The sequence below is a fragment of the Triticum aestivum genome, chromosome 3D, assembly GCF_018294505.1.
Source record: "Triticum aestivum cultivar Chinese Spring chromosome 3D, IWGSC CS RefSeq v2.1, whole genome shotgun sequence".
Lineage (NCBI taxonomy): Eukaryota > Viridiplantae > Streptophyta > Magnoliopsida > Poales > Poaceae > Triticum > Triticum aestivum.
In genome coordinates, this window is record NC_057802.1 from 13,285,145 (window position 1) to 13,356,838 (window position 71,694).

General features: G+C 45.9%; 4 protein-coding genes across 4 annotated transcripts; 2 read left to right on the plus strand and 2 right to left on the minus strand.

The window, feature by feature from the left end:
* Nucleotides 1–2,656: 2,656 nt before the first annotated feature.
* Nucleotides 2,657–6,830, plus strand: LOC123073776 (endonuclease 2). The gene is made up of 8 exons (XM_044496813.1): nt 2,657–2,929; nt 3,044–3,215; nt 5,488–5,592; nt 5,677–5,816; nt 5,911–6,003; nt 6,094–6,161; nt 6,271–6,344; nt 6,440–6,830. The coding sequence occupies exons 1-8, from the start codon at nt 2,798–2,800 to the stop codon at nt 6,568–6,570; spliced, it is 915 nt and encodes a 304-aa protein (XP_044352748.1). The 5' UTR covers nt 2,657–2,797; the 3' UTR covers nt 6,571–6,830.
* A 6,236-nt stretch (nt 6,831–13,066) lies between these two features.
* LOC123076893 (endonuclease 2) lies at nt 13,067–16,912 on the plus strand. The gene is made up of 8 exons (XM_044499040.1): nt 13,067–13,397; nt 13,538–13,709; nt 15,579–15,683; nt 15,770–15,909; nt 16,012–16,104; nt 16,193–16,260; nt 16,365–16,438; nt 16,544–16,912. Exons 1-8 carry the CDS (start codon nt 13,272–13,274, stop codon nt 16,675–16,677), a joined length of 912 nt encoding a protein of 303 aa, XP_044354975.1. The 5' UTR covers nt 13,067–13,271; the 3' UTR covers nt 16,678–16,912.
* Nucleotides 16,913–17,119: 207 nt separating this feature from the next.
* Nucleotides 17,120–18,660, minus strand: LOC123076894 (protein MAO HUZI 4, chloroplastic). The gene is made up of 6 exons (XM_044499041.1): nt 18,405–18,660; nt 18,129–18,306; nt 17,892–17,992; nt 17,686–17,814; nt 17,451–17,539; nt 17,120–17,356 (listed from the first exon to the last, which is right to left on the minus strand). The coding sequence occupies exons 1-6, from the start codon at nt 18,450–18,452 to the stop codon at nt 17,218–17,220; spliced, it is 684 nt and encodes a 227-aa protein (XP_044354976.1). The 5' UTR covers nt 18,453–18,660; the 3' UTR covers nt 17,120–17,217.
* Nucleotides 18,661–19,048: 388 nt separating this feature from the next.
* Nucleotides 19,049–25,586, minus strand: LOC123076892 (uncharacterized). Its single transcript, XM_044499039.1, has 10 exons — nt 24,953–25,586; nt 24,447–24,584; nt 22,049–22,234; nt 21,365–21,502; nt 21,127–21,248; nt 20,540–20,681; nt 20,330–20,459; nt 20,163–20,242; nt 19,944–20,075; nt 19,049–19,628 (listed from the first exon to the last, which is right to left on the minus strand). Exons 1-10 carry the CDS (start codon nt 25,442–25,444, stop codon nt 19,368–19,370), a joined length of 1,821 nt encoding a protein of 606 aa, XP_044354974.1. The 5' UTR covers nt 25,445–25,586; the 3' UTR covers nt 19,049–19,367.
* Nucleotides 25,587–71,694: the final 46,108 nt, after the last annotated feature.

A 71,694-nucleotide genomic window follows, 5' to 3' on the forward strand; every position in this document is an offset into this window, starting at 1 on the left:
GTTTCTGTTGTGTTCCTCAAAGAAAAAATATTGAGAAAATGTTGTCACTTTATATTATTATTTGCAGATCTTGTTTTTCCATCATAGATGATATTTTTCGAATAAACATGGTCAAACTGTATGGAGCAAAAACTTCATCTACCCAAAAAAAAAGAGAAAATGTAATTGCAAAAAACAAAACTTAAAATGTATGTGCAAGATCATTCCTTGGGCATCCCAACAGCTTCGTAGAAGGATGCATACTGGATAGGAGGATGTAGGGGGTGGAGCAAGAGAAGACTTTTAGGGGCCGACATGATGATCGATCGTTTTGGTAAGCCCTCCGGCATCCATAGATCCGACGATGACTACAGTTGGGCATGTAACTGGCTTAAGCATTCTTGGGACGGCAGCCAATCGGTTCACATGGTGATCCTGTCAACCATGGCAGAGGGGTGACGTGCTGTGCTGCTGGCCTGCTGCTGCGCATTGTCATGATCGTTGTATTTTTCTCTCCGAAAAAGAGAACAATATTCACGTTGTAGCTCACCTTGTTTTTTTTTTTGAGTCTAAACACACTTTACTTTATTGAATAATGTTCATAGGGATACAATTCAAATCTGGGGGGTTTAAAAGCCACAAGTGGCGCCCCAGATCCAAACCAAAAGCATGCTTAGCAAGGCTATTGTTGTAGCTCACCTTGTAAACACTCACGCGCGAGGTCTGTAGGGACTGCCCATTAAGAACGACTGCACGCTTCTCTCGGTCGCTCACTCCACCGTTGCTAGCTCATTTGTCGGTTTTTTCTTGTTCTCAAATTTTTTTTGCCGGTTTTCCAAAAAGGACTCATCGCCCGCTCACCATTTGACGTTCGACCACTGATCGTTTGACCCTTGACTTTTCAAAAAAAATAAAAACTCACAAATAGAGAAAAAAGTTCAGGAATTTGAAAAAAAGTTCACAAAATATTAAAAAATTCACGAATACAAAAAGGTTCACCAATTTTCAAAAAAGTTCAGGGATACAAAAAAAAGTTCGGGAATTTGAAAATCTTTGCAAATACCTCACGAATTTGAGAAAAATGTTCGCGAACACATAAAAAGTTAGGGGATTTTGAAAAAAATCCAAAAAATTACGAATTTGAAAAACAGTTCATGAATTGAGGAAAGTTCGTGAATTTGAAAAAAGTAATAGAAATAATTTCACGAATTTTAAAAACAGTTCACGAATTAAGAAAAGTTCATGACTTTGGAAAAAATCATGAAATAAAAAAACAGGAAAAAAATAAAAATCCAAAAATTAGAAAACTAAATAAAAATCAAAAAATAAAAATAAAAACCAGTCGGGAAGCTTCAGGAAGCTTCCCAAAGTTGGGAGGGCTTTTGAAAAATGAACCTCGAATGATTCTCGGATGGGCCGGCCCATTATGAACGATGAGAAGCGAGGAATGTGCGCCAGGAACGATTAACCCTGTATTTAATGCCTTAATCACCAGATAGGGTTTGCGAGAAATCCGTCATGAATTAATAGGGTTTTGCTTGTAGTGGAATGAAAGAAGCCCATGATCATAGGCGGAGCACATAGAGGTGCTCGGTACGAATCTACACCCATTTTCTACAAAGACCTTGAATATCTGCATCAGATGCATATTTATAGGATAATAATGTACGTCATATAAATTAGAAGAAATTCAAGTAAAACTGTTATTTTTAGGTGGCGTCGTACACCCGTTGGTTCGATGCTGGTGCCGCCACTGCGTGTAGTAATCATTTATCGTTTGGGTTTGGGGGGAGGGGTTACCCGGAAGGGATTGGTCCATCAGACGGCTAAACATGACGACCAAAAGATAAAGTAGTCACAGCTTTAACCATGCTATGAGCTTCAACATTCACATATCATGATTCTCGTGAATAATTTTAGCCTCCACATTATCTTGCATCTTTATATTTAGGGTCGTGCTACGTGTTAGCCGACTGGTCCTTTGAAAAGAGACCAGCCGGGTCACAAACCGTTGGATTTAATACAAAATAGCAGTTAGATTCAGCTGATGAGGTTTACCACAAAGATTATGTTGCAGAAACTTTTACAACAGAGATAATGTTGCAGAAACCTTTGCAACTGAGGTTAGGCGATGTTGTGGAATTATTATTTTTGTCTTCACCTTGTAACATAGGTGATATTGCGGAAGAAAAAAAATTGCAGCATGGATGACATTGCGTTTTTTTGTTGTTGCATTGAACAGAGCTCGACAGGGACGAAGTGGTGTCGGTGGTTACAGGAGCCGGCGGCCATGGATGGGGCTGGAGCTTGGGGCCGAACCGAGGAGGTGGCGCAGGCCGGAGTGAAGATCGTCGGCGTCTATCAACAAGGAAGCAAGAGCCGACGCATTAGAGGGAGGCGCTGGGGCAGCGGCATCCGCGCCCAGCCTCGTCTTCAACCTCATCCCCTCACCCCTGTAGCCTTATCCATTCGTCTCGAGAGAAGATTGAGGAGGGAAAGGAAACCATTAGTCTGCTTCAACTGTCACCTTGTGCGGCCAGCCACATTTTTCGCCTTTCCCTTATCTTTACATCGTGTATAATTGATGATGTGGATGTTGTCCTTCCTTGTCCGATCCAGGGCCCAAATCTTAGCAACAAAGAGAGAGACCCCAACGACGACGACGCTGCGTTACACACGCCGCGGCCTGCGAGACCCCGAGAATTACATAAAGGAAGCCCAAGCCCGAAGGACGGCCAGCAGAAAGGAATAAGGCAGAGGCACCCAGCTCCCCTGCTCCCGTCTTCCGCCAAAGCCGCAAGAAGGAGAGCAGAGGGAGATGGCGGCACCGGGGCCGCGCCCGCAGCCGCTGCTGCTCCTGCTCCTCGTCGCGCTGCTGGCCGCCTCGGCGCCCCGCCGCGCCGACGCGTGGGGCAAGGAGGGCCACATCATGGTCTGCAAGATCGCCGAGGTACTGCACCTCCTCCTCGGTTGGCTAGCTCGTCGGGTGGGGAGGTACTACTGTGAGGATGGAGTAAGGAATGTGCGAGCGTGCGTGCTGAATTAGGTTGTTCGTTGCGTACAGAGGTACCTGTCGGAGGAGGCGGCGGCGGCGGTGCAGGAGCTGCTGCCGGAGTCGGCGGGCGGGGAGCTGTCGACGATGTGCCCGTGGGCTGACACCATGCGCTTCCGCTACCACTGGGCCAGCCCGCTACACTACGCCAACACGCCCAACGTCTGCAACTTCAAGTTCTCACGTCAGTTCTCCCTCGCCTCTGCCTGCCTGACTTTCTTTCCACTTCAATTATTCATTTCTCGTAGTATAAACCGAACAGAGTTTATTCTCTCCTAAATTCCCACCTTAAATTACCTTCACATGCCAAACAAAGAAATGGGAGTTAAAATCAATTTCCCATGTCTAATCCCTTGACAAACTCCCATTCCCTCTCCTCGCACAAAAAAAAATGTTTTTCCCTCGCAAAAAAAGCAAGAAAATGTTTTTCCCTGGCAAAAAAAAAACAAGAAAATGTTTTTTTTCCGACAACACATGTACGCCCAAAATATTGATCAAATAAGAAAAACACAATAAATAATTCTAAGTCTTTTGATCAACATCCGGCCATTCTTTATCGTAACCTATAACTTCGTACTAGAAGGGTTGGGCGTGCTTTGCTGCACCTTTGGTGTTGTTGGGTTTTCCTAAAAAAAAACACTGTTTTAATATATAAAGTGTATTTCTTTTTTGAAAAGGCAAACCTTTTAACTTTGATCAAGTTTGTAGAGAAATATATCAAAACCTATAATATCAAATCATTTTTTTTAATTCATCGTGAAATGAAATTCCATACTTTTTTGTTTAATATTTTGGATGTCGATATTTTTGCTCTGAACTTGGTCAAAGTTAAAGAAATTTGACTTTAAAAAAATAATACCCTTTATGTTTTGGAATTGATGGAATATTTAGTTTGGCGGTGGGGAGATGATGGAGTGTGTTTTATTTTTATTTATAATGCGTTGATTTGGTGGGCCTTTCGTAGTGTAATTCTATGTTATCCGCTAACCAACTTATATTTATGTGGAGAAATTTGAGTGTCGGTGGTTGCATATACTATATTGGTGCTACAATATCACATGGTTGCCCTTCTTTTTTCTAGGTGATGCGAGGGTGTGTGGGATTGATATATTTTTATAGGCCGGTTGCTACTGATTGATTTAAAAAATTGTTTGTCCGGTCAAAATCATAAATCAAATCCAAAATTGAATAACTGATCAATTAAATGAAAGAGCTTCAAAATTAGGGAACTTAGTGAATTAAAAATATTAAATGGGTGAGTCTGAGAAATTGTTGGCCCGGTCAAAATCGGATGACACAATTCTAAACTGAATACCTTAATTAATTGTGAGGCCTTAAAAATATGCGTGTTTTTTATACAACATAAAAGAATATAAACATTTTTAGTAGCACTCCCTCTGTTTGTTCACAGATATAAGATGTTCGAGTAACTTTTTTTTAATCAAATGTACATATACACGTTTTAGCGTGTTTGTTCATTCATTTCTGTGAGTATGTAAAAAAAACTAGACCAACTGGGGAGGAACCCAGCGGCATTATAAGAGAGAACATGAGACCTAAATTTGACCTGAAGAGAGGTCGAACCCAGGTCAGTGGGGCGAAACCACCACGATCCCACCACTGATGTAGTTCATATCGAAATATTCAAAACATATTATATTTGTGAACGGAGGGGGTACAATATAAGAAGAAATGATTTTTTGAGATAAGATTGGCTATATATATGAGGGAGGTATAGGCAGATCCCTTGCTTGCACATGCCGACCGCATATGCTAGCTCACGATCCGGCCGGGACCGACCGACCGGCGATGTTGCTTGTTGGAGAGGGTGAGATTAATCAGTTTGCTTGCTACACACACACACACACACGCACGCACGCAAGCACGCACGCACACGATTCCATCCACACATACACACATCGCTCCGCCGAACAGATCGTTTTGTCCTCATATCACTTGAATAGCTGCACGTGGGGAAATGAGGCCGGTCTGCTGCTATCTGATCTGAACCGGCGATGACAAAATGTCGCTGTACTGTACTCCCTCTGTAAACAAATATAAAAAATATAGATCACTGGTACTTGTTATCTTCCCCACACGCATGTGGCCTTTCCCATGGCCACGAACGCCAGCGATCGCAATCACAGTGACAATCACATGGATGATGATGAATGTGTCCACATACTACCCTATTATTGCATGTGTTGCAACGTGAGGCGCACAATTACTGCATATGTTATATGTGGACGTGGTCATCAAAATGAACAGATAATCTGATGTCGTGACGACTAGACCAGGGAGTGAAACAAAAAGAAATTACAAGATGTTTAGACAGTGTGGTAGCAGAGACTGACACTGACAAGAAGAACCGCCGGGCCCGGGCGGTCACAAGTGTTATGACTTATGACTGTTGAGCATCAAGCAAGCGTGAGCTCATGTGGCTTTGTGAATTTCAGGGGATTGCCACAACTCTCGCGGGCAGCAGGGGATGTGCGTCGTCGGGGCCATCAACAACTACACGGACCAGCTCTACACCTACGGGGATTCCCCCAAGAGTTCATGTAAGTGCCATGAGCTTACTTATTACTGTCAGAACATGCAATAATTCTGATTTCTGAACAACATTGGCTCACATCGAAACGCAGACAACCTGACGGAGAGCCTGATGTTCCTGGCGCACTTCGTGGGCGACGTGCACCAGCCGCTGCACGTCGGCTACGAGGAGGACGAGGGCGGCAACACCATCATGGTGCGCTGGTACCGCAGGAAGGCCAACCTGCACCACGTACGTCCCTACCACACAGGAGCCGTGTTCATCAGAGTTGGTATGGTTTTTGGTCTGGACTGAACTTCCCGGAATGTTTGGTATGTGTTGGCAGGTGTGGGACGTTAGCATCATCGACACGGTGATGAAGGACTTCTACAACAAGAGCCTGGACACCATGGTGGGCGCCCTCCAGACGAACCTCACGGTGAGCACACCACCAACTATCAGCAGCTCAAAATACTGCCGGCCGCTCTCTCCCTCTTGTGTTTCTTCTAATGCTGGCCGTGAACTGCAGGAAGGATGGTCCGACGATGTCGGCCACTGGGAGAACTGCGCCAATAAGAAGGCCACCTGCGCAAACGAGTAGGACTCGTATCCCAACACTCGCAGATTTCTTCATTTCATTGTCCTGCTACTGATTTTCATCACAAAGTCTGACACGGTATGACATCGAATCGAATCCGCCGTGCAGCTACGCGATCGAGAGCATACACTTGTCGTGCAACTACGCATACAAGGATGTGGTGCAGAACATTACCCTAGGAGGTACGTAATTATGTGTCTACATTCACAGCAGTGCTTGTGAATTCTGCCTGGCTAGAGTACAGCGCTAACGGTTGCCCAACTCTTCTCAAATGCAGATGATTATTACTTCACCCGCTACCCGGTCGTGGAGAAGAGACTAGCACAGGCCGGCGTCAGGCTGGCGCTGATACTCAACCGTATATTCGACAAGAAGAAAGCAGATACCATGCCGTTGTACGTACAGTAAAAGAGCTATATATACAAAAAGTGTATACATACATACAGGCTGCAAGGTATTGTAGCTGCCGTTGCCACGCCAGTTTTTGATCAATTACCGCTTCAATAAGTTTGCTATTCTGTAATAAGAGTCACAAAACGTTGGCACAACATTCAGAGATTCAATTGTTGTAAAGTTGTAATATAATTCAACCGTCTATAACAGACTATTTGCTTGAACAATAAGAACCAATCCACAAGTGAAGTTCAAAGCCATGTTTTATTTTCTCACAACTTCTTTCGTTCCTTTACATTTGTGCGTCGCTGTTTATCTGTGACCTGATATAAATTAGTTGTACATTTCTTCGAAACAGGACTTAGATAGTACAAATCAGCTGATCTAACCTTCTATGATCCATGGTAGCGAGTACATCGAGTTTCCTGAGCCAATTACAATAGAATGGGTGGAAATAATCAATGTGAAATCTATATGGAACAAATGGTGCACCAAATCAATTTTATTCATATATCTAAATCAGACTATCTAAGCCATCGAAACCACGGGTGCATAAACAAGTGACCAGCCTAACACACCAGTTGAGAAATCTTCATGAAATTGAAAATTATTCCAAATTTCAAAGAAAAATCAACAATTTGAAAATATTCGTGATTTCGTAAACTTTTCATGTTTTAAAAATGTTTATGAATTTAAAAAAATGTTCATAAATTAAAAAATTGTTCGCAATAATTGCTCACGAATTCTAAAAGAAGTTCTTCAATTCAAGAATGTCCATGAATTCAAAAAGTCTTCATGAATAAAAAAAAGTTCATCAATTGGAAAAAATGTTTGCGAATTTCAAAAGAAGTTTACCAATTCAAAAAAATATGAAATTCAAAAAGCTATTTTTAAATTCTAAAAATGTTCACTGTTTTAGGAGCTCTTCACTCGTTGTGGAGCGTGGGTTGCAGTCGGACTCTTATATCGCTAGTTTCCGTGGAAATGAAGAACTTTGTGTTATATTTTGCATAATGTGCATGTGTATTAATGGAATTGCTATAAGTGACATCTCTGTGTATCTGGAGTTCCCTTAATTTTATTTGATTCTTCGTGATTTGTGCTCAGTTAGTTTATGCAATCATTGCTCCAGACAATCTTGGAGAGGACTACCCAACACACCAAACACAACACACTCGCACACACTAGGACAGAGCAAGTTGAACATAGTAAACATCAACTCCAAGTAACATATTTGGCGCACAAAAATACCTTCAAGTAAAATCTCAATAAAACATTGCAATTGAGGGAATATCTAAGCAACATAGCTTGTGTCGATGGAGATATTGTATAAATATTATATAAAATGTATCCATTCATAAAATTCAATTTGCACAGCTGGTTATTAGCTATGACACTGATAGCGATGGCGCGAAGTACTGAAAACTGATGAATACTTGGGGGTCATGGTGGGAGGAGAGTGGTTATGTGAGGTTTAGCAGGTGTGTCATCCACAGGATGTTGCAGGTATTACAGAGCGAGTGGTTTCAGGCATGTGCTTGCCAAGACAAGCAGACACCTGGCAAACCTGGCGGTGGTGGCACTTTGCGCTATATTATTGTGGTATGTGCATTCGGTGGAGCGGTAGCTATCATTTGTTACTGTATGTCCGAAAGAACTGAGCATGTGGATATCCTTTTTGATGGAGAACTTTCTGATTCTGATGATTGGTGCACTGTCCTTCCTTTCTCTTATGTTGTCCATCCATGCTACAATGCCAGATGCGGTTCTTGCTGGGTAGTTGTGGGAGTAAAGTCTATCAAGGCAACATATGAGATCAATAATCTATCAACACAACATGTTATCGCTTGTGCCATGATAAAGTGTTGCATTGGTTCTAATCTAGATGATGCATATAGGTACATCAGGGGAGCTAGCCTAATGACGGAGAAAGCATACACTGGCCCTCCATCCTTAGAAATTGCACATCAGATTCATGAGGTCGCTCACGCATTGCTTCCCTATTTATACTAAGCATTTTTACCTCCTATTACTCACTTTCACACTAAATATATGTTATTTTCTAGTGATATGCCCACTAACATACAATTTATCTTGTTTGAACTCACTAGCATAATTGACCACTTATGTTGCCCAATATTAAATACATTATCTTGTGTTAAACAATTCCAACGTGAAATACAATTGTGTTCCATGAAAAGTATGCTACTTGAGTTTTATCTTGCCACAATTTAAGAAAATCAATAGCCAGACTAGGTTTGTCTCTAAATCTAACCAAAGCAACTGAAGGTAAACATAATCACATTTCTCCATGAAATAAGTTGCGACACTTATCTATTGTGGCATGTTTGTTTGTTTCAATATATCTAAATATCTTTGTACAGGCTTGTAGAGCTTCCAAGTCTCAAAGATATTTTGGTAAATGTTTGTTGGTTTGCTAATTCCTAGTTGAACTGATACCATAGACATCATGGGAATGAGCAGAAAAGATAGCCATCAGGTGAGGTAGAGTACAAGGCTTGGCGATGGTGGTCGCCTCCATGTTGCTTTTCGGTTGTTGGCTGGGTCAGGGTTACATGGGGATTTGCGGGTGGCAACTAACCAGGAGGCGATGACAGGCATAAGAAACAGATATGGAGGAGGAGAGCAAAAGAGGAGGAAGGGGCCATCGTCATTGGGCGGCAGAGGAGGTGGCGGAGAGGAGCTATTGCGAGGGAGATAGGTGACGAATGAAGCAAATAAGTGTGGAGTGTGGGTATTACCATCCCTACACAAATATGAGCTCAAATACATGTGTGTGATAGTCAATGTTCTTTTTTTAGGGGTGTGATGGCTAATGTTCTAAAATGACATGGAATGGCACGTTTCTAAATATGTAATAGTTACACTGGCATGTTTCAATTTATGAAAATAGTAATGTCATTTCTCAAAACCAAAAAATTGTCGTGACTTATATCAAATTTACCTTCTTTTTAAATTCCATCTATGTGCTCATGAGCTAGATGATAATTCAGTTGATGATTTGCGCGGGCAAGAATGAGGACGTAATCATGAGGGTTTTCTATTTAACACATGTTATGTGTGTTAACGAGGTCATGCCCATGAGTCTCGTCGCCAGATAGGGGTTTCCCCTAACAACGACAAGGTTCCTTCCTTTGGGCGATATGATCACCCTGAGTTTTGCACCTTCGGCGGCTCTTCCCCGCCGGCAACTACAAGACCCTTGTGATCACCCCAGTCTCCTTCACCACCATCCACCATCCATCACCCCTAGTAATTATGTGTCTACATTCACAGCGGTGCTTGTGAATTCTGCCTGGCTAGAGTACAGCGCTAATGGTTGCCCAACTCTTCTCAAATGCAGATGATTATTACTTCACCTGCCACACAGTTGTGGAGAAGAGACTAGCACAGGCCGGTGTCAGACTAGCGTTCATACTCTACCGTATATTCAAAAAGAAGAAAGGAGACACCCTGGCGTTATATGTACAGTAAAAGATCTATATACTCATACATGAAGTGTATACATACGGGCTGCAAGGTGTATAATTGTATCTGCAGTTGCCACACCAGTTTTTGATCAACTACCGCTTCAATAAGTTTGTCATTCTGTAATAAGAGTCACAAAACCTTGGCACAACATTTAGAAATTCAATTCTTGTAATGTTGTAATATAATTCAACCGTCTATAACAGACTGTTTGCTTGAACAATAATAACGAATCCACAAGTGAAGTTCAAAGCCACGTTTTATTTTCTCTCAACTTCTTTCGTTCCTTTACATTTGTGCGTCGCTGTTTATCTGTGACCTGATATAAATTAGTTGTACATTTCTTCGAAACAGGACTTAGATAATACAAATCAGCTGATCTAACCTTCTATGATCCATGGTGGCGAGTACATCCAGTTTCCTGAGCCAATTCCAATAGATGGGTGAAAATAATCAATGTGAAATGTATATGGAACAAATGGTGCACCAAATTAATTTTACTCACATATCTGAATCACACTATCTAAGCCATCTAAACAACAGGAGCATACAAAAAACCGATAGTCAGTGCGAGCGACCCGCCTAACCCGACAGTACCTGAGAAATGTTCACGAATTTGAAAATTATTTCAAATTTCAGAAAATTTTAAAAATGTTCAGGATTTCATAAATTTTTCAAGATTTTAAAATGTTTATGAATTCAAAAAATCATGAATTTAAAAAATGTTCACAAATTCGAAAATTGTTCGCATTAATTGCTCACAATTTCTAAAAGAAGTTCTTCAATTCAAGAATGATCATGAATTCAAGAAACGTTCGTTGATTAACAAATGTTTGTGAATTAAAAAAAGCAATTAAAAATAATAATTAAAAAATGTTCACAATTCAAAAACTATTCATGAATTCACAAACAATTATGATTTTAAAAGTATGTCTGACTTTCAAAAATTGATCACGAATTTTCAAAATTTATTCCCAAATTTCAACGAACAGGAAAAAGGAAAATTGAAAAAACTGAAGAAAAAAGGAGAGAGAACGCATTGAAGGGAAACAGAAAAGGAAAGGAGGAAGGAAAACATTTTTTTTTTGTTTGAGTCAGGAAGGAAAACAGGTGAGGTGGAAAAATGGGAATGGGCCAGGCCAATTGATGCGTCACGCTTGTGTTACGTCGCTTTTCTCCGACCTATGTGATAAATAGAATGGTGGTTCCTTTTTAACCCGTAGCGCACGCTCTCTCTTCCGGTTTGTGAAGGTTCTAGAACCTTTCAGGCCGTCTTTTTTCCCAAGTTTGCTTTTTCATTTTCTTCTTATTTTATCTTACTATTTTTTTTAACTTTCATTTTTGCCTTTTACTTTTCTTTTTAATTTTCGAACATCTTTCAAATTAGTGCACATTTTATTAGAAATAATGAAGATTTTTTTAAATCATGAAAAAAATTGAATTCATGAACATTTTCTCAAATTGTGAAGAATATTGGAGATTGTGAATACTTTTTGAATTTGCAATCTTTTTTTACAATTTTGCAAACATTTTTTGAAATTGTGATTTTTTTTGAAATTTGGGAAGAATTTCTAAAATTAATGAAAACATTGATTTGACGAACATTTTTCAAATTATGAACTTTTTATAAAAATGCGGGGAAATTAGATTTGTGAACATTTTTTTCAATTTGTGATCATTTTTTAAACATTCATGAACATTTTCTGAATTCATGAACATATTTTGAATTTGGGAACAATTTTTTTAATTAGATCTTTTTTTCAAATGCCGGTCATTTGTTGATTTTCACATTCATGAACAGTTCTCAAATGTAAAAAATAAAAGAAACAAAACGGAAATAATGAAAGAAAATGAAAAATAGGAGCGCCCAGCCCCACACAGGCCGGCCCAAAATGTGCTGAGGCGCAAGGGGTGCGTGTTGGTGGCTATTCGCCGACCTATGTGCGAAATTGGGGCTCCCCAACGTTTCACGTTGCTGCCTCCTCCTTAGTTGTAGCGTCGTCTGCAACCGCTTCCGGACGTCCCGAGTACATGTTGACGACGTCATGGACGCCGCCTCGACCCCCATGTCCTAGTCCATCGGTTTGGAGTTGGATCCCAAGACTTCAACAAGTGTTGCACCTCCAATGGCCTACCTCCACTGCCTAGGCCAGTATCTCATTCACCCTTGCCGGCCGCGAGTCGGGCGCAAAGGTGAAAAACCCTATGCCATTGCATGTAGGTGCCAGCCTCCCCCTGCTTGCGCCGTAGCGGCCTCCAATGAAAAGGAAGGAAGAAGACAGGTCGCGTCGTTGCCCTTCCTTCCTTCGTTCCGACAGCGGGCGAAACTCGGCACCTTCCGAGTCCTACGTCGGACCGGAAACGTCTCAATGAGGTAAAAAAACCATCCTTTACCTTTGTATTCAGTTTGTTCGATAAAATGTGAGGTGACCGTGAAAAGATGTTGGCAAACGTGCAATGAAAAAAATATCAGTGACTTGATGAGGACAAGGAATGAGCACGCGTAGAAAAGCATGCAATAAAAGGTGGAGATGGAGGAGAAGACCTCAAGAGAGGAGGACGAGGTGGGATGCTACGCAAGAGAGAAGACGGCTTCATAAGAAGAAGGAGGCGCATAGGCTCGAAATTAAGGAGCGTCGAGCCACCACTAAACACATAGCCAAGGAGAACCGATTCATCATGTTGGATGCGAGCTCCATAGATTCAGTGCCGAGAGAATTTTTTAAGTAGACACGAATGGAAATCATACACTCTAGGTCCGCCGGAGGAGGGGGCGGTCCACATGTTGAAGACGGGGCCGATGCACCCACGGGCAACATGTCATTTGTGCATGCCGCTGGTTAAATGTTTTTGTTTATGCAACTTGTTTGAAGTTATGTGCATGATTGCTTTTTGAATTGTGTGATAAAATGTTTGATCTTAAAGGCAATCGAAGTATTTTGAATAAAAAAACATTATGGAGATTGAGATATTTTGTGCTCGAGTTGCTCTAGGCCACGATCAGCCCGGCCCATCGTGCCACCAAATTACACGTTACATTGCGGCCTGCGAGACCCGGAGTACATAAAGGAAGCCCAAACCCGAAGCAACTTCCCCAACCCGAGACGACCAGCAGAAAAAAGGAAAAAGCAGAGGACCCAGCTCCCCTGCCCCCTTCCTCCGCCAACGGCGCAAGAAGCAGAGGAGGGCAAGCCGGCGGAGCAGAGCAGAACAGAGGGACAGGGGAGATGGCGGCACCGCGCCCACAGCCGCTGCTGCTCCTGCTCCTCGTCGCGCTGCTGGCTGCCTCCGCGCCCCGCCGCGCCGACGCCTGGGGCAAGGAGGGCCACATCATGGTCTGCAAGATCGCCGAGGTACTGTACGCCCCCTTCCCAAGAAGATAATAATTCCGTCGGATCGAGCTGGGGGCTGCTAGCTCGTGGGTGAGGATGAAGGAAGGAATGTGCCTGCGTGCGTGCGTGCGTGCTGAATTGGGTTTGTGTGCTGCGTGCAGAGGTACCTGTCGGAGGAGGCGGCGGCGGCGGTGCAGGACCTGCTGCCGGAGTCGGCCGGCGGGGAGCTGTCGACGATGTGCCCGTGGGCGGACACCATGCGCTTCCGCTACCACTGGGCCAGCCCGCTCCACTACGCCAACACCCCCAACGTCTGCAACTTCAACTTCTCCCGTCAGTTCATCCTCCTCCCCCTTCTTTCCTACTAGTACCTTTCTAGTTCGATCAATTGTGGTTTCTGATGCAAAACCGAACAGAGTTTAATTAGTGCCATGACTAGTGTTAAACCAGCAAGAAGATGCTTTTTTTTTCAATTCCCTAATAACACATATGGTATTTAAAAGATACACATGTCCCTATAAGACCAATGATTTTTGCTATTGAACAATTGTCTAGAATTATTTATCGCAAGTCAATTATGTGCCTACCCTTTTCGTATAGAAATATTGAAGTTATTTATAGCTTATTGCAAGTCTAGCAAATGTGCAGTTTTAGAGGGTTGAGATTCACAGCCTTTTCTGGAAAATACTCAGATTTATTATAAAAGTTCACCAGAAGTGCAAAGCACCCTAAATATGATAATTACATTGAGGTCTCTGGACCATCGAACAACCATTGCTGCTGTCAGAACGAGCCATTGTCGCTCTGTTGTTGTCGCCGCCGCTCCCATACTGGAGTCGGCTTGACCTTGTCGATAATAGCCGAGAGGTTTCGTACACCTGCACCCAAGGACCAGTGCCATGGAGTCGTAGTCGTCGCCGTTGATCCCTTGAATCGATCTAAAAAAACCGACACCAAATCTCGTCGTAGCGTACATACGATGAGAAACACTAACCCGGCCGCCTCGAGGAGCTATAAGGAATGTACACCGGAGCTCCTTCTAATCCGTCCCGATGGACGAATTGGAGGAGGATCGAAGTCCGAAAGACTGGCTCGAAGAAGTGTCGCAATCCATCCAAGAGTCCGCCCCTGCATGAACTAAAACCCTAACTTATCTACTAGCAGAACCCGAGGTACCATGACTCTCCTCCCCGCCACCGAGCGCCCGGAGCAGCAGGCGGAGGGGAGGCGAATCCACAAGTGCTCGCTGGCTTGCCTTATGGAAGGGGGAAGAAAGACAACGGACTGGCGGTGGATTAGCTAACAACAAAGAGAAAATAAGTGTTTTTTTACAAGAATAATAAAAGAATGTAAACATTTGTAGGACAATATAAGAAGAAATGTTGTTTTGAGATAAGATTGGTTGCATGCATGAGGGGGGAGGTATCGGCAGATCCTTTGCTTGCACATGCCTATCGCATATGTGCCATCTTGTGAATCCGGGACCAACCGGGGATGTTGCTTGTTGGAGAGTGAGAGAGGTTGAGTCAAGACAAAGGGTTCCCCCACTCTCTGAGCTTAATTAGTTTGCTTGCTTCACGCATCCCCCCACACGATTCCATCCGCACCACATACACATACACCGCTGTGCCGAACCGATCGTTTTCGTCAGGGCAGAGCAGACAGTGTTCCTCCGTCTCGGATCACCTAAATAACTGCACTCCCTCAAAAGAGAGAAACTACACGTGGGCAAGTGAGGGCAATCTGCTGCTATCTAATCTGAATATCTGATCTGGTCTGGCGACAGCAAAATATTGCTGGACTTGTTCTCTTTCGCCGCGCGGCATGTGGCCTTGCACGCGAGCGCGACGGACGGACGGACGGACGGACGCCGGCGATCACCATCACATGGTCACATGGATGATGATGATGGAATGGATGTGACCACATACTAACCTATTATATTATTAACGGAGCATATATATATATATGTTGCGACGTGAGACGCACCATTAGTGGGTATATTACGTGCGGTCGTCAGATGAATAGATAATCTAATGTTGTGACGACTAGGCTAGCGAGTGATTTTTTTTTCACCAGATGTCTAGACAGTGTGGTAGCAGAGCCTAGTAGAACAGCCAGGCATAAAGTGTTTTAGTTTGTGTTGGGTTGTTGAGTTGAGCTTGAAGCGTGCGTGAGCTCATGTGGCCGTGTAAATTTCAGGGGATTGCCACAACTCTCGCGGGGAGCAGGGGATGTGCGTCGTCGGGGCCATCAACAACTACACGGACCAGCTCTACACCTACGGGGACTCATCAAAGAGCTCGTGTAAGTGCCCCCCAACACACTGTCGAAACATATGCAACAAGGGCTTCTGAATCTGACGGAGAGATTACCCTGTATTCGCAACGCAGACAACCTGACGGAGAGCCTGATGTTCCTGGCGCACTTCGTGGGCGACGTGCACCAGCCGCTGCACGTCGGCTACGAGGAGGACGAGGGCGGCAACACCATCATGGTGCACTGGTACCGCAGGAAGGCCAACCTGCATCATGTACGTGTATATCCTTGCCACGCCTCACATCGAACATTCAGACTTGTTATGTTTTTTGGTCTGGACTGAACTTGTCGGAATGTTTCTCTTGTGTGTTGGCAGGTGTGGGATGTCAGCATCATCGACACGGTCATGAAGGACTTCTACAACAAGAGCCTCGACACCATGGTGGACGCCCTCCAGACGAACCTCACGGTGAGTACACCACTAGCCTATCAACAGTTCAAAACACTGCCAGTACCTTCCTTGTTGTGTTTCTAATAATGCTAGCTGTGAGCTGCAGGAGGGATGGTCCGACGATGTCGGTCACTGGGAGAACTGTGCCAACAAAGAGGCGACCTGCGCAAACGAGTATGATTCCATACCCAAACACTTGCGCTTTTTTCAGTTCATGTCTTGTGCAACTGATTCGATCACAAGATTTGACATGATATGGTATCAAATCCGCCTTGCAGCTACGCGATCGAGAGCATAAATCTTGCATGCAACTATGCCTACAAAGATGTGGTGCAGAACATCACCCTAGGAGGTCAGTGTCTATGTTCACAGCAGTACTTGTAGAAACTACAGCAGTGTATACATTTTGCCTAGCTAGAGTGCAGTGCTAATGGTTGGCAACTCTTCTGAAATGCAGATGATTATTACTTCACCCGGTACCCGGTTGTGGAGAAGAGGCTAGCACAGGCCGGCGTCAGACTGGCGCTGATACTCAACCGTATATTCGACAAGAAGAAAGAAGCAGATGCTATGCCGTTATACATACAGTAAAGTAGCTATACTACTTGTACAAATATAGAGTAGATATACGGGCTGGAAGGTATTGTAGCTGCCGCTGACACGCCAGTTCGATCACTTACCGCTTCAATAGGTTTACGCGTTCTGTAATAAGAGTCACGCAACCTTGGCACAGCATTCAGAAATTCAATTGTTGTAAAGTTGTAGTCTATTTGCTTGAACGATAAACAAATCCACAAGTGCAGTTGAAAGCGATATTTTATCTTTCTCTCATCTTCTTCATTTCTTTACATTAGTGTGTTACCGTTAAATCTGAGACATGATATAAATTAGTTGTACATTTCTTGGTGTCATGACTCGATGGTACAAATAACCTGTTCTACTAGCCCTTCTATGAACCCATGATGGCGAGTAGATTCAGTTTCCTGAGCCAATTCCAATAGAATGGGTGGGAACAATCAATGTGAAATCTATATAGAACAAATGGTGCACCAAATCAATTTTATTCATATATCTGAACCTCACGATCTGAGACATCTAAACAAGGGGAGCCTGCCTACAGGCAATCGGTCGTCAGTGTGATCGACCTGTGGAACCCGCGAGTACCTTGGTCAGCGCGTGAGCGGCGATCCCGATGGGGCAGAAGAGCAGGCACAGCGAAACCGAATGCCTGGTCTCGATGTTGTTCTTGATTCCATCATGGTACACTTGTCTGCATCACCAGCAAGGAAAAAAGGAAACACAAACATGAACATCTGGTTCACAATCGCATACACTTGAAAGTGAAGAAACAAGGGCTGACTGACCTTGCAGCAAAGAGGTCGACGGCAAGGAGGTGGATCCAGGCGGAGGCGACGGTCATCTCGCTCGCGAACATCCTCACAATGCCAGGCAACTACACGCAAGATCAAGGAACCAAACATATGTGATATGCCGAGGCACAAGAACGTTCAGACAATGCACAACGCTACTGAATTTTAGTTTTGCTGTGAGAGTGCAGAGCCAGTAATGGCATTGAACATTCAGAGTGTGAGGACTGACCTCGGGGAGCCAGTACTTGCTGGCGAACATGGCGCGGATGGTGTCGGGGGTCCAGGAGAGGTAGAGCAGGTAGGCGTAGAGGAGGCCGAGCGCCACGTAGGGGGCGGTGCTCTCCACGGTGCGCTTAGTCTGCGGCAGCAAGAATAAGAAGACATGAGTCTACTCTGGCCGCGTGGGGAAGAAGAGGAAGGTGGGGGTGGGCTTACGATGCTGGCGTTGGGGGCGGCGATCATGAGCGTGTAGAAGGGGAGGACGGCGACGGTGCCCAGTGTGAAGGCGGAGCTGGCAATCTGGGACGTGGACATCCCTGTACGTGAGGAGCAAGAAATAATTCATTCAGTCAGTCAACCCATGGCCTTGCGAGGTCGTGGACGGGCTACCAGAGTGGAACTGCCAACTCTCGGTGAAGAGAAAAGAGTGTGGCGAGAGTGGCGAGTGCGTACATGCGCGAGGCCGGAGCAGAGGCGCCCTGCAGCGGGCGGCGCAGGGGCCAGGGGCCGGGGCGAGCTCCGGCCGGAGAGGGCCCCAAGAGCAGGCGGGGAGCTGGCCGGAGGGAGCGGCGGCCACTCGCGTCGCCGGCGTCCGCTTCACAGCAAGCAGCAGGGACGGACCAGCTACCACCTGCAGCAGCAGCAGCAGCAGCAAGCGAGAAACGAGCAGAAAGAAGTCAAGCAAAGGCACGAGGAATCGAGGATGGTAGCGAGGCTGAGATGGCTTACCCGCGTGGAGGGGGAGAGCGCGAGGGCGGAGGGGGAGGAGGCCGCCATTTCCAGCCGGGGGTCGGGAGGAGAAGGGGAGAGAGGGCCTCCCCCTCCTTCCCCTTTGTACTAGTCCTCTCCTAGTGGGAGTGGCGAAGCAGGCAAGGCGCCGAGCTGTGGTGCGGTGTGGTATGGTAGGAAGGATTGAGTGACTACTCCACTGATTTCGTTTGCCTTACCATCTTGGGAAGGGCAGGTCAGGTCAGGTCGGTGGCGGGTCCCGCCGGAGTGGGAGGGGGCCTGGACCCTGGACGGTGGCCACCACCACCACCGTCCGTCCAGGTTCACCACCAATTATAGTAGTACGTTCTCACCTCGGTCGCTGGCAACTGTAGCCATGTTGCCCATGTGCCGAGCCTTCACTGGGACACCCCCCTCCCCTCCTCTCTCCGCCCGCCTCCTCGCCGACACGTGCCTGCTCCGAGCCGTCATCTCCAACAGATACCCGCACGACTCTGCAACCCACAGTTAGTTGCCTCGGCAAGGCAAGAGAGAAGAGACGAACACACTGCCTGCAAAAAACAAAAAAAAGGAAGAGAAGAACAGCATGCAGCATCACAAAGTGAAAGTGGATAAAACACAAACCAACAACAGAGACATGGTAATAAGTTTCAACAACACTTTTGATTTAAAACCAAAACTGTCTCAGACCAACATGGCATGACAGGTAGGATTTCTAATCAGTCCACAGGTCGGGCCATTTGACCCAAACCTTCTCATCCTCATCAGTCTACGGATTAATTAACATAACTTAAAAACAACTGTCGCTGCCACCTCCTCCCAGGAGAACTGTCTTGGGAGAAAGATGCTAAAAACGGTAACCAACTCAGACCAACTAAGTATATCTCTTTGTCTAGGACCTATCCTCTCCCCTCTTTATTTCTCTCCCATCTCCCCTCTCCACTCTCAGTATAAACGGTATGTTCAGAAGGACCGCAGGTACTCCGACGCCATGGCCTGGAGCTCCAACGCCATCGCCTGGAGCTTCTCAAGGTCGGCGGTGAGGTCCAGGTTGGGGGAGAGCATGAAGCCGGCCCCGGCCGCGAGCGCGATCACCAGCAGGCTGCCCTTCAGGCAGGTTGCGCCGCGCGACAGCCTCCCGATGATGGCCTTGCAGTACTTGTCGGCCTCCTTGATGGACGCCTTCTCCCCAGAGTCCTCTGCTTCCTCCAGAGCAGCCTCATTCTGCAATACCAAACCAATATGCACAAGATTAGAACATGCAGATATATGCAGGGATGTGCTGATCGTTCAGTAAATACTACTACAGCTTAAAAAGTGTCGATGCCACATACAGGAGTATCTCTGATAAACAAGTAAATTAGCTTTGCATTCATGCTTATAAAGTGTCAATGCCACATATGTCACATTTTCGCATCACAACAGGTTGAACCTACTTTCTATAGAGCATTTGCTAGTAGAACAACTATGCACATAATTACAACCAGACTGGATGAAGCATCTGAACTGTAAAAAAAGAAGTCGTGCACATAAGCTCACCTTAGCCTTGAGGCTCCTCAGAGTTGCTTTAAGAGCTTCAGAGTTGAGCTTGGGAGAGAGCGTCTTCCAGTCAGCAGTGATTTTGCGCAAGACCGCAACACTGGCTTGGATATTCTCTGCATGAAGCTTGTCCTGGAAACATAAATTAAACATCAGTCTGAGCCACTTTCTTGTATAGGACAGAGCTGTACAAAGGCAAAGAAAAAAAATAGCACTCACCCACAGCTTGTAGGACTCTGGACTCTGAGTCAGGCACCAAATGAACACATCAGTGGCCTCCTTGGCGAGCTCTGCATTATCTGAACATAATACAACAGTAAGCTAACTGAATTTGTAAAACAAAATTAACTGACTCTGTATTGCAGAATGAACACATTTCAACTCACTTTCTTGCATGGCCTTCACAGCCAATGGCAGAAGCTGCTGCGATGCTTGCTTCACAGCTTTGGAGCCAGGAGTACCAACAAGAGCCAGCTCCTTTATTATTGGGTAGGCTGCTTCAAACCTTTCTGTAGCCTAAAGAGTTCAATGCAGAGGTATTAGAATATCGTCTCGTATTAAACATACCACGGAAAGGAAGGGAGAATTTAACAAACCTTGACACGTGCATTAGGCACGGGAAATGTGCATCTCATAAAGAGATCAAGTGTTCCAGCAGGAACCAGGCGCTCCCCCTTCCTAACTGCACCATTCAGTAGCATAGCCCGAGCTTTGGAAGCATTGGGGGTAGTCAAAAATCTGCACACAAAATCTCATTAAACACTTCTGAAGTAATAAAGAGCTCAGATATAATCACAAAGTGTTAAACACATAATTACAGCTAATATAAGAACTAAGGTATGAATTGTACACATATTCACAGTTAATACAAGACCTAGGATGTGAACTCAGATAGTGTTATACACATATTCACAGTTAATACAAGACCTCAGATATAATCACAAAGTGCTATACACATATTTACAGTTAATACAAGACCTAAGATATAATCATAAAGTGTTATACACATATTTACAGTTAATATAAAAACTAAGATATAAATCACAAAATATTATATACATATTTGCAGTTATTAGTATAAACTAAGATATAATCACAAAATGGTATATACATATTTTACAGTCATCATAAGAACTAAGAAATAATCACAAAATGATATATACATATTTACAGCAAGTTATACCTCTCGAGCAATTGCAGAACGAGATCTCTTGATTGAGGATTCCCACTTGACTTTGCACAAACTGTGGGAAATAGGGAATGAGACCAGGAAAACATTCCCGAGACTAGGTCGCCTTGAGATGCCTATGATATAACACGAAAATGAATTTGTGTCAGGAAAATAAAATATGCAGATTAGGGCCTCAGAAGTAAACATTATTAAGAGCGAGCAAGAAGGTGATAAGAAAAATGAGTAATACCTGATTAATAACCCAGGCGATGATGGGAAGCTTTTCCTGTCCAAGATATTTACTGTTCCCCACTATTTTTGGGGAGAGGTTTATTAGTACATCTGGCTTCCTTCTTAAAGTCAAGGCAAGCACAACAAATATTGCAACCTGGCGAAAAAAATGTCAGGTTAAAAACTGAAGTCAAAACATCAACTCAACAAATAATCAGTTAATCACAAGTTCAATAGTCAAGAAGATTATGCTGGAGAAGTTTCCAGAAACTGCAGAAGGTTTGCGCATTGATGAGGAGGACTCGTGCAAAGATGAATGAAATTCCTAAAGTGAACCAAGGAGCTCCAACATAACTACAGGGCCTATTTGTGTTCCACTATCAGAAACCTACATACCTATCGAAAGAATGTATTGGCACTGAAGCAAGCTATAGACCTACCCATTAATGCAAGATGCCAGCAGATAAAATATATAATTTGCAGAACCTATCTACACAATGCAAGATGGTTATTTAGAACAAAATATTTCTACATGCATGGGCACTTCAGTCCACTAGATTGGTGCTAGACTGTAGACTCAGTTGACATATGTCCAGTACTACAACATGTCATTTACAATTACAATACTATTGTGTTCTCCACCATGAATCAACGATTATTAATATGATATAACTAATGATAGTCATGATGGGATGAATGTTACCTGGGCTTTTGGAGTTTGTTGAACAACCTTCTTCGCGCCCTTAGGTCCAACAGTTGGACCTGACAATTCCGACATGATGCTATCTATACACCACAAAACAAATTCTCCCAATGCATCAGGAGATCTCTGGCTGATCCAATCACTTGCAGTCTTGCAAACTGGCTCAGGAACATGGGACAACGGTACCTGTTTCATATATCAAACAATTAGGCTCATAAGAGAAGAAGAGATAAGTGTAAAGCAAGGTATTATAACACTTAAATTTCTCAATATAAGGTAAAAAATGACAATCACATTAATAAAGACACGCATAAATATACTAAACAGTTAACTCATCTCTATAATCGGCCTTGTAGCTTAACTCCCTCACCCCGATTCAGATATCCATTTACAGAAATAGTATGTACCGCCACAACATGTGAAAACTTACTGCAACCATCGGTATGACCAGCACTATTGACATAGATACAGTACACAACAGTCATTATACATTATGATGTAAAAACATGCCTTCTAAGACAGAATTGTAGGCATATAATAATTTGATTATCTTAAGTAACTTCCCATAGTAGCTTGTCAGGAATTCAGAGATAATACTGGACAGCCAACGTACGTAGGTAGAACAACCGTTTTGTAAACCATTAAAGACAGAACTTGAATTAGTACTATTATTGTCGTAATAATACTGAACAGTTGACAAAAAAACATGACTGCTACGCAAACCACCACTACCGACAATGCATTAATTTCATATCAACATTGGGGCGAAACCTTAAATAACTCCACCCTAGCATATCTGGAATTCAGACAAGTAATAATGGTCGATACCAAAGTAGAATAACCGTCTTGTGGACCACTGCAGATGATGCTTGAATTCAAACAAGTACAGCGTAATAATACTAAACAGATAACAAAATCAGCACTACCGTTACTCGAAGCACTACTGGGGATGCATGAATTAGCATAAACAGTGGGGCGACAATTTAAAACTGCATAACCATCCTACTAATCGCAATTATATTTCACATGTATTTCAAATGCAATACTCATATTAATACAGAAGTAAGGAGCCTGTAGTGCACTCACATGGGCCATCTTGGACTAATACTAAACAGGTACCAAAATCGGCATAACCGTTACTTGAACCACTACTCAGGATGCATGAATTAATATCGAAATTGGCGCGAAACCTTAAAATTGTGTAGCATCCAATTAAGCGCAATTCTATTTCACATGCAACTCAAATGCAGCACTCATTATGCATAATAAAGAATTAAAAAGCCTGTAGTAAACTAATGACCATGACCATATTGGACACTGGCAGTAATAATGCTAAACAGATAACAAAACCAGCATAAACTTTACCCAAAGCACTATGACAGATGCATGAATTAGCATCAAAATTGGCGCGAAACAAGCTTAAAACTAGACAATTATCCTATTATGCCCAATTTTACTTCACATGTAATCCAAATGCAACACTCATAAGCACAAGAAACAAGGAGCATGTAGTGAACTAATAACTCACATTGACCATCTTGGACCAATACAAAACAAAACCAGCATTACTCAGACCACTACTGAGGATGCATGAATCAGTGTCAACATTTGCGCAAAACCTTTAAAGTGCATAACCATACTAATAAGCGCAATCCTGTTTCATGTAAATCAAACGAACCACTCATATGCATATAGAAACAAGTGAACCAATAACTCACATGGACCATCTTGGACTAATACTAAACAGATAAGGAAAAACACAGCATCACCGCTAATCAACCACTACTGAGGAAGCATGAATAAGCATCAAACTCACATGGACCATCTTGGACTAATACTAAACAGATAAGGAAAAACACAGCATCACCGCTAATCAACCACTACTGAGGAAGCATGAATAAGCATCAAACTCACATGGACCATCTTGGACTAATACTAAACAGATAAGGAAAAACACAGCATCACCGCTAATCAACCACTACTGAGGAAGCATGAATAAGCATCAAACTCACACGGACCATCTTGGACTAATACTAACAGGTAACAAAATCAGCACAACCGTCACTCAAACCACTACTGACGATGCATGAATCAGTATTAACATTAGCGTGAAACATTAAAACTGCATAACCATCCTATCTAATCAGACAAATCTACTTCACATGTACACCTTAAACAACATAACCATCCTATTTAATCACACAATTCTCCAACAAAACCAGCATAAACGTAACTCGAACCACTACTGACGATGCATGGATCAGCGTCAACATTGGCGTGAAACCTTAAAACTGCATAACCATTGTAGTTAATCACACAATTCTACTTCACATGTAATTCAAACACAACATTCATCGTATAAAAAAGTAAGCAGCCTGGGTTAACCAATATAACTCACATCAACCATCTTGGGCATGGGTGACTCCTTGAACATCTTCGCCCAGGGGAACTGGGCCGCGCTCACGTTGGCAAACGCCCGGCCGAAGTAGTCGGCGAAGCGCATGAGCTGGATGCCCTCCTGGTTCTCATACGAGGCCTGCGCAAACAGAGCAAACAATCAGAATCTAACAAAAAGAAAAGAGCCGCAGCCTTTACAGCATCCAGCCCTCACAGCACAGTACCAACCACCAAAGCCTTTCCGAGATCCCATCTTGACATCACGGGATCCCGACTTTCTCGACAGCCCATCCGTACCATACCAGAATTACGCATCTACCTCTAAACACGGAACTAGTCGGAACAGAACAGTGCAAGGGAATTTGAACATGGCCGGCGAGATCCGGCGCTAAACCCCGGCCAGATCCGATCCCTGGGAAGGAGACAAAGCCATGATCCGGCCCGGGCCTCGCGAGATCTGGCCTCTGGGAATGCATTTCGGGGAGCGGGGAGGGGTAGGGGTAGTACCGAGATGTCGACGAGGTGCGCGGCGAGGCTCTCGGCGTCGATGAGCGCGGCGGCGTCGGCGACCGTGACCTTGGGCTTCTTCACCTTGGGCTTCTTGGGCTTCTTGGGCGCCTCGGCCTGGGGGCGGTCCTTGGCCGCCGCGCCGTCCGAGTCGGAGCCCTCGTCGGAGGAGCGGGAGCCCCAGGGGACGCGGGCGTTGGCGTTGGCGTCGTCCGAGTCGTAGCCGGCCGCGGCGTCCCGGGCGGCCTGGATCGCGCGGTGGCGCTCCTGCGAGCGCTTGTCGAGGCCCTCGAAGACGCCGCCGGGCTTGCCGCCCAGATCGGGCGCGGCCGGGGCCACGGCCGCGGGCTTGCGGCTGCTGCGCTTGGCGTAGGTCACCTTCTGCCAGCCGTGCGAGGGGTCGGCGGGCGCGGCGGCGGAGGAGGAGGCGGCGAGCGCGTCCATGGCGGACGAGGAGGAGCCCGCGGCGAAGGCGACGTCGTCCATTGCCATGGCTGGGGTGGGAGCGAGCGGGGTCGGCACGGGGAGGGAGCAGGGGAGAGGCAAGTCGTTCGCTCGCTCTGGTTTGGTTGCGCGCTGGTGGGTGGGGGAGGAGAGCGACGAGAGCCGTGGCCCGAGGACGGGATTTTATTCTGCGCCGGGGGGTGGGGCGGGGGGGGGAGGTGCAATTCGGGAAATCCTCCGTGCGCGTGCGTGCCGTGAGCCGATGCTTCTGCTGCTGTCCCCTGCCCCGCGCCTGCATTGGGACGTAATCCTGGCGAAAAGAAGGACTTTTTTGGGTTTCCGCTCTGCTTTGCTGGACTTTTAATTGGGTGAATTTAGTTTGGGATATGATATGGCGATTGACGGGTGGATTTGATGATGCAAAATATGCGGACACGTCAGTCACTGGCCCCCCTGTGGATGGATGCTTGGGTGGCGAGATAGCCAGGGGGTGGATCGTGAGAAGAAAATGTTGGTAGGGTCACTTTGTAAGCAAGGGGGAAACAATTTGTGCGTATCACCTTTTAGTCCTTTCTGAAGTCAATATTTTATATTGGGAATTTTATATTTTATCTAGTCTCCGAAATTGGATATAAACCCTAAAAGTTTCCGAATCGGACAAACTGGTCACCATTGTTGATGATGTTCTTGCGGGTGAGCAGAGCGAGAGAGGAGATAGGGAGGGTGGCGGGAGAGTGTGAGCTAGTGTCGATTTAAAGAAGCGGCGCGAGTGACGTGGAAAGCGGGCCTTTTTACGTTGCTTTAATCTTAAACTTATCTTTCGGTTATGCTATCTTCCAGATCCGTTAGACGTCTTCTGTGATGCTTTGGATATACATTCGCCGCGGACTCGTGGGTGCGAAGTTTGTCGTGGGTGGATCCGACAAAATGCAGTTAATGATTTCACCTTTTTCGAGCACGACAACATTGTTCTTATTCACGGGCGCAACTAGTTATCACCTATTAACTATACCCGCCGCTTTGGTGAGATGTTATTGGGTGCACGTGAACCGATGCGACCGGCTGATGTGCGGAGCAAGATGGGGAGAGTGGGGACATAGAAGGCGTGAGCCTCTTGTTTTTACTAGAAGGCTACCGACATGGTGTCTAACTGCATGTGCCAGTGTTGCATGCTTCAAATCAGGGTGCATTTTCCCCCGAACGGTGCGAAAAACGTGAGTTATTGTCGATTTAAGGAAGCAACGAGAGTGATGTCGAAAGTTGACTTTTTACATTACTTAAATACTAAATTTATCCCTGTTTATTTTAGTAAACCCTAAAGTTTCCGAAACGGACGAACTGGTCACCATTGTTGATGATGTTCTTGCGGGCGAGCAGAGCGAGAGAGGAGATAGGGAGGGTGGCGGGAGAGAAGGAGTCGGACTCTTGCTTTTACGTGAAGGTTACCGGTACCACGTCTAGCTGCATGCGCCGACGCTGAGTGCTTTTAATCGGGGTGACGTTTCCGGCGCGCGGATGTCGGAAGCACGAGTTGCTGTCGATTTAAAGAACCGGCGCGAGTGACGTGGAAAGTGGGCCTTTCTACATTTCCTAAATCTTAAACTTATCTTTCGATTATGCTATCTTCCAGTTTCCGTTAGACGTCTTTGCGATGCTTTGGATATGCATTCCAAAGCAGCGGACTCGTGGGTGCGAAGTTTGTCGTGGGTGGATCCGACAAAATGTAGTTAATGGTTTCACCTTTTTCGAGCACGACAACATTGCTCTTATTCACGGGGGCAACTAGTTATCATGTATTAACTATACCCACCACTTTGGTGAGAAGTTCTTGGCTGCACGTGAACCGATGCGCCCGGCTGATGTGCGGAGCGAGAGAGAATATGTGGAGAATGGGGACACAGAAGGCGTGAGCCTCTTGTTTTTACTGGGAGGCTACCGCCATGGTGTCTAACTGCATGTGCCAGTGTTGTATGCTTTAAATCAGGGTGAACTTCCCACGCACGGTGCGGAAAACATGAGTTATTGTCGAAGGAAACGGTGACAATGATGTCAAAAAGTTGAATTTTTACATTACTTAAATACTAAATTTGTCCCTTTTTATTTTACTTTTGATATCTTCAACTACGTTATGGTCTTTTATGATGCTTTAGATATGCATACGGCACAGACACGTGAGCGTTAGTTTGTCGTGGGTGAATCCGATAGAAAGTAGTAACTAGTTTAACTTTTCTCGACGGTGAGGCATTGTTGCTCTTCATGAGGGCAACAAGTTATCACACATTAACCATGTTGGCTTTGGTGAAAAGTCGGCGGGTGCACGTGAACCGATGCGTGTAGATTACGCAACTACGTTCCAGGCTTTATGACGGTTTGTATATGCATGTGTCATATGAATTGTGAGCGTCAAGTTTTCGGCGGGTGAATCATACCGGAAATAGCAACTGCCTTTTATTTCTTCCACCTTAGTGGCATTGTTATTATTTACGAGGGAAACTAGTTATTACCATGAAACTATGCTGCATTTTTGTGAGAAGTTGTTGGATGCAGGATGATTACATTATGGACATTATGATGAGTTGGATATGCATTCGTTGCAAAATTTATGGACGTTAAGTTTGAATCCGACAAATGATAATGCCTAGTTTCATTTTCTCTAGCATGGTGACATCATTAGTTGTGGACAACAACAAGGCAACTAGTTACCAACATTGACTATACCAGCTTCCGTGAGAAGTTATTAGGCGCGCATGAATCCCTGTTGTGTGTAGACTAGTTCGTTTGATCGTGGTTCCTATTATTTATTGATGAGGTGTCGTTCTCTAGATATGTTGTATAATAGTGACACATCAGAAAATTCTCTAAGTGGACATCAATATACAGTTATCTGACTAGAAGTCCATTATCGATGTTATAGTTTCACCATTAACATAGAAGAGTCCCTTTAAACTCTCAAATATGATGACAAATCCGTTTTAACTTTGAACTATGAAACTGGCCATGTTAAGCATGGTTTTTCTAATTTCCTTGAACTTCAACCTTACGCTAATTCTAGATAGTGGTTTTATATTTCGGCATCTTCTAAATAACAACAGAACTTCATAGTTGTACTATATTATAGGAATTTAGAATGCGCATAATTTCATATAAAATATGATCATTTATGTGATGCGCAGAAGATGCAATGGTTTTGCTAGGGTTTTTTCTTGTTGCCACGAAGGAAATATGCCCTAGAGGCAATAATAAAGTATTATATATTTCCTTATATCATGATAAATGTTTATTATTCATGCTAGAATTGTATTAACCGGAAACATAATACATGTGTGAATACATAGACAAACAGAGTGTCACTAGTATGCCTCTACTTGACTAGCTCGTTAATCAAAGATGGTTATGTTTCCTAGCCATAGACATGAGTTGTCATTTGATTAACGGGTTCACCTCATTAGGAGAATGACGTGATTGACTTGACCCATTCCGTTAGCTTAGCACCCGATCGTTTAGTATGTTGCTATTGCTTTCTTCATGACTTATACATGTTCCTATGACTATGAGATTATGCAACTCCCGTTTACCGGAGGAACACTTTGTGTGCTACCAAACGTCACAACGTAAATGGGTGATTATAAATGTGCTCTACAGGTGTCTCCAAAGGTACTTGTTGGGTTGGCGTATTTCGAGATTAGGATTTGTCACTCCAATTGTCGGAGAGGTATCTCTGGGCCCACTCGGTAATGCACATCACTATAAGCCTTGCAAGCATTGTGACTAATGAGTTAGTTGCGGGATGATGTGTTACGGAATGAGTAAAGAGACTTGCCGGTAACGAGATTGAACTAGGTATCGAGATACCGACGATCAAATCTCGGGCAAGTAACATACCGGTGACAAAGGGAACAACGTATGTTGTTATGCGGTCTGACCGATAAAGATCTTCGTAGAATATGTGGGAGCCAATATGGGCATCCAGGTCCCGCTATTGGTTATTGACCGGAGACGTGTCTCGGTCATGTCTACATAGTTCTCGAACCCGTAGGGTCCGCACGCTTAAAGTTACGATGACAGTTTTATTATGAGTTTATGTATGTTGATGTACCGAAGGAGTGCGGAGTCCCGAATGAGATCGGGGACATGACGAGGAGTCTCGAAATGGTCGAGACATAAAGATCGATATATTGGACGACTATATTCGGACTTCGGAAAGGTTCCGAGTGATTCAGGTATTTTTCGGAGTACCGGAGAGTTACGGGAATACGTATTGGGCCTTATTGGGCCATACGGGAAAGAAGGAAAAGGGCCTCAAGGGTGGCCGCACCCCTCCCCTTGGTCTGGTCCGAATTGGACTAGGGAAGGGGGGCGCCCCCTTCCTTCCTTCTCTTTTTCCCTTCCTCTTTTCCTATTCCTTATGGGAGGTGGAATCCTACTAGGACTTAGTAGGACTCCACACTTGGTGCGCCCCCTCCTAGGGCCGGCCTCCTCCTCCCTTGCTCCTTTATATACGGGGGCAGGGGGGCACCCCAGAGACACAACAATTGATCCTTGAGATCTTTTAGCCGTGTGCGGTGCCCCCTCCACCAAATTACACCTCGATAATATCATTGCGGAGCTTAGGCGAAGCCCTGCGTCGGTAGAACATCATCATCGTCACCACGCCGTCGTGCTGACGAAACTCTCCCTCAACACTCGGCTGGATCGGAGTTCGAGGGACGTCATCGAGCTGAACGTGTGTAGAACTCGGAGGTGCCGTGCGTTCGGTACTTGATCGGTCGGATCGTGAAGACGTACGACTACATCAACCGCGTTGTGATAACGCTTCCGCTGTCGGTCTACGAGGGTACGTGGACAACACTCTCCCCTCTCGTTGCTATGCATCACCATGATCTTGCGTGTGCGTAGGAAATTTTTTGAAATTACTACGTTCCCCAACATGCCAAACTATAGTGTGCCCGCATTCGACTTATTTGTCGACCTATTTCTCCTGGGCTTCAAAGATGTAAAACCACCATAACTAAGTGATTATTGCTCAGGGTGGAAGCTAAGAAATTGTGAAACAATTCATGTGTACACAAATGATACATTGTAAGAATCAAAATGGTCATCCACTGAGAAAACCAATTATGTTCTAAAAAAGGACATTTTAAATCTCGTTGCCATTTTTGCACATGACATAAGTAGTCATACTTGTTAACAAAAATTTACAGGGTATTAGTTCATAGTGTTTCTACGTCCTTATTTTCCCTAGATTTTTAAAATATACTTCAAGGTACAAAACAATTTTTTCAAACCAACCTAGGGTTCATTTTAAATGGGCTTGGATAGTTTAGGATTGTATTTAGAATGTTTATTTTCCAGGGTCAGATTGGTTGACCTAGGGTTTTTCCTTCCATACTTTCACAACCTAGGCGAGCAGGGTAGGGCTTGTCTATCGACCTCCTCAATGTTGACCGCTACTCTCCTCTCCATCCTCCGGTCGCTCCACCAATAGTTTAGGGTTTGTCTCTGATCAGCGGCAACAACATGACGTCGATGCAATTGGCATGCAATAAATATCATTACCTCGTTAGAGAGGATTGTGGATGATGGCGTGATCCTCCTGGAGGTGACGCTCAATAGATGGCGATGCTTCGTCACCGAGGTGATCCTCTTAGCTCCGGACCACCTCGAAATCGTCCACGGGATGGAGTCGACAGAGCTACGACGTAGATTCATGTAGGCTCCTTGGGGTATCGAGGTTAGGGTTTCTAATCATGCGTGCGTGCTGCAAGTTATGGGTTGGAATAGTTTAGAGTTTGCCTTCGATCGGCGGCAGCGAGACAATGTCGACCCAGTTGCATGGAATAAAATATCCTCACCTTGCCAGAGAGGCATGTGGAGGATAGTGTGATCATCGTGGAGGTGACGCTCGACAGGCGGCGGTGCTTCCTCATCGAGACGATCTTCTCGGCTTCGAACCACCTCGAAATCATCCGGTTGGACAGAATCGATAGAGCTAAGGTGTAGATTCATGTCGTCTCCTCGCGATGGCAAGGTTAGGGTTTTCTTGTCATGTGTGCACACTGATGAGTTATGGGCTGGAATAGTTTAGGGTTTCTCTCCGATCGGCAGTGGTGACATGACGTCGACACAATTGGCATGGAATAGAATATCCTCACCTCGCCAGAGAGGTGTGTGTGGAGGATGGTGTTATCCCCGCGGAGGCGACACCCGACAGATGGTGGTGCTCTGTCGTTGAGGTGATCTTCTCGGCTCTGAACCACTGCGAAATCGTCCGCGGGACAGAATTAACAGAGCTAAGGCATAGATTCATGTCGGCTCCTTGGGGTGGCAAGGTTTGGTTCTTCTCTTTGTGTGTGCTAGCCAACGAGTTATTAATTGGAATAGTTTAGGGTTTGTCTCTGACCGGTGGCGGTGAGGCAGCGTCAACGCAATTGGCATGGAATGAAATATCATCACCTCGCTAGAGAGGTGTGTCGAGGATTGTGTGATCCTCGCAGAGGCAACGCTCTGCAAAATGGCATTGTTTCATCGTCGAGATGATCTTCTCGGCTCCAAACCACCTCAAATTTGTCTAACAGGATGGAATCGACATAGCTAAGGCGTAGATTCATGCCGGCTCCTCGAGGTGGCGAGGTTAGGGTTTCCTCGTTGTGCATGCATGCTGAAAAGTTGTGGGTTGGAAAGATTTAGGGTTTGTCTTTGATCAGCGACGAGGCGATGCCGACATAATTGGCATGGAATAAAATATCACCACCTCACCATAGAGGCGTGTGTTAGATGGTGTGACCCTCGCAGAGGCGACGTTCGGCAGTTGACGATGCTTCATTATCGAGATTATCTTCTCGGTTCCGAACCACCTCGATATCAACTGACGGGACGGAATTGACAGAGCTAAGGAGTAGATTCATGTTGGCTCCTCGGGGTGGAGAGGTTAGGGTTTTCTCGTCGTACGTCCCGCTGATGAATTATGGTGTTAGATGCTTTGGATCGATTGGAAGGTACGAAGATGGTGAGTGTTGATCTCTAGGTGGACATGCACGAAGACTTCCTGGTTATCATCGACAAGGCCAGTACGACTTTGATAAGGGAGCCGCGAGGAACCGGCATGAATCTACTTGTTGTTCATAGTGGTCGTTCCGTGATCCAGGGGACCTTGACATAATTTTTTTATTGTGTTTGAGGTGCTTTGTACTTATGCTTTATAATAGACTAGGGTCCTTTTTGGAAAAAAGAGGTTTTTGGTTTGAGGGTTAAGTCAGACTAAGCACAACAATCAAGGTTCAAAATGAAAATTTTGGACGATTTGACCACGGGCACATCTTTTGGATTTGCATGAGAGTATTTTTCCCGCATCACATGTACAAAATATTGCTCTCACTAACCCGCTCTTTAATAGTCGAGATTTGTTTCTCTTCCATGAACATATACAGGAAATCAGAAAAAATCTAGAAAAAAATATGGTGCACATAATGTTAAACCGCATCACTCACACAATCTTTTGGATTTGCATTTTCTTTAATGATTTAAACGCTTCACATTTACAGAAAGATTGCCTCCGAATTTATGCAAAGATTGCCTTTTATTTCCACGCGCAATTTTATTTTATTTTGTTTTAAAAAGGGGTTGCCTTTTCATTGAAATGCTGGATCAAATCACATCCATATCAGATATGCTGCTCATCAATGTACCGGTGGAGGCTGTGCATGTGACAGCTGAGTGTGGTACACCAGGATGTGGGTGTCGACGACGTACACACACTGCAGGTGGGCCCGTCACTGCCACTCACAGGACGCCGTCAGTCCCAATCTTCCTCGTGTGCTCCGCTCCGTCATCGACCGTCCAAGTCAGCAGTAGTACAGTACGGTAGGATCTAAATTATGACCAGCACAGTACTAATCTGCCTCCAAACAATCCAACATTACCGCTCTAAAATGCCTCCAGTTAAACCAGGACAATTTTAGGGCCAACATCTAAAGATAAGATCTTTGCAATATCTGGCAGTGCTAATCGAATATATCCAATTAAGGCAGAGCAATTAAACCACTCCAGATTTGGCCCGAATTTACTCTACTCCTTTTTATCGCCCCGTCAGTTACAGATGGCGAGAGGTCAGCGCTCGCGCCAGCGGTTCCAAATTTGGGCGCGATTTATTTCGCTCCGTTTTTTTCACCCTCGGCGGCTTCTAATTGCGCCAGCACGTTTACGGCTCGGGCGCTAACTTTGGCAGGGAGTGATTTGGTTCCGTTTTTAGCCTTGGACGGACGGACGGGATAGACATGGCCTGGTGGCAGCAGATAGGGACGGGGACGTCATCGGCGGGTCATCGCTGGACTGCGGGCGCGCCACGTGGCACATGGCCCGTCGCTCGCTGCCACGCGAGCCGCGCGCGTGCTGCGCGGTCCCGGCTTGCCATTCTTGCGTCGGCCACGCGTTTCGTGTGTTTTGCTCTGGAGGGGGCCCTGGTGGCAGTCGGGCCGGCCCATATGTGGTAAGGCCGACGCACGACCCCAGATCAAATCGTACGGTCGCGTCCGTTTGGGATGAAATTTGGCCGAACAGGGTATCCAAAGAGACAAATTGTCCGCTGATGTCTTTTTTTTTACGGCTCGACCCCTGAATTAGAGCAAATTTGGGTCACAAATGCGTTCATCCGGACGGACGCTCGCGTCGCTCCTCCTCGTCCGCTGGTGTCCGCCCTTGTCCCACATATCAGCGACCGAGCAAGCGCTGCCTCCACCACCGCCGCGGGCACTGGCGAGGCCACCCCTAAAACCACAGCAGGGCGGCCACCCTCCCCGTCCCAGCGCCGGCGACGCAGGCGTGGGCCACCATCCGCTGGTAAATCTGAGAGCTAGGGTACCAGCTGGTCCAGGGGACGAGGCCCACGATGGCGACGTGCGGGAAGGCGGGGACTGGAGCAGCGCGTCCACGCCGGCAGCGTGCAACGGTTTGCAGGCCTCCTCCCGGCGGAGGGACGAGGAGAGGCGGACCATGCGCGGGGACGTCAAGCAGGAGGAGGAGGATGGGTGGCGCTAGCAGCCGCCGGAGCATCGTCGCCACTGGCTCCATGTCCCAGCAATGTCCAAGGTGACGGTGGCTCATTGGACGAGCTGCGATCGCCGACCGGCCAACCCCTTGATTGTTGCACTGCGGCGAGAGAGTTCTCCATGTCCGTCGTGCAGGTGCTCGCGCACTCGTTCCAGCATGAACACGCCGAAGGCGAACACGTCCCTGATGATATGAAAACTCTGGCTCTAGTCCAGGACGGGCTTGGTCTTGTCGTGCAGGTACTTGTTGAGGCTGCCCTTGGGCATGCAGTCGTACATCAGGAGGAGCTCGGGGTGGGGCGGCGCTGCTGCAGCCCCGACGAGCGCGGCCGAGAAGCAGGGCGAGGTGCGTGGGCACGAACAGAGAGCACATCCGATTGGGGTCTTGGCCACTCCTGCGCGTTGTGCGCAGATGCCCCCAACGACCGTCCGCCTCCGGTCCATTTGGGGTCTAGAGTTGGAGTTGACCTAATGAGACAGAGTTGTCTCTGGAAGCGAGATATCGCGACGACTATTTCTCGCTTTAATCGAAATTCCCTTTTGTCTCGCTGAAGACCTTTCCTCTGTGATGAAGTTATCGGGCTAGCACAATTTGCTTCTTTTTTCGTTCGCGAATCGCTCGTTGCGCTTCGTTCGCTGGGCTGGTTTTGCATCGAATTCCTTTCTTCTCGGTTCACTGTTTTTTCTTTCTTTTCCACCAGTTTTCTTTTGTTTCTTCTCTGTTTTCTTTTTTATTCTTTTAATCTTTTGTTTTTCTTCGGTTTTCTTGGTTTTCAATGTTTTATATTTTTCTTTCTTTCTTTATCAGTTTTCACTGTTTCCCATAATTTTTGCATTTGTTTCTTTGGTTTTATTTTTTATGCTTTTTGTTTAACATTTTTATGTTGTTTTTTCTTTTTGTTTTCATTCTATATTTTTTGTATACGTTAAGAACATTTTTCTAATACACATGTAACATTTTTTAAATATAAGATTAACATTTTTTTACACATGGTCAACATTTTTTCTATACACATTTCACCTTTTTTGAAAAATCTTAATTGGCATTTTTCAAATACAAGTTTAATTTTCTATATATTTAGAATACTTTTTCTTTACACATCTAACATTTTTGAATGTTTGATCAACATTATTTAAATACTTGTTCAACATTTTTTAAATGCTTGATTATCATTTTTATACATGATTAAAAAATCATCATTTTTAATACATGGTTAATATTTTTTCTATACACATTTAACGTTTTTAAAATGTTTTATTAACATTTTCAAAAACATGTTCAATATTTTTTCAAATTCTTGATTAACATTTTTATATACATGGTAAATATTTCATCGTTTTAATACATGGTCAAACTTTTTCTATACACATTTAACATTTCCAAATGCTTGACTAACATGTTTCAAATACTTGTTCAACATTCTTTGAAATGCTTGATTAACATATTTTATATACATAATTAAAAAAAATCATCATTTTTTAATACATGGTCAACATTTTTTTCTATACACATTTAACATTTTTCAAATGCTTGATTAACATTGTTTCAAATACTTGTTCAAATGCTTGATTAACATTTTTCAAATATATGATCAATTTCTTAATACATTTTTCGTATATGTGATAAACATTTTCTCTATACACACAATATATATTTATAATATTTTAAAGTACAATCAAAGTAATAAAGAAATAAGAAATAAGAAAACTAAAAAAATAGAAAAAGGAGGTTGTAGCCTCCCGTCCACCTGGCCGGCCCATCTGGAGCTTTCCCGACGCGAGGCTTGCCCGCTGTCTTGCTTATAGCGAGACATAGGGGTGCCCGCGAGATATAGCATGGCCTCGTCTCTCGCGCCCGGTGTCGTGTGCCAGCCCAGCACTATAGCATAATTTTTCTTCTGTTTTCACTGTTTTGCCAGGTTATCTTCGGGTTCCCACCCCTTTGTCTTTGTCAATTTTTTTGTTTTATTACTTCACTCTTTATCGGTTTCGGCATTTCTCTTTGTTTTTTTTGTTTTACTTTGTTTTCACCGGTTTTCTGTTTTTTATTCACCGCTTTTCTTTGGTTTCCCGTGTTTTACTTCGTTTATTTACCGGTTCCTGTGTTCTTTGTTCTATTTCATTTCTTCATTGTTTTTCCGTGGCTTTCATGGTTTTCTTCGCTTCTATGCTGATTTTTTTATTATGTTTTTGGTTTTTCTTTTTGGTTTTGGTGTTTCTTCACCAATTTATTTGTGTGTTTTTGTCTAATTTTACATACCGTACATTTTTAAGTGCAATCCACACTTGCTGCATGTTCATGTCGATGACTCCCCATGTTGCCGTGACGCTACACTGCTCCTAGCCTCCGCCGGTAATGCTGATAGTGTGATAGAGCAGCCTCCACTCGCGATCGATGAAATTATCCACGAGATTTTTTCTGCATCCCATCGGATGACCCGACGAGCCTCATTCGCGCCTCCACCATGTGCACCACCTTGCCCGAGATAAGCTCCGCCCTGACTTTTTCTGTGACTATCTGGCCTTCCACGGGACGCCCCCGGTCTTGGGCTACGTCCACAACAAATCCTACGAGAGCCATGAGTCGCTCATTCGTTCCCATCGGAGCCTTCAACCCACTTGTTTGCAAGCACTGCGATTAGGATGTGGTCGACTCCCGCCATGGTCACGTCCTCTTCTATACGCCCGGGGAGTAGGATATGTATTTCATCGTTGGGGACCCCAGCACCAACAACCAACAGATGATTTTCACCTACTCCAAGCTATTGAAGATACTTTGTGCTGGAGGAGATAATCTGGATGGTCGTGGTCCTCTCTGCCAAGGACTCATGTGATCATGTGGGCTGCCATGACGGTCCCTTTCCCGTGGCTTTCATCGACTCCAACGTGGTAGAAAAGACCATGTTCTCCTCCATTTACTCATCCGAGACTACAGAGTGGAGTGAAATGATCTCGCTTGAGAACCCGGATGCCATTGTTACTTATCCGTTTGGCACCATTTTGCATCCATGTGCCATTGAGTAGACGGGGCACAGTGCAGTTGCAGGAAAGAAAGTCTCTTTCCCGTCAAGTGTGGCTACTAGAGCATGAAAATAGTGATGTACAATGTGAGCACGCAAGAACTTTCACTCGTTAATTTGTAGGATTATAAATTTTCACATTTTCTTTGGTTTTCTCCGTTTTACTTCGTTTGTTTACCGGTTTCTGTATTCCTATTTTAGTTCACTTGTTCACCGGTTTTCCATGGTCTTCATGGTTTCTTCGCTTCTTCACTGATTTTTTATGGTTCTCTTCAGTTTTTCTTTGTTGATTTTGAGCGTTTCTTCACCGGTATCTTTGTGTGTGTTTCTACACATGTCTACCTTTACACAATGTACATTTTTTATGTGAGGTCCACACTCGCAGCCTGTTCGTTTGACGACATGTAGCGGCGGCAGCACCCCTTTTGGCTCATCGGCCGGCGCACGACTCCCCCATGTTGCCACGGTGCCGCCCTGTTTCCAGCCCCCGCCGCACCGCCGCTGATGCTTATAGAGTGATAGGGCGACTTGCCCATAACCACCAAGAATGAATCCGCATCCACTTGCTGAACGATGATGTTATCCGCGAGATTTTGTTCCGCATCGCGTAGGATGACCCGACGATCCTTGTCCACGCCTTCGCCGTCTGCACCACCTTGCCGGAGATCGTCTCTGACCCCGCCTTTGTTCGCGACTACATGGCCTTCCACGGGACGCCCGGTCTTGGGCTGCCTCCATAACAAATCCTATGAGAGCAACGATGTCCCTCAATTCGTTACCACCAGAGCCTTCTACCCACTCGTTTGCAAGCACCGAGACTCGGATGTGGCCGATTCCTGCCATGTTCGCATTCTCTTCTACACGCCCAGGGAGAAGGATACGGGTTTCATCATTTGGGACCCATCACTGACAACCAGCAGGTAATTTCCACCCACTCCAAGCTATTCAAGATACTTTGTGCTGGAGAGGAGCTAACCTGGATGGTCGCGGACCTCCGCGACAAGGACTGTTGCGACCACCTGGGCTTATGTTCCCTTCCTCGTGGCTTTCGTTGGCTCCAACATGGTAGAAAAGACCATGTTCACCTCCGTTTACTCATTCGAGACTACTGAGTGGAGTGAAATAATCTCGGTTGAGAATCGGTGTCGTCGTTACGTATTCGTTTGGCACCATCTTGCATCAGTATGTCATTGAGGAGACGGGGCACACCACGGTTGGCGAAAAGAAAGTATATTTCCCCATTAAGTGGGGCTACCGCAGCATGAAAAAAGTGATGTATAATGTGGGCTTTCACTGATTCATTTGTAGGACTAAGGTTTTCTGCATTTTCTTTGGGTTTTCCTGTTTTACTTCATTTCATTACTGGTTTTCCATCTTTCTGTTTTAGTTCATTTCTTCACCAGTTTTCCATAGTTTTCATGGTTTTCTTTGCTTAATTTTTTATGGTTTTCTTTGTTTTTTTGTTTGTTGGTTATCGGCGTTTCTTCACTGGTTTCTTTGTGTGTGTTTCCCACACATGTCTACTTTTACACAGTTTACATTTTAAGTGTGATCCCCTCTGGGTGCCTGTTCGTTCGACGACACATGGCGGTGACGGCTCCCCTTTCAGCTCGACAGACGGTGCACGGCTCCCCCATGTTGCCACGGTGCCACATCGCTTCCAGCCTCCGCCGCTCCGCTGCTAATGTTGATAGGGCGATAGGGCGACTCGCCCCAATCCGCAATGAATCCCCCCACCACAACTCAGCCTCCACTCGCTGATTGACGACGTTATCCATGAGATTTTGTTCCACATCCCGTCGGATGACCCAATGAGCCCTGTCCACACCTCCGCCATTTCCACCACCCTGGTTGAGATCATCTCCGACCCAGCTTTTTTTCGCGATTACCGGGCCTTCCACGGGACGCCCCCGATCTTGGGCTACCTCCACAACAAATCCTATGACAGTGACGATGTCGCTCCCTCATCGGAGCCTACTGGCCACCTGTTTGCGAGCACCGAGATTGGGATGCGGTCGACTCCCGCCATGGTCGCGTCATCTTCTACACTCCCGGGGAGAAGGATACAAATTTCATCATTTGGGACCCCATCACCGACAACCAACAGGTGATTTCCAACGACTCCAAGCTATTGAAGATACTCTGTGCTGGAAAGGAGATTACCTGGATGGTCACGGTCCTCTACACTAAGTACTGCTGCGACCACCTGGGGCTGCCATGACGATCCCTTCCTTGTGGCTTTTGTCGGCTCCAACGTGGTAGAAAAGACAATGTTCCCCTCCGTTTACTCACTCGAGACTACCGAGTTGAGCGAAATGATCATGGTTGAGAACCCGAATGCCATCGTTACTTACGTTTGGCACCATTTGGCATCCCATGTGCCATTGAGTAGACGGGACACACTGCGGTTGCAAGAAAGAAAGTCGCTTTCCCGTCAAGTGTGGCTACTGGAGCATGAAAATAGTGATGTACAATGTGGGCGAGCGAGAACTTTCACTCGTTTATTTGCAAGATTATATTTTTTTGCGTTTTCTTTGGTTTTCCTTGTTTTACTTTATTTGTTCACTGGTTTCCGTCTTTCTGTTTTAGTTCACTTGTTCACCGGTTTTCCGTGGTCTTCATGCTTTTATTCGCTTCTTCGCTGATTTTTTATGCTTCTCTTCTATTTTTCTTTGTTGGTTTTTGGTGTTTCTTCACTGGTACCATTGTGTGTGTTTCTACACATGTCTACTTTTACACTATGTACATTTTGTGAAGTCCACACTCGTAGCCCGTTCATTTGACGGCACGTAGCGGCGGCGGCGCCTCTTTTGGCTCAACGGCTAGCGCACGACTCCCCCATGTTACCGTAGTGCCGCACTGCTTCCAGCATCCTTGGCCGCTAATGCTGGTAGAGCAATAGGACGAATTGCCTCCAACCACTCACAACGGATCCGCCGGGCCTTCCATGGACGGCCCATGGTCTTGGGCTACCTCCACAACAAATCCTAGGAGAGCAACGATGTCGCTCAATTCGTTCCCACCAGAGCCTTTTGCACATTCATTTGCGTGAACCGAGACTGGTATGCGGTCGAATCCCGCCATGTCTGCGTCCTCTTCTACAACCCGGGGAGAAGGATACTTTGTGCCCCATACTTTAATTTTATCGCTTGGGACCCCATCACGACAACCAGCGGATGAGTTCCACCTGCTCCAAGCTATGGAAGATACTTTGTGCTGGAGAGGAGATAACCTGGATGGTCATGGACTTCTGTGCCAAGGACTGTTGCGACCCCCTGAGCTACCATGACGGTCCCAGCCTCGTGGCTTTCGTCGGCTCCAACGTGGTAGAAAATACCATGTTTGCCTTCGTTTACTCATCCGAGACAACTGAGTGGAGAAAAATGATCTCGGTTGAGAATCAGAGTGTCGTCGTTACGTATCCGTTTGGCACCATCTTGCATTTGTATGCCATTGGGGAGACGGGGCACATTGCGGTTGGGGGAAAGAAAGTGTATATCCCTGTCAAGTGGGGATACCGCACCATGAAAATAGTGATGTACAATGTGTGTGAGCAAGAAATTTCATTGATTAATTGGTAGGGCTAAGGTATTTTCATTTTCTTTGGGTTTTCCTGTTTTACTTCGTTTCATTACTGTTTTCCATCTTTCTGTTTTATTTCATTTCTTCACCTGTTTTATGTGGTTTTCATGGTTTTCTTTGCTTCTTCACTGATTTTTTATGGTTTTTTATGGTTTTCTTTGGTTTTTCTTTGTTGTGTTTTGGCTTTTCTTCACCAATTTCTTTTTGTGTGTCTTCTACGGATGTATACTTTTACAAAATGTACATTTTTAAGTGTAGTCCCGATTGGTCGCCTATTCGTCCAACGGCACGCATCGGCGTGGCACCCCTTTCGGCTCAACGGTCGGCGCACCGCTCCTCCATGCTGCCGCGACGCCACACTGCTTCCAGCCTCCGCCCCTTTGCCTCTAATGCTAGTAGAGCGATAGGGTGACTCGCCCCCAACCACCCGCCATGAATCCGCCTCCACTGCACTCAGCCTCCACTCGGTGATCGATGGCGCCATCCGTGAGATTTAGTTCCGCATCCCGTCGGATGACCCGACGAGCCCCGTCCACGCCTACGTCATCTATACCACCTTGCTTGAGATCATCTCTAACCCCGCTTTTTTTGGGGACTACCAGGCCTTCCACGGGACGCCCCCAATCTTGGGCTACCTCCACAACAAATCCTACGAGAGCCACGACGTCACTCAATTTGTTCCCACCAGAGCTTTCTGCCCACTCATTTGCAAGCATGAAGACTGGGAGGCGGTCGACTCCCACCCTGGCAGCGTCCTCATCTACACACCCCGGGAGAAGGATACATATTTCATCGTTTGGGACCCCATCAACGGCAACGAGCGAGATTTCAACTGACTCCAAGCTATTTGAGATACTTTATGGTGGAGAGGAGATAACCTCGATGGTCGCGGTCCTTTGCGCCAAGGATTGTTGCGACCACCTGGGCTACCATGACGGTCCCTTCATCTTATCTTTCGTTGGCTCCAACGTGGTCGAAAGAGACCATGTTCACCTCCATTTACTCTTTCGAGACTACCGAGTGGAGCAAAATGATCTCGTTTGAGAACCCGAATGCAATTATGACTTATCCGTTTGGCACCATTTTGCATCCGTGTGCCATTGAGTGGATGAGGCACACCGCGGTTGCAGGAAAAAATTCCTCTTTCCCGTCAAGTGTGGCTACTGGAGCATGAAAATAGTGATGTACAATGTGGGCGAGCAAGAACTTTCACTCGTTAATTTGCAGGATTACAATTTTTCGCGTTTTCTTGACTTTTTCCTGTTTTACTTCCTTTGTTTACCGGTTTCCGTCTTCCCTGTTTTATTTCACTTGTTCACTGGTTTCCGTGGTCTTCATGGTTTTCTTCGCTTCTTCGCTATTTTTTTATGGTTCTCTTCAGTTTTTCTTTGTTGGCTTATGGCGTTTCTTCACCGGTATCTTTGTATGTGTGTGTGTGTGTGTGTGTGTGTGTGTATGTGTTTCTACACATGTCTACCTTTACACAATATACATTTTTATGTGAAGTCTGGACTCGCAGCCTGTTCGTCTGACGGCACGTAGCGGCGGCGGCGCCCCTTTTGTCTCAACGGCCGGCGCACGACTCCCCCATGTTGCCGCGGTGCCGCACTGCTTCCAGCCTCCGTCGTGCTGCCGCTAATGCTTATAGAGTGATAGGGCGACTTGACCCCAACCACCAAGAATGAATCCGCCTCCATTGCAACCCAGCCTCCACTCGCTGATCGACTACGTTATCCGCGAGATTTTGTTCTGCATCCCATCGGATGACTCGACGATCCTCGCCATGCCTTCGCCGTCTGCACCACCTTGTTGGAGATCATCTTTGACCCCGCCCTTTTTCACGACTAAATGGCCTTCCACGGAATGCCCACGATCTTCTGCTGCGCCCATAACAAATCCTGGGATATGATTGCATCGCGGTGTCTAAGGACGTGATCTAATAGATTGTTGTATCGCGTAGTTGGATCATAGGCTCTTACCATAAAAATTGCTGCATGTGCAGCAGCACTGACTATTAGAAATCCGCCAATCCACATGTGGTGTGTGAACAGGCTCGCGTCTGATTAGCTAGTTGGTGAGGTAATAGCTTACCAAGGCGATGATCAGTAGCTGGTCCAAGAGGATGATCAGCCACACTGGGACTGAGACACGGCCCAGACTCCTACGGGAGGCAGCAGTGGGGAATTTTCCGCAATGGGCGAAAGCCTGACGGATCCATTTTCTAACTGGCTTTTGTGCTTTGGTGAGTCGTCCGAGATCTTTTCGATGACCTATGTTGTGTTGAAGGGATATCTATATGATCCGATCGATTGCATAAGACCCGCGGTAGCAATAGAACGAGGAAAGTACACAGAAAAGACAGTCTGTTTTCGATTATCTAATAAATCTTTTAATGAAAGTAGATTATTTTGTAAGTTTACAACTTTTATGATCTCTTCCCGAACTAAACATGAATCTTTCGATTCATTTGGCTCTCATGCTCCTTTTTTCCCCCTCTTCACGTATGGTTACCCGATGCTATGGAAGGGCCCACTTCTATTTCGGCTCTAGAGCCTTCTACCTACTCGTTTGCAAGCACCGAGACTCGGATGTGGTCGACTCCCGCCATGGCCGCCTTCTCTTCTACACGCCTGGGGAGAAGGATACAAGTTTCATCGTTTGGACCCCATCACTGACAACCAGCCGGTGATTTCCACTGACTCCAAGCCATTGAAGAAACTTAGTGCTGGAGAGGAGATAACCTGGATGGTCGCGGACCTCTGCGCCAAGGACTGTTCCGACCACATGGGTTGATGGTCCCTTCCTCGTGGCTTTCATTGGCTCCAACATGGTAGAAAGGACCATGTTCACCTCCGTTTACTCATCCGAGACTACCGAGTGGAGCGAAATGATCTCGGTTGAGAATCAGAGTGTTGTTGGTACGTATTCGTTTGGCATCATCCTGCATGTGTACGTCATTAAGGAGATGGGGGCACACCTCGGTTGGGGAAAAGAAAGTCTATTTCTCGATCAAGTGGGGCTACCTCAGCATGAAAATAGTGATGTATAATGTGGGCTTTCACTCATTCATTTGTAGGACTATGGTTTTTTGCGCTTTCTTTGGTTTTTCTTGTTTTACTTCATTTTATTACTGGTTTTCCGTCTTTTTGTTTTAGTTCATTTCTTCACCGGGTTTCCGTGGTTTTATTTGCTTATATTTTATGGTTTTTCTTTGTTGGGTGTCAACGTTTCTTCACCAGTTTCTTTGTGTGTGTTTCCCACACATGTCTACTTTTACATAATGTACATTTTATGCGTGATCCTCTCTGGCTGCCTGTTCGTTCGACGGCACGTAGCGGCGGCGGCTTCCCTTTTGGCTCGACGGACGGTGCATGTCTCTCCCCATGCTGCCGCGGGACCACACTGTTTCTAGCCTCTGCCGCTAATGCTGATAGAGTGATAGGGTGACTTGCCCCCAACAACCCGCAATGAATCCCCCTCCACCGCAACTCAGCGTCCACTTGCTGATCGATGACGTTATCCATGAGATTTTGTTCCGCATCCCGTCGGATGACCCAACGAGCCCCATCCACGCCTTCGCCGTTTGCACCACCTTGCTTGAGATCATCTCCGATCCCGCTTTTTTCCGCGACTATCGGGCCTTCCACGGGATGCCCCCGATCTTGGGCTACCTCTGCAACAAATCCTATGAGAGCCACCAACATCGCTCAATTCGTTCTCACTGGAGCCTACTGCCCACTTCTTTGCGAGCACCGATATTGGGATGCGGTCGACTCCCGCCATGTTCGCGTCCTCTTCTTCACCCCTAGGGAGAAGGATATATTTCATCGTTTGGGACCCCACCACCGACAACCAACGGGTAATTTCCGCCGACTCCAAGCTATTGAAGACACACTGTGCTGGAAAGGAGATAACCTGGGTGGTCATCATCGTCTGCGCCAAGTATTGCTGCGACCACCTGGGCTGCCGTGATGATCCCTTCCTTGTAGCTTTTGTTAGCTCCAACGTGGTAGAAAAGACCATCTTTGCCTCCATTTACTCATCCGAGAATACCGAGTGGAGCGAAATGATCTCGGTTGAGACCCTGAATGTCGTCGTTACTTACATCCCTGTGCCATTGAGTAGATGGGGCACACTGCGGTTGCAGGAAAGAAAGTCTCTTTCCCGTCAAGTGTGGCTACTCGAGCATGAAACTAGTGATGTACAATGTGGGCGAGCAAGAAATTTCACTCGTTAATTTGCAGGGTTAAAAAATTTCGCGTTTTCTTCTGTATTTCCTGTTTTACTTCATTTGTTTACCGATTTCCGTCTTTCTGCTTTAGTTCACTTGTTCACCAGTTTTCCGTGGCCTTCATGGTTTCTTCGCTAATTTTTTATGGCTCTCTTCATATTTTCTTTGTTGGTTTTGGCATTTCTTCACCGGTATCTTTGTGTGTGTTTCTACACATGTCTATTTCTACACAATGTACACTTTTATGTGAAGTCCACACTCGCAGCCTATTCGTTCGACAACACGTATCGGCGTCGGCGCTCCTTTTGGCTCAATGGCCGGCACACGACTCCCCCATGTTGCCGCGGTGCCGCACTCCTTCCTGCCTCCTCCACCGCTAATGGTGGTAGAGCGATAGGACGACTCGCCTCCAACCACCCACAACAGATCCGCCTCCAATGCAACTCGGCCTCCACTCGTTGATTGACGACGTTATCCTTGAGATTTTGTTCCGCAACCCGCCGGATAACCCGGCAAGCCTCGTCCACGTCTTCGCCGTTTGCACCACATTGCTCGATATCATCTTTGACCACGCCTCTTTTCGCGACTATCGGGCCTTCCATGGGACGCCCACGGTCCTTGGCTATCTCCACAACAAATCCTACGAGAGCAACGACGTCGCTGAAGTCGTTCCCACCAAAGCCTTTTGCCCACTCGTTTGTGAGAACCAAGACTGGGATGCGGTCGAATCCCGCCATGGCCGCGTCCTCTTCTACATGTTCAGGGAGAAGGATACGGATTTCATCGTTTGGGACCCCATCAAGACAACTCGCGGGTGAGTTCCACCTACTCTAAGCTATTGAAGATACTTTGTGCTGGAGAGGAGATAACCTGGATGGTCATGGACCTCTGCGCCAAGGACTGTTGCGACCCCCTGGGCTACCATGACGGTCCCATCCTCGTGGCTTTCGTCGGCTCCAATGTGGTAGAAAAGACCATGTTTGCCTCCGTTTACTCATCCGAGACAAGCGAGTGGAGCGAAATGATCTCGGTTGAGAATCATAGTGCCGTCGTTACGTATCTGTTTGGCACCATCTTACATCTGTATGCCATTGAGGAGACAGGAAAACTGCGGTTGGGGAAAAGAAAGTGTATATCCCCGTCGAGTGGGGCTACTGCATCATGAAAATAGTGATGTACAATGTGGGCGAGCAAGAAATTTCACTGATTAATTGGTAGGGCTAAGGTATTTTGCGTTTTCTTTGGGTTTACCTATTTTACTTCATTTCATTACTATTTTCCATCTTTCTGTTTTAGTTCATTTCTTCACCGGCTTTCTATGGTTTTCATGGTTTTCTTTGCTTCTTCACTGTTTTATGGTTTTCTTTGGTTTTTCTTTGTTGTGTTTTGGCGCTTCTTCACCATTTTCTTTGTGTGTGTTTTTCACAGATGTCTACTTTTACACAATGTACATTTTTAAGTGTAGTCCCCACTGGTTGCCTGTTCATTCGATGGCACACAGCGGCGTGGCGCCCCTTTCAGCTCAATGGGCGGCACACCGCTCCCCCGTGCTGCTGCGGCACCACACTACTTCCAACCTGCGCCCCTTTGCCGCTAATGCTGATAGAGCGATAGGGCGACTCGGCCCCAACCACCCGCCATGAATCCGCCTCCACCGCAACTTAGCCTCCTTTCACTAATCGATGACACTATCTGCGAGATTTTGTTCCGCATCCCGTCGGATGACCCGATGAGCCCCGTCCACACATCCTCATCTACCACCCCACTTTTTTTCGCGACTACCAGACCTTCCATGGGACGCCCCCGATCTTGGGCTACATCCACAACAAATCCTATGAGAGCCACGACGTCGCTCAATTTGTTCCCGCCAGAGCTTTTTGCCCACTCATTTGCGAGCACGAAGACTGGGATGCGATCGACTCCCGCCATGGCCACGTCCTCTTCTACACACCCCAGGAGAAGGATACAGATTTCATCGTTTGGGACCCCATCAACGACAACCAGCGGGTGATTTCCACCGACTCCAAGCTATTTAAGATACTTTGTGGTGGAGAGGAGATAACCTGGATGGCCGCGGTCCTCTGCGCCAAGGACTGTTGCGACCACCTGGGCTACCATGACGGTCCCTTCCTCTTATCTTTCGTGGGCTCCAACGTGGTATAAAAAGACTATGTTCACCTCTGTTTACTCATCCGAGACTACTGAGTGGAGCAAAATGATCTCGGTTGAGAACCCGAATGCCATCGTTATGTATCAGTTTGGCACCATCTTGCATCTACACGCCATTGTGGAGACGGGGCACACTGCGGTCGTGGGAAACAAAGTCTATTTCCTTGTCAAATGGGGCTACTGGAGCATGAAAATAGTGATGTACAATGTGAGCGAACAAGAACTTTCACTCGTTAATTTGCCGGACTACGGTTTTTGTGTTTTCTTTGGGTTTTCCTGTTTTACTTCGTTTCTTTACTGGTTTTTCATCTTTATGTTTTAGTTCATTTCTTCGCCAGTTTTTGCTGGTTTTCTTCGGTTTTTGTTTCTTTTCTAAATTGGTTTTCTTTGGTCTTTGGCGTTTCCTCACCGTTTTCTTTGTGTGTGTTTCCTACACATGTCTAGTTTTACACAATGTACATTTGTAGTTTACATGTAGTCATTTTGTTGGTACACATTGACCATTTTTCAAATACACAATGTACATATTTAAAAATACATGTTTTCAGTATTTTTTGAATATATGTTGAACATTTTCTAAATACATGTTTTGAACATTTTTTTAATATGTTAAACATTTTTCAAATACATGATACATTTTTGAATACATGTTTTTTGAATATCTTTTCCTTTTTTTTCTTATTCGTTTCTTTCCCCTTTTTCCATTATATCTAAATTTCCATGTACACTATACATTTTTCGTATACATCAAGAACTTTTTTATACACATTTAACATTTTGAAAATACATGATTTTTTAAATACATGTTTTGTTGTTTATTTTTTGCACACATTGTACATTGTTGGTATACATGTAAAAAAAATTTATACATTTTTCGAACACACAATTAAGATTTTTTGGAACACATGATTTTGGACATTTTTCCAAAATGTTATACACCTTTTCCAAAATGTTATACACATTTTCCAAATATGCATTGATTTTTTATTTACACTAAGCAATGATTTCTGTATATTGTATAAACATATCTTAAAAGTGTCGTGAACATATTTATGAAACACGTGAACACTTAAAAAATATAAAGTTCATGTTTTTTTTGAATGGTACTTTTTTATAAATTATACATTTTTTTACATTGTATAAACATTTAAAAAATGTAAAATACATTTTTTAATCACATGAACATTTAAAATGTCACAAACAGTTTTTTTGAATGTTATCAACATTTTTTGAATTAAGTTAACATGTTTGCAAACTCATGATCTACATAAATAGTTAATTTTTTTTCTTTTGGAATATATGAATTTACAATATTTTCAAAAAATAAGAAAATAATAATGAAATAACATGGGAAATAAGTAATAACCTAGAAGATATGTGTACTCAAGGGATTGGGCAAGGTCTAAGTGATCTTAACTAACGGAGAATAAGGTGGAGATTTGGTCTTCTGATTAAATGCCAATCTGTCCAACGAGACTGAAGTTGTCACAACAATTTAAACTTGTTAAGCGTATCTTGCGTCTTCTCCGAGCAACTTTTTTTTAGTGTCCGGTGCTCCTAGCCTTGGGGTACTCCCGGTACTCCAATGTCAATAAACATATTTTTAATGTCCCAAAAAATTCTGAAAAAAACCGTGAATGTTTGCAATGAATGTGACTACAAGCCCTAAAAATTCAGGTCCAAACTCGAATCACACATTGAGAAACAAAAATGTGAAATCTAGCATGAATAGTGTAAAGAAGAGACAAAAGCAACATTAACACTATTCATATCTGTATTTCTCTTTTTTTTTGTTTCTCAATGTACATTTCGGTTTTGGACCTGAAATTTTTAGAGGATATAGTGACATTCCTTGTGAACATTCCCATTTTTTCCGAAATTTTTTGAAACATTTAAAAAAGCTTTTTGACATTGGAGCACTGGGAGTACCCCAAGGCTGGAGCACTGGATACTTTCCCGCGATGCATATAGCCATTTTATTAGACCTTACAAAGTAATACATCAGTAAGACTGAAGCCACCATTTAAACATCCTGTCGCTACTCCTATGATGAAGGGGTACCAAATGTTCGAGCCGAATACCAAACAGACATCGCATCAAAGCCTAACATATAAAGTCGGATGCCCCAGCCAAGCCACAATGCCGGTACCGGGTCACACACTGGTCCGACGCAGTTTTAGAGGCCGCTGCCACAGTCTTCCACTGATCCATCTCTAGAGCAGGTACTGACGCACCAACCTTGCCAGGCCAGCCGTCGGCGCCACCACGACGTCAGACAATGCCACCATCCTTCACGTATCCATCCACACGCGCCCGTCGCCAAAACTCCGCACGGCCATGCCGCCGGGATCCGCCGTCGGCCTTGCGGTAGATGTAACACCGCTCCTCCTCTTGTCCCCTCCAGCCAACACTTCCTCCAAAATGATGCCCCAGGAGGGAAAGCGACACTGAGAATGCCACCATCGTCCGATCCGCGAGACCCAGATCTAGGGTTTCCCCTGGAGCATCCCGAGCATGATGACGCAAACTGCAATGATGATGCCTCGACAAGGAAACGATATCGAAGACACCGCCATCCGCCATGACCGCAGTCAGCGCGATTTTTATCGGCAGTTGCGCCACCACGCGTGCGCCGCCGGTGTTGCTGGTCCCTTCAACCGGAGCAAACTGAAGAAACAATGCCCTCAAGAGGGACTACGACGCAAAATCACCACCATCGCTCGATCCCAAGGAGATCTAGGGTTTCATCTGGAGTTGCCCGCGCTGTCAAGGACCAGACAAGGGTAGGATCCGAGCATGACCAGAAGAACCCGTCAAGATCCGCCCAGTTACCGTCAAGATCGAGCGGAAGGTGTAAGTGCATCTAGTGCCACCCCTAGTTGGTTTTGGAGTATTGACGACAAACCTGGTTGAGGGACTAATGTGTTTGTGAGAATTGCAGGATAACACAGGAAGTAGTCCCTCATTGATTCGGTTTACCTACCGGAGATGACCCCTAAAAATGTGTGAAGACATTGAAGACAATGGTGGTATGTGAAGTCATTCAGAATGAAGATTATGAGAGAAGACATTCACGTGAAGACTATGGAGTGCGAAGACATAGTTGTTTCGTAGTTTCCTTTTCTTCTTTGTTGAGTCATAGGAACCACCGTACTGTTAAGTGGGGTCCAAGTGAACAAAGTCAGAGTGACTGAAGTGATGCTCAACCAAATCCTATGTCTTCGAGCGAAGACAATGAGAGCAAACCTTATCCAGAGCTGGATGAGTCAGCTTTACTTGTAGTCCAAGTTAAGCTGTCGCGTGTGTTTGAAATCTGACCGTTGGAACACGTGTCAGTTCCTTAGTGACCTAGGGTCATTTCGAACAAATCAGGTCGGGTTGCCTAGTGGCTATAAATAGCCCACCCCCTACACCATAAATTGGTGGCTGCTCAGAATTAGTGCACGGCTTTTGTCGTTTGAGAGCAACCCACCTCGAAGCCTTTGAGAGAGAGAAATCCTTGCGAGGACAAAGCCCAAAACACCCAGAGCCAAAGAGTGTTAGGCATCACTGAAGTCTTTCTGTCTGCGTGATCTGAAGACTTGTTACACTTGAGGACTGTGAATCCTCCTGCTGGTTAGGCGTCGCGTTCTGAGCATCCAAGAGTCATTGTGGATTGCCGGTGAACAAAGTCTGTGAAGGTTTGGAAGTCTACCTTGAAGACTTACTAGAGTGATTGGGCGAGGACTAAGTGTTCTTAGCTCAAGGGGAATAAGGTGAAGACGCGGTCTTCTGAGTTGAATCTCAGCCTCCCTAACCAGACGTACAGTTGTCACATCAACTGGAACTGGTCCAACAAATCCTTATCCTCACCAAGCAACTGGTTCTATCTCTTCCCTCACTTATTTACATTTTGTCTTCGTGAAGTCATTAGTCTACTTGTCTCATCTGCTTGACTTCACTGTCTGACGACTTTTGTTGTTTGGCTTCATACTATCTTCCATCTTGATCCATACTACCTAGCTGCTAATAGTCTTCGTACTTTAGCTTCATTACTTGTTTGACTATGGCTTGTCTAGTGTAGTCTACCTTCCGCTGCATGTCAATAGGTTCATTTCTATCTGTTGTCTTCTAAACTCCCATGTTTTGAAGACTTTCATAAAAATCGCCTATTCACCCCCCTCTAGTCGATAACTAGCACTTTCAATTGGTATCAGAGCAAGGTACTCCCTTGTTCTGTGTGATTCGGTTTAACCACCTGGAGTTTTAGCTATGTCGACTGCAGGGATAATCAAAGTCTCCGCTGCGTGCCCTGTCTTCGATGGCACTGATTACTCCTACTGGAAGAATAAGATGCGCATGCATCTTGAAGCCATTGATGTCGACCTTTGGTATGTCGTCAAGAACGGCATTCCCAGGGGTGGTGAAGGCGTCACTCCTGCTGATGTCAAGAAGTTCATTCAATTGGATTCTACTGCGAAGAACATCATCTGCGGTCATCTGACCAAAGGACAGTATGGCCGTGTGAGTGCTCTGGAAACTTCGAACCTAGTCTAGGACTGGCTCTCCAAGGTCAACGAAGGCGTCTCAACCCAGAGAGATCAAAGGATCAGTGTCCTTCGCAACCTCTTCAACCGCTTCAAGAGAAATGACAATGAGAATGTCCAGCTCACGTTTGATCGCCTCACTGATATCACCAATGAGCTTCATGCACTCGGCGCTACTGAGATCACCAAGCATGAAATCGTCAAGACACTCCTGAGATCCCTTGACAGCTCATTTGATACACTAGCCCTGATGATTCAAGAATGCCCGTCTGACATACTTGAGAGGCTCAACACACATGAGTTTCAGCTATCTGAGAAAAGAGAGATCTATGGTCCCAACTATGGCCGAACTCGCGCTTTGAAGGCAAAGGCTGTTTCCTCATCTGAAGAAGAATCTGACTGCAGTTCTGGGGATCCTGAAGACATTGGAAAGGAGCTTGCTATGCTTGTGAAGAAGTTCTAGAAATTCACCAAGAAGAAAGGCTTCAGAAAGTCTTCAAGATCCAGCTCGAGAAATGATGAAGCTTCCACTCATGAGCGTCTCTTGATGTGCTTGGTTCTCTTGTGAAATCTAGATTCCTTTGCCAAGGCAATTGCACCAGTATTGTCACAAAAGAGTTCATTGGACCCGATGCACTAGGTATGACACCTAGATCGGATATGAACTCCTTCATCCGGACTCCTTCATTTGCTGCTTCCGAAGCAGCTATGTGCTCCGCTTCACACGTAGATCCCGCCACGACGCTCTGCTTGGAACTGCACCAACTAACAGCTCCACCATTCAATAAAAATACGTATCCGGTTTGTGACTTAGAGTCATCCGGATCAGTGTCAAAGCTTGCATCGACGTAACCGTTTATGACGAGCTCTTTGTCACCTCCATAAACGAGAAACATATCCTTAGTCCTTTTCAGGTATTTCAGGATGTTCTTGACCGCTGTTCAGTGATCCACTCCTGGATTACTTTGGTACCTCCCTGCTAAACTAATAGCAAGGCACACATCAGGTCTGGTACACAGCATTGCATACATGATAGAACCTATGGCTGAAGCATAGGGAATTACTTTCATTCTCTCTCTATCTTCTGCAGTGGTCGGGCATTGAGTCTGACTCAACTTCACACCTTGTAACACAGGCAAGAACCCTTTCTTTGCTTGATCCATTTTGAACTTCTTCAAAACTTTATCAAGGTATGTGCTTTGTGAAAGTCTAATTAAGCGTCTTGATCTATCTCTATAGATCTTGATGCCTAATATATAAGCAGCTTCACCGAGGTCTTTCATTGAAAAATTCTTATTCAAGTATCCTTGTATGCTATTCAGAAATTCAGTATCATTTCCGATCAACAATATGTCATCCACATATAATATCAAAAGTGCTATAGAGCTCCCACTCACTTTTTTTGTAAATACAGGCTTCTCCAAAAGTCTGTATAAAACCATATGCTTTGATCACACTATCAAAGCGTATATTCCAACTCCGAGAGGCTTGCACCAGTCCATAAATGGATCGCTGGAGCTTGCACACTTTGTTAGCACCTTTTGGATCGACAAAGCCTTCCGGTTGCATCATATACAACTCTTCTTTAAGATATCCATTAAGGAATGCAGTTTTGACATCCATCTGCCAAATTTCATAATCATAAAATGCGGCAATTGCTAACATGATTCGGACGGACTTAAGCATCGCTACGGGTGAGAAGGTCTCATCATATTTGACCGCCAAGCTTGCCTTCCACGCCAAGGAGAGTCCCATCCGGACACGGGTGCAGTCTTCGGTCTTCGTATCTTCACAGCCCATCAGTCCGGCCCATGGCTAACAGGCCGGACGCCCGAGGACCCCTTAGTCCAGGACTCCCTCACTCGACCTTTTGGTCTCAGTGTTCCGAGGCCGTATCTGCATATGCTAGGCTCGTCAAGTTTAACCCAAGTATTCTACATGTGCAAAACTGGCTTGCACCCATTGTATGTGAACGTAGAGCTTATCACACCCGATCATCACGTGGTGTCTCAGCACGACGAACTGTAGCAACGGTGCATACTCAGGGAGAACACCTATACCTTGAAATTTAGTGAGAGATCATCTTATAATACTACCACTGTACTAAGCAAAATAAGATGCATAAAGGATAAACACCACATGCAATCAATATAAGTGATATGATATGGCCATCATCATCTTGTGCCTTTGATCTCCATCTCCAAAGCACCGTCATGATCACCATCGTCACCGGCTTGACACCTTGATCTCCATCGAAGCATCGTTGTCGTCTCGCCAACTATTGCTTCTACGACTATCGCTACCGCTTAGTGATTATGTAAAGCAATTACATGGCGATTGCATTTCATACAATAAAGCGACAACCATATGGCTCCTGTCAGTTGCCGATAACTGTGTTACAAAACATGATCATCTCATACAACAATTTATATAATCACGTCTTGACCATATCACATCACAACATGCCCTGCAAAAACGAGTTAGACGTCCTCTACTTTGTTGTTGCAAGTTTTACGTGGCTGCTACGGGCTTAGCAAGAACCGTTCTTACCTACGCATGAAAACCACAACGATTTTTCGTCAAGTTTGCTGTTTTAACCTTCAACAAGGACCGGACGTAGTCACACTCGATTCAACTAAAGTTGGAGAAACAGACACCCACTAGCCACCTATGTGCGAAGCACGGCGTTAGAACCAGTCTCATGAACGCGGTCATGTAATGTCGGTCTGGGCCGCTTCATCCAACAATTCCGACGAATCAAAGTATGACATGCTGGTAAGCAGTATGACTATTATCGCCCACAACTCTTTGTGTTCTACTCGTGCATATAACATCTACGCATAGACCTGGCTCGGATGCCACTATTGGGGAACGTAGTATTTCAAAAAAAAATCCTACGATCACGCAAGATCTATCTAGGAGAAGCATAGCAACGAGGGTGGAGAGTGTGTCCACGTACCCTCGTAGATCGAAAGCGGAAGCGTTTAGTAACGCAGTTGATGTAGTCGAACGTCTTCGCGATCCAACCGATCAAGTACCGAACGCACGGCACCTCCGCGATCTGCACACGTTCAGCTTGGTGACGTCCCTCGAACTTCTAGATCCAGCTGAGGTCGAGGGAGAGTTTCATCAGCACGACGGCGTGTTGACGGTGATGATGAAGTTACCGACGCAGGGCTTCACCTAAGCACTGCGACAATCTGACCGAGGTGGAAATATGTGGAGGGGGGCACCGCACATGGCTAAGAATCAACTTATGTGTCTATGGGGTGCCCCACCTCCCCCGTATATAAAGGAGGGGAGGAGGGGGCCGGCCGGCCTCATGGTGCGCCCCCAAGGGGGGATTCCTACTCCTACTAGGAGTAGGTTTCCCCCCTTTCCTAGTCCAACTAGGAGGGGGAAGGAAGGGGAAGAAGGAAAGGGGGCCGGCCCCCCTCCCCAATTCGGATTGGGCTTGGGGGCACGCCCAACTCTTGGCCGCCTCATCTCTCTTCCACTAAAGCCCATGTAGGCCCATTAAGCCCCGGGGGGTTCCGGTAACCCCCCGGTACTCCGGTAAATGCCCGAACTCATCCGAAACCATTCCGGTGTCCAAACATAACCTTCCAATATATCAATCTTCATGTCTCGACTATTTCGAGACTCCTTGTCATGCCCGTGATCACATCCGGGACTCCGAACTACCTTCGGTACATCAAAACACATAAACTCATAATACCGATCATCATCGAACGTTAAGCGTGCGGACCCTACGGGTTTGAGAACTATGTAGACATGACCGAGACTCATCTCCGGTCAATAACCGATAGCGGAACCTGGATGCTCATATTGGTTCCTACATATTCTACGAAGATCTTTATCGGTCAAACCGCATAACAACATACGTTGTTCCCTTTGTCATCGGTATGTTACTTGCCCGAGGTTCGATCGTCGGTATCATCATACCTAGTTCAACTCATTACCGGCAAGTCTCTTTACTCGTTCCGTAATGCATCATCCCGTAACTAACTCATTAGTCACATTGGTTGCAAGGCTTATAGTGATGTGCATTACCGAGAGGGCCCAGAGATACCTCTCCGACAATTGGAGTGACAAATCCTAATCTCGATCTATGCCAACTCAACAAACACCATCGGAGACACCTGTAGAGCATCTTTATAATAACCCAGTTACGTTGTGACGTTTGATAGCACACTAAGTGTTCCTCCGGTATTCGGGAGTTGCATAATCTCATAGTCATAGGAACATGTATAAGTTATGAAGAAAGCAATAGCAATAAACTAAACGATCATAGTGCTAAGCTAACGGATGGGTCAAGTCAATCACATCATTCTCTAATGATGTGATCCCGTTCATAAAATGACAACTCATGTCTATGGTTAGGAAACTTAACCATCTTTGATTAATGAGCTAGTCAAGTAGAGGCATACTAGTGACACTCTGTTTGTCTATGTATTCACACATGTACTAAGTTTCCAGTTAATACAATTCTAGCATGAATAATAAACATTTACCATGATATAAGGAAATACAAATAACAACTTTATTATTGCCTCTAGGGCATATTTCCTTCAATAGTGGACTCATGTGGCAAAACTGGTTTAAAGGATTTTGGATGCACAAGTAGAGATCATACTTGGTGCAAAATGAAGGCTAGCAAAAGATTGAGAAGCGACAAACCAAGAAACGGATAATCTCTTAAGCAAGCATTAAGAATAAATAACACCGAATAATGCACCATAAGTAGGATATTATTTCATTGCATGACTATTGACTTTCGTACTTGCATAGGGAATCACAAACCTTAACACCAATATTCTTACTAAAGCATAATTACTCATCAACATAACTCACATATCATATCTTAAAATTATTACTAAGAAACAAGTTTATTTTGTCCATTGATCTTCATGAAAGTTTTTATTATATCCTTCTTGGATATCTATCACTTTGGGACTAATTTTCATGTGTTGCTTTTCATAAGCTCAAACAAATATAAGTGAAGATCATGAGCATAATTCTTTTTCTTTCTCTCAAAATAATTTAAGTGGAGCAAGAGAGAATTTCTTGAAAATTTTACTAACTCACAAATAAATCTAAGTGAAGCAAGAGAGCATTTCTTCAAAAATACTAAGCACACCGTGCTCAAAAAGATATAAGTAAAGCACTAGAGCAAGTCCATTGCTCATAAAAAATTAAGTGAAGCATAGAGAGCAATTTTAACAAGTCATGACATAATTTTGGCTCTCCCAAATAGGTGTGTCCAGCAAGGTATCAAGACTTAAAACACAAAATAAAACAAGCAAAGACTCATATCATACAAGACGCTCCAAGCAAAACACATATCATGTAACGAATAAAAATATAGTTTCGAGTAAAATACCGATGATCGTTGGAAGAAAGCGGGGATGCCACTCGGGGGCATCCCCAAGCTTAGTTGGTTGCTCATTTTTGAATAATAGCTTGGGATGCTGGGGCATCCCCAAGCTTAGGCTTTTCCATCCTTCCTTCATCCATCGTAAGATAACCCAAAACTTGAAAACTTCAATCAGACAAAACTCAACAAAACCTCTGTGAGATCCGTTAGTGTAAGAAAGCAAACCACTACTATAAGTACTGTATAAAACCAATTCATATTTATTATTTATTATATCTACTGTATTCCAACTTTTCTATGGCAAAAACTCATCAAAGAAAACCATAGAGCCATCAAAATAAGCACACAACACAAAGGAAACAGAATTTGTCAAAACAGAACAGTCTGTAGCAATCTGACTTTTTTTGAAAACTTCTGGAACTCCAAAAATTCTGAAAAATAGGACGACCTAGATAATTTGTATATTAATCTTATGCAAAAAGAATCAGGTCAAAATCTCTTTCTGATAAAATTTGAGAATTGTTTTCGTGAGCACAAAGTTTCTGTGTTTTTCAGCAAGATCAAACAACTATCACCCAAGAAGATCCTATCGGTTCTACTTGGCACAAACACTAATTAAAACACAAAAAACACAATCATATCAGTAGCATAATTGTTCTAACACTCAAGAACAGGAAGCAAAAAGAAAAAAGAAAATTTATTCATTGGTTTGCCTCCCAATAAGCGCTATAGTTTTACGCCCTTAGCTAGGCATAAAGCAAGGATCTAAGTTTTGTCATCTTTGTTCAACTCTTCAATCAAACACTTAGAATCCTTAAGAGATTTAGCATAAAGATTTTCAATAACAATACTCCTAGGAATAAATTGAAAGAATTCATTCTTGCAAAAAGGATCTCTTATCACTTCAACAAAATCCGGGTGAATACTAATCATCTTAAGATCTCCCTTATTATTGTTACTAGAAGTTGCACCTTTGTTCTTGGATGTACCACTCTTTATGGGGGTTTTCTCGGTCGTTTTAGCGGAAGCAACAGCCGTACTTGGATTACTAAAGATTTCTTCTAATTTATCAATCTGAGACGGACTTTCTTCCATTCTTTCATGGATTATGGTACCCTTCTCTTTTAAAACTTAAAAATGTCTCCTGCTTTTAACCCAATATTAGTGGCAAAATTATGCAACTTTTTATCTCTAATTTCCATATGATCTTCGGTGAGCATTTTCTTCTCAATAGCATCTAATCTTTCCATAACATGCTCAAGAGTCAAAGTTGTTTCATTAATCATGAGAGGTGGTGATCCCACTAAAATTCCCATAGCATTAAAAGCATCAAGAGAGGGACACATCAAGAAATTTCCACCGATAATCGTATCAAGGACGAATCTGTACCAAGTGGTGATTGCAACATAAAAGCAACGAAGAAGAACAACGGTAGATTGCTTTACGGATAGATCTATTATGAGCATTGCAAATCCTATACCAAGCATCTTCTAAATTTTCTCCTCCCCTTTGTTTAAAGTTGAGAACCTCGTTCTCGGGGGTGCAAGAAATCACTACAAAAAAAGACACATCCGTGACATTTTGGGCCGGACGAAAATCTTTTCTGTCATACTTATGACACTTCTATGACGATAATTATGACAAAACCCGGTATCATCATAGATGTGGTGGGTTCCTACTTCTATGACAAAAAATCATGACAGAAAATGGGCTTTTCGTCCTGGGCGGGCCGGAGACGCAACTGCATGACATTCTTTGGGCCGTCCTGTTGGGAATCGTAGCATAATTTTAAAATTTTCCTACGCTCACCAAGATGCATCTATGGAGTCTACTAGAAACGAGGGGAAAGGAGTGCATCTACATACCCTTGTAGATCGCGAGCGGAAGCGTTCCAATGAACGTGGATGACGGAGTCGTACTCGCCGTGATCCAAATCACCGATGACCGAGTGCCGAACGGACGGCACCTCCGCGTTCAACACACGTACGGTGCAGCGACGTCTCCTCCTTCTTGATCCAGCAAGGGGGAAGGAGAGGTTGATGGAGATCCAACAGCACGACGGCGTGGTGGTGGATGTAGCGGGTCAACGGCAGGGCTTCGCCGAGCTTCTGCGAGAGAGAGAGAGGTGTTGCAGGGGAGGAGGGAGGCGCCCAAGACTGTAGGTTGCTGCCCTCCCTCCCCCCCTTTATATAGGCCCCCTGGGGGGGCGCCGGCCCAGGGAGATGGGATCTCCAAGGGGGGGGGGCGGCGGCCAAAGAGGGGGAAGGGTTGCCTTGCCCCCCAAGGCAAGGGGGAAGCTCCCCCCTAGGGTTCCCAACCCTAGGCGCATGGGGGGAGGCCCAAGGGGGGCGCCCCAGCCCACTAAGGGCTGGTTCCCTTCCACTTTCAGCCCACGGGGCCCTCCAGGATAGGTGGCCCCACCCGGTGGACCCCCGGGACCCTTCCAGTGGTCCCGGTACAATACCGGTAACCCCCGAAACTTTCCCGGTGGCCGAAACTTGACTTCCTATATATAATTCTTCACCTCCGGACCATTCCGGAACCTCTCGTGAGTCCGGGATCTCATCCGGGACTCCGAACAACTTTTGGTTTCCGCATACATATATCTCTACAACCCTAGCGTCACCGGACCTTAAGTGTGTAGACCCTACGGGTTCGGGAGACATGCAGACATGACTGAGACGCCTCTCCGGTCAATAACCAACAGCGGGATCTGGATACCCATGTTGGCTCCCACATGTTCCACGATGATCTCATCGGATGAACCACGGTGTCGAGGATTCAATCAATCCGTATGCAATTCCCTTTGTCAATCGGTATGTTACTTGCCCGAGATTCGATCGTCGGTATCCCAATACCTTGTTCAATCTCGTTACCGGCAAGTCTCTTTACTCATACCGCAATGCATGATCCCGTGACTAACGCCTTAGTCACATTGAGCTCATTATGATGATGCATTACCGAGTGGGCCCAGAGATACCTCTCCGTCACACGGAGTGACAAATCCCAGTCTCGATCCGTGCCAACCCAACAGACACTTTCGGAGATACCCGTAATGCACCTTTATAGTCACCCAGTTACGTTGTGACGTTTGGCACACCCAAAGCACTCCTACGGTATCCGGGAGTTGCACGATCTCATGGTCTAAGGAAAAGATACTTGACATTGGAAAAGCTCTAGCAAACGAAACTACACGATCTTTTATGCTATGCTTAGGATTGGGTCTTGTCCATCACATCATTCTCCTAATGATGTGATCCCGTTATCAATGACATCCAATGTCCATAGTCAGGAAACCATGACTATCTGTTGATCAACGAGCTAGTCAACTAGAGGCTTACTAGGGACACGTTGTGGTCTATGTATTCACACATGTATTACGATTTCCGGACAATACAATTATAGCATGAATAATAGACAATTACCATGAACAAAGAAATATAATAATAACCATTTATTATTGCCTCTAGGGCATATTTCCAACAGTCTCCCACTTGCACTAGAGTCAATAATCTAGTTACATTGTGATGAATCGAACACCCATTGCGTCCTGGTGTTGATCATGTTTTGCCCTAGGGAGAGGTTTAGTCAACGGATCTGCTACATTCAGGTCCGTATGTACTTTACAAATATGTATGTCTCCATTTTGAACACTTTCACGAATGGAGTTGAAGCGACGCTTGATATGCCTGGTCTTCCTGTGAAACCTGGGCTCCTTCGCAAGGGCAATAGCTCCAGTGTTGTCACAGAAGAGAGTCATTGGGCCCGACGCATTGGGAATCACCCCTAGGTCGGTAATGAACTCCTTCATCCAGAGTGCTTCATGTGCTGCCTCCGAGGCTGCCATGTATTCCGCTTCACATGTAGATCCCGCCACGATGCTTTGCTTGCAACTGCACCAGCTTACTGCTCCTCCATTCAAAATATACACGTATCCGGTCTATGACTTCGAGTCATCCAGATCTGTGTCGAAGCTAGCGTCGACGTAACCCTTTACGACGAGCTCTTCGTCACCTCCATAAACGAGAAACATATCCTTAGTCCTCTTCAGGTACTTCAGGATATTCTTGACCGCTGTCCAGTGTTCCTTGCCGGGATTACTTTTTTACCTTCCTACCAAACTTACGGCAAGGTTTACATCAGGTCTGGTACACAGCATAGCATACATGGCCGAGGCATAGGGGATGACACTCATCTCTTCTATATCTTCTGCCGTGGTCGGGCATTGAGCCGTGCTCAATTGCACACCTTGCAATACAGGCAAGAACCCCTTCTTGGACTGATCCATACTGAACTTCTTCAATATCTTGTCAAGGTATGTACTCTGTGAAAGACCAATGAGGCGTCTTGATCTATCTCTATAGATCGTGATGCCTAATATATAAGCAGCTTCTCCAAGGTCCTTCATTGAAAAACACTTATTCAAATAGGCCTTTATACTTTCCAAGAATTCTATATCATTTCCCATCAATAGTATGTCATCCACATATAATATGAGAAATGCTACAGAGCTCCCACTCACTTTCTTGTAAACACAGGCTTCTCCATAAGTCTGTGTAAACCCAAACGCTTTGATCATCTCATCAAAGCGAATGTTCCAACTCCGAGATGCTTGCACCAGCCCATAGATAGAGCGCTGGAGCTTGCATACTTTGTTAGCATTCTTAGGATCGACAAAACCTTCCGGCTGCATCATATACAACTCTTCCTTAAGGAAGCCGTTAAGGAATGCCGTTTTGACGTCCATCTGCCATATCTCATAATCATAGTATGCGGCAATTGCTAACATGATTCGGACGGACTTCAGCTTCGCTACGGGTGAGAAAGTCTCATCGTAGTCAACCCCTTGAACTTGTCGATAACCCTTAGCGACAAGTCGAGCTTTGTAGATGGTCACATTACCATCCGCGTCCGTCTTCTTCTTAAAGATCCATTTGTTTTCTATGGCTCGCCGCTCATCGGGCAAGTCAGTCAAAGTCCATACTTTGTTCTCATACATGGATTCTATCTCGGATTTCATGGCTTCTAGCCATTTGTCGGAATCCGGGCCCGCCATCGCTTCTTCATAGTTCGAAGGTTCACCGTTGTCTAACAACATGATTTCCAGGACAGGGTTGCCGTACCACTCTGGTGCGGAACGTGTCCTTGTGGACCTACGAAGTTCAGTAACTTGATCTGAAGCTTCATGATCATCATCATTAACTTCCTCCCCAGTCGGTGTAGGCACCACAGGAACATTTTCCCGCGCTGCGCTACTTTCCGGTTCGGAAGGGGTGACTATCACCTCATCAAGTTCCACTTTCCTCCCACTCAATTCTTTCGAGAGAAACTCCTTCTCCAAAAAGGACCCGTTCTTGGCAACGAAGATCTTGCCTTCGGATCTGAGGTAGAAGGTATACCCAATAGTTTCCTTAGGGTATCCCTATGAAGACGCATTTTTCCGACTTGGGTTCGAGCTTTTCAGGTTGAAGTTTCTTGACATAAGCATCGCATCCCCAAACTTTTAGAAACGACAGCTTAGGTTTCTTCCCAAACCATAATTCATACGGTGTCGTCTCAACGGATTTCGACGGAGCCCTATTTAAAGTGAATGCGGCAGTCTCTAAAGCATAGCCCCAAAATGAGAGCGGTAAATCGGTAAGAGACATCATAGATCGCACCATATCCAATAGAGTGCGATTACGATGTTCGGACACACCATTTCTCTGAGGTGTTCCAGGTGGCGTGAGTTGTGAAACTATTCCACATTTCCTTAAGTGTGCACCAAACTCGTGACTTAAATATTCTCCACCACGATCTGATCGTAGGAATTTTATTCTCCTGTCACGTTGATTCTCAACCTCACTCTGAAATTCTTTGAACTTTTCAAAGGTTTCAGACTTGTGTTTCATCAGGTAGACATATCCATATCTACTTAAATCATCAGTGAGAGTGAGAACATAACGATATCCTCCGCGAGCCTCAACACTCATTGGAACCACACACATCGGTATGTATGATTTCCAATAAGTTGGTTGCTCGCTCCATTGTTCCGGAGAACGGAGTCTTGGTCATCTTACCCATGAGGCATGGTTCGCACGTGTCAAATGATTCGTAATCAAGAGACTCCAAAAGTCCATCTGCATGGAGCTTCTTCATGCGCTTGACACCAATGTGACCAAGGCGGCAGTGCCACAAGTATGTGGGACTATCGTTATCAACTTTACATCTTTTGGTATTCACACTATGAACATGTGTAACATCACATTCGAGATTCATCAAAAATAAACCATTGACCAGCGGGGCATGACCATAAAACATATCTCTCAAATAAATAGAACAACCATTATTCTCGGATTTAAATGAGTAGCCATCTCGAATTAAACGAGATCCAGACACAATGTTCATGCTCAAAGCTGGCACTAAATAACAATTATTGAGGTTTAAAACTAATCCCGTGGGCAGATGCAGAGGTAGCGTGCCGACGGCGATCACATCGACCTTGGAACCATTCCCGACGCGCATCGTCACCTCGTCCTTTGCCAGTCTCCGTTTATTCCGTAGTTCCTGCTTTGAGTTACAAATATGAGCAACCGCACCGGTATCAAATACCCAGGAGCTACTACGAGTACTGGTAAGGTACACATCAATTACTTGTATATCACATATACCTTGGGTGTTGCCGGCCTTCTTCTTGTCCGCTAAATATTTGGGGCAGTTCCGCTTCCAGTGACCACTTCCCTTGCAATAAAAGCACTCAGTCCCGGGCTTGGGTCCATTCTTTGACTTCTTCCCAGTAACTGGTTTACCGGGCGCGGCAACTCCCTTGCCGTCCTTCTTGAAGTTCTTCTTACCCTTGCCCTTCTTGAACTTGGTGGTTTTATTCACCATCAACACTTGATGTTCTTTTCTGATCTCCCCTTCCGCTGATTTCAGCATTGAATATACCTCGGGAATGGTCTTTTCCATCCCCTGCATATTGTAGTTCATCACAAAGCTCTTGTAGCTTGGTGGAAGCGACTGGAGGATTCTGTCAATGACCGCGTCATCCGGGAGATTAACTCCCAGCTGAGACAAAGCGGTTGTGCAACCCAGACATTCTGAGTATGTGCTCACTGACAGAACTGTTCTCCTCCATTTTACAGCTGAAGAACTTGTCGGAGACATCATATCTCTCGACCCGGGCATGAGCTTGGAAAACTAGTTTCAGCTCCTCGAACATCTCATATGCTCCATGTTTCTCAAACGCTTTTGGAGACCCGGTTCTAAGCTGTAAAGCATGCCGCACTGAACGAGGGAGTAATCATCAGCACGTGATTGCCAAGCGTTCATAACGTCTTGGTTCTGTGGGATTGGTGCATCACCTAGCGGTGCTTCTAAGACATAATCTTTCTTGGCTACTATGAGGATGAGCCTCAGGTTCCGGACCCAGTCCGTATAGTTGCTGCCATCATCTTTCAGCTTGGTTTTCTCTAGGAACGCGTTGAAATTGAGGACAACGTTGGCCATTTGATCTACAATACATAGTGTAAAGATTTTAGACTAAGTTCATGATAATTGAGTTCATCTAATCAAATTATTTAATGAACTCCCACTCAGATAGACATCCCTCTAGTCATCTAAGTGAAACATGATCCGAGTTTAACTAGGCCGTGTCCGATCATCACGTGAGACGGACTAGTCAAGATCGGTGAACATCTCCATGTTGATCGTATCTTCTATACGACTCATGCTCGACCTTTCGGTCCTCCGTGTTCCGAGGCCATGTCTGTACATGCTAGGCTCGTCAAGTCAACCTAAGTGTATTGCGTGTGTTCCGAGGCCATGTCTGTACATGCTAGGCTCGTCAACACCCGTTGTATTCGAACGTTAGAATCTATCACACCCGATCATCACGTGGTGCTTCGAAACAACGAACCTTCGCAACGGTGCACAGTTAGGGTGAACACTTTCTTGAAATTATTATAAGGGATCATCCTACTTGCTACCGTCGTTCTAAGCAAATAAGATGCAAAAACATGATAAACATCACATGCAATCAAATAGTGACATGATATGGCCAATATCATTATGCTCCTTTGATCTCCATCTTCGGGGCACCATGATCATCTTTGTCACCGGCATGACACCATGATCTCCATCATGATCTCCATCATTGTGTCTTCATGAAGTCGTCACGCCAACGATTACTTCTACTTCTATGGCTAACGCGTTTAGCAACAAAGTAAAGTAATTTACATGGCGTTATTCAATGACACGCAGGTCATGCAAAATAATAAAGACAACTCCTATGGCTCCTGCCGGTTGTCATACTCATCGACATGCAAGTCGTGATTCCTATTACAAGAATATGATCAATCTCATACATCACATATATCATTCATCACATCTTCTGGCCATATCACATCACATAGCACTTGCTGCAAAAACAAGTTAGACGTCCTCTAATTGTTGTTGCAAGTTTTTACGTGGTTTGTAGGTTTCTAGCAAGAACGTTTCTTACCTACGTATGACCACAACGTGATTTGCCAATTTCTATTTACCCTTCATAAGGACCCTTTTCATCGAATCCGTTCCGACTAAAGTAGGAGAGACAGACACCCGCTAGCCACCTTATGCATCTAGTGCATGTCAGTCGGTGGAACCTGTCTCACGTAAGAGTACGTGTAAGGTCGGTCCGGGCCGCTTCATCCTACAATGCCGCCGAAACAAGAAAAGACTAGTAGAGGCAAGAAGAATTGGCAAACTCAACGCCCACAACTTCTTTGTGTTCTACTCGTGCATAGTAACTACGCATAGACCTGGCTCATGATGCCACTGTTGGGAATCGTAGCATAATTTTAAAATTTTCCTACGCTCACCAAGATGCATCTATGGAGTCTACTAGCAACGAGGGAAAGGAGTGCATCTACATACCTTGTAGATCGCGAGCGGAAGCATTCCAATGAACGTGGATGACGGAGTCGTACTCGCCGTGATCCAAATCACCGATGACCGAGTGCCGAACGGACGGCACCTCCGCGTTCAACACACGTACGGTGCAGCGACGTCTCCTCCTTCTTGATCCAGCAAGGGGGAAGGAGAGGTTGATGGAGATCCAACATGACGGCGTGGTGGTGGATGTAGCGGGTCTCCAGCAGGGCTTCGCCGAGCTTCTGCGAGAGAGAGAGGTGTTGCAGGGGAGGAGGGAGGCGCCCAAGACTGTAGGTTGCTGCCCTCCCTCCCCCCGTTTATATAGGCCCCCTGGGGGGGGGCGTCGGCCCAGGGAGATGGGATCTCCAAGGGGGGGGGCGCCAAAGAGGGGGAAGGGTTGCCTTGCCCCCCAAGGCAAGGGGGAAGCTCCCCCCTAGGGTTCCCAACCCTAGGCGCATGGGGGAGGCCCAAGGGGGGCACCCCAGCCCACTAAGGCTGGTTCCCTTCCACTTTCAGCCCACGGGGCCCTCCGGGATAGGTGGCCCCACGATGGACCCCCGGGACCCTTCCGGTGGTCCCGGTACAATACGGTAACCCCCGAAACTTTCCCGTGGCCGAAACTTGACTTCCTATATATAATTCTTCACCTCCGGACCATTCCGGAACCTCTCGTGACGTCCGGGATCTCATCCGGGACTCCGAACAACTTTCGGTTTCCGCATACATATATCTCTACAACCCTAGCGTCACCGGACCTTAAGTGTGTAGACCCTACGGGTTCGGGAGACATGCAGACGTGACCGAGACGCCTCTCCGGTCAATAACCAACAGCGGGATCTGGATACCCATGTTGGCTCCCACATGTTCCACGATGATCTCATCGGATGAACCACGGTGTCGAGGATTCAATCAATCCGTATGCAATTCCCTTTGCCAATCGGTATGTTACTTGCCCGAGATTCGATCGTCGGTATCCCAATACCTTGTTCAATCTCGTTACCGGCAAGTCTCTTTACTCGTACCGCAATGCATGATCCCGTGACTAACGCCTTAGTCACATTGAGCTCATTATGATGATGCATTACCGAGTGGGCCCAGAGATACCTCTCCGTCACACGGAGTGACAAATCCCAATCTCGATCCGTGCCAACCCAACAGACACTTTCGGAGATACCCGTAATGCACCTTTATAGTCACCCAGTTACGTTGTGACGTTTGGCACACCCAAAGCACTCCTACGGTATCCGGGAGTTGCACGATCTCATGGTCTAAGGAAAAGATACTTGACATTGGAAAAGCTCTAGCAAACGAAACTACACGATCTTTTATGCTATGCTTAGGATTGGGTCTTGTCCATCACATCATTCTCCTAATGATGTGATCCCGTTATCAATGACATCCAATGCCCATAGTCAGGAAACCATGACTATCTGTTGATCAACGAGCTAGTCAACTAGAGGCTTACTAGGGACACGTTGTGGTCTATGTATTCACACATGTATTACGATTTCCGGACAATACAATTATAGCATGAATAATAGACAATTACCATGAACAAAGAAATATAATAATAACAATTTATTATTGCCTCTAGGGCATATTTCCAACACGTCCATGATGGAAAAAACCGTGGTAGAAGCGAGGGCGCGGAAAATATCGGGGAGTCCCCGGTTACGGTGGGTGGTCGGGGGCCGAGCGATGCGCGTTTCTCTCGTATGTATGCGCGTGTGTGCGAGGCGTTGGGCTCTAACTGAACCCGAGCGAGGCGTTGGGCTCTAACTGAACCCGAGCGATTGCACTGCAGGCTACACGTTACTGAACCCGAGCGATCGATCGATGGCTGTTAACTGAAACCGATCGAGCGATTCCTTCGCTACTGCTGCTAACTGAAGCCGATCGATGCTGCCTCTGCACGAACAGTGAGCGTTGCCGGGGGGTTGGGGGGTTGGATGAACAGTTCCCGGTGGGGGTGGATGAACAGGACCCCGTAGCGTTGCCTCTGGATGAACAGTGAGCGTTGCTGGGGGGTTTGGATGAACAGTTCCCGGTGGGGGTGGATGAACAGGACCCCGATCGTTCGAGCCGGTTGGAACTGGATGAACAACACCCCGTGGAGGGCAGGATGAATAGGACCACCCCGTGGAGGGCAGGATGAACAGTAGACGGTAGAGGGCAGGATGAACAGTAGCCCGTGGAGGGGTGGTTGAACAGGAGCCCGTGGAGAGGGCTGGTTGAACAGTAGCCGGTGGAGTAGCGCGCGGTGGAGGCTGGATGAACAGGAGCCCGTGGATGAACAGTCGCGGGTGGGGGCTGGAGGAGGTCGACGGTGGATGAACAGTAGCCCGTGGAGGCTGGAGGGGGTCGACGGTGGAGATGAACAGTATCCCGTGGAGTCCCGTTTTGCGGTACGCCACACCCCTCCCGATGAACAGGACCCCCGTTTCGACCGTAGCGCTCCAACACAAGTCCGTTTCCTCCGTTTTGCGGTACGCCACACCCCTCCCGATCAACAGGACCCCCGTTTCGACCGTAGGAGGTCCGTTTCCTCCGTTTTGCGGTACGCCAGACCCCTCCCGATGAACAGGATCCCGTTTCGAACGTGGCCGGTCGAACACAAGGCCGTTTCCTCCGTTCTGCGGTACGCCAGCCTCGTTTCCATCGGCTGTTCCGTCCAAGCCCTCCCGATGAACACGACGACGCATTCCGTTCCGACCCAGCCGGTTGGCTCCCCATGAACACGACGACGACGCTGTTTCTCCGTTCCGACCCAGCCATGTACACGAGCCCTGGCCGTACGTATGCGCGAGTAGGCGTTCGAGACCCTGCCCGTATGTACGTACGTGGCCGTATTTTCTTTCTTGCACACTGGCCGCTGTACGTACGTGTACATGCTACGTGCGCGCCTCTACTACGACACGTGCACGCCTCTACATCGACCAGTATGTACGTACACGTTCGCGACCAGAATGACAACGCTACGTACGCTTCGACCAGGTGGGTCCCGACTGTCAGGCACTTCCTTGCCTGCGAAGATGTAGCTGGTGGGTCCCAGCAGTCAGGGGGCGAATCGTTTTTTTGCCCGGACGCACTTCCTTGCGTGCGAAGATGTAGCTGGTGGGTCCCAGCAGTCAGGGGGAAACGTTTTTTTCGCGAAATACGGTGGCCCGTCCGGTGGGTCCCTGCTGTCAGGTGGAGGAATAATTATTTTGCGCGTAATAAGGAGGCACTTCCTTGCTGCGGCCGTGGACCCAGCTGTCAGCCTCTCCACGTACAGTCCACGTCCGATGGAAGCCGTTCCTTGACCACGTTGACCACGCCGCGCCGAGAGCACCAGGGCGGTGGACGACGGCGAGGCCTAGGAAGGGGACGACGCGGAGCCGGGAAGACGCGGCAGTGGATGCCCACGCGTAGAGGAGTACGAGGGTTCACTGGTTCGCTGCGGTGTGAGGCTGCCGTCGCCGCAGAATAACAGGGGGTGTGGGTGAGTAGAGGGATGGCCTGGCCAGCGGTGGGAGTAGTAGGGGGCGGTGAGGCCTCCGCCGCATCGCAGCCGGCCACGGGAGGCAGGAGCACGAGGCACGACCGGCGCTGGTTTGGGCGGCTGGAGCAAGAAGACCAGAGGTTGAAGAAGCACTACGGCCGTTGGATGGACATCGTACGGTCACTGGAGCTAGAATCGTGCATATTGACTAAGTTGACAAAGCCCTCCGTCCCCGTCAACTTAGTAGGCCCACAAGTCAGCCTGCCACTATACTGGGTCCCAGCTAGCAGGGGGAGTATTCATTTTTTTGTGCGTAATAAGGAGGCACTTCCTTGCGTGCGAAGATATAGCTGGTGGGTCCAAGCTGTCAGCGCGGTAACATTTTTTCGCGAAATACAGAGGCCCTTTCGGTGGGTCCCAGATGTCAGGTGGAGGAATCATTATTTTGCGCGTAATAAGGAGGCATTTCCTTGCGTGCGGCCGTGGACCCAGCTGTCAGCCTCTCCACGTACAGTCCACTTCAGATGCATGTCGGTCGTTGACCACGTTGACCAGGCCGCGCCGAGAGCACCAGGGCGGTGGACGACGGCGAGGCCTAGGAAGGGAACGACACGGAGGCAGGGAAGACTCGGCAGTTGTTTCCCACGCGGAGGGGAGTACGACTGTACGAGGGTTTACTGGTTCGTCTGCCGTCGCCGGAGAATAACAGCAGGTGTGGGTGAGTAGAGGGATGGCTAGGCCAGCGATGGGAGTACGGTGGGGCGGTGAGGCCTGCGCGGCAGCACAGCCGGCCGCGGGGAGGAGGGAGCAGGCAGTCCCGCCGGCGCTTGTTTGAGCGGCTGGAGCAGGAAGAGCAGAGATTGAAGAAGCACGACGGCCGTTGGATGGACATCCAACAGTCACTGCTTGTGCGTCAACCTTTTTTTAGGAAAGCCTCAAATCTGTGGAAAACAGCATACAACCCATCTGCCATTATTTCTAATAATTTACAGCCCATTTGCTAATTCTTAAGGTTTTTTTGGAGCCCATATTCTTTTTGTTAGCATTACAGCCCATATTGTGGCCACGGTTAAAAAATTATACGAAATTTTGCATATTTCGGTGCGGTCCGAACTGTTTTAATCCCGAAATTTCGAGTCACATTCAAACTGATTTTAAAAATAAATGTATATCAATATAAAATCCAACAAATTGTCCACGCATAAAAATTAATGCAATTTAAAATCTCGAAATGAAAAAAAGAAATTTGAAACTAATTGCCGGTTTGATGTGTTTTAAAAATGTACAGCCCATTTCTCATTACTGATAGGCCATTTTCTCGGCCAGCCGAATGAAGCTCTCCTCGTCTTGAAAGATTTGCAGCCCAACAGGCCTGACAAAGCGACTTACTTGGCAAATCACAAAAAGACTGGGCTGTGGCCGTGGACCCAGCTGTCAGCCTCTCCACATAGAGTACTCTTCCGATAGAAGTCGGTCGTTGACCACATTGACCACGCCGCGCCGAGAGCACCAAGGCGGTGGACGACGGCGAGGCCTAGGAAGGGGACGACGCGGAGCCGGGGAAGACGCGGCAGTGGATGCCCAGGCGGAGAGGAGTACGAGGGTTCACTGGTTCGGCTGCGGTGTGAGGCTGCCGTCGCCGTAGAATAACAGGGGGTGTGGGTGAGTAGAGGGATGGCCTGGCGAGCGGTGGGAGTAGTAGGGGCGGTGAGGCCTCCGCGGCATCACAGCCGGCCACGGGAGGCAGGAGCACGCGGCACGACCGGCGCTGGTTTGGGCGGCTGGAGCAAGAAGACCAGAGGTTGAAGAAGCACTACTGCCGTTGGATGAACATCGTACGGTAACTGGAGCTAGAATCGTTCATATTGACTAAGTTGACAAAGCCCTCCGTCCCCGTCAACTTGGTAGGCCCACAAGTCAGCCTCCCACGATGCTGGGTTCCAGCTGGCAGGGGGAGTATTCATTTTTTTGTGCGT

Coding starts and splice junctions, on each gene's coding strand:
- LOC123076894 (XM_044499041.1), bottom strand. CDS start 18,452: ATGGCGGCCTCCTCCCCCTCCGCCCTCGCGCTCTCCCCCTCCACGCGG. Junction 17,815..17,891: donor CCGCCCCCAACGCCAGCATC/GTAAGCCCACCC, acceptor TTGCTGCCGCAG/ACTAAGCGCACCGTGGAGAG. Junction 17,540..17,685: donor GCAAGTACTGGCTCCCCGAG/GTCAGTCCTCAC, acceptor TCTTGCGTGTAG/TTGCCTGGCATTGTGAGGAT.
- LOC123076893 (XM_044499040.1), top strand. CDS start 13,272: ATGGCGGCACCGCGCCCACAGCCGCTGCTGCTCCTGCTCCTCGTCGCG. Junction 15,684..15,769: donor GGACTCATCAAAGAGCTCGT/GTAAGTGCCCCC, acceptor TTCGCAACGCAG/ACAACCTGACGGAGAGCCTG. Junction 16,105..16,192: donor CCCTCCAGACGAACCTCACG/GTGAGTACACCA, acceptor TGTGAGCTGCAG/GAGGGATGGTCCGACGATGT.
- LOC123076892 (XM_044499039.1), bottom strand. CDS start 25,444: ATGGCAATGGACGACGTCGCCTTCGCCGCGGGCTCCTCCTCGTCCGCC. Junction 20,682..21,126: donor GTTCTGCAATTGCTCGAGAG/GTATAACTTGCT, acceptor TTTTGTGTGCAG/ATTTTTGACTACCCCCAATG. Junction 19,629..19,943: donor TGAGGAGCCTCAAGGCTAAG/GTGAGCTTATGT, acceptor TTGGTATTGCAG/AATGAGGCTGCTCTGGAGGA.
- LOC123073776 (XM_044496813.1), top strand. CDS start 2,798: ATGGCGGCACCGGGGCCGCGCCCGCAGCCGCTGCTGCTCCTGCTCCTC. Junction 2,930..3,043: donor TGGTCTGCAAGATCGCCGAG/GTACTGCACCTC, acceptor CGTTGCGTACAG/AGGTACCTGTCGGAGGAGGC. Junction 6,162..6,270: donor AAGGCCACCTGCGCAAACGA/GTAGGACTCGTA, acceptor TCCGCCGTGCAG/CTACGCGATCGAGAGCATAC.